At 55.1% G+C, this 69,457-nt stretch overlaps 2 protein-coding genes across 13 annotated transcripts in view; both read left to right on the top strand.

The window, feature by feature from the left end:
• CNTFR (ciliary neurotrophic factor receptor) overlaps positions 1 to 10,251 on the top strand; it is a 206,537-nt gene extending 196,286 nt beyond the window's left edge. For all 8 annotated transcript variants that reach the window (XM_042028689.1, XM_042028688.1, XM_042028691.1 and 5 more), the window contains 3 exons: positions 6,302 to 6,482; positions 7,996 to 8,140; positions 9,042 to 10,251. In XM_042028689.1, coding sequence (XP_041884623.1) covers positions 6,302 to 6,482; positions 7,996 to 8,140; position 9,042 — 327 coding nt within the window. In that variant the 3' untranslated portion in view covers positions 9,043 to 10,251. The remainder of the gene's footprint in view (positions 1 to 6,301; positions 6,483 to 7,995; positions 8,141 to 9,041) is intronic.
• A 23,504-nt stretch (positions 10,252 to 33,755) lies between these two features.
• IL11RA (interleukin 11 receptor subunit alpha) lies at positions 33,756 to 66,272 on the top strand. Of its 5 annotated transcripts, none has more exons than XR_006016172.1 (14): positions 33,756 to 33,878; positions 51,677 to 51,776; positions 52,121 to 52,181; positions 52,276 to 52,463; positions 52,621 to 52,735; positions 53,557 to 53,589; positions 53,965 to 54,128; positions 54,268 to 54,431; positions 54,544 to 54,685; positions 55,067 to 55,162; positions 55,344 to 55,443; positions 56,072 to 56,151; positions 56,265 to 61,713; positions 64,613 to 66,272. XR_006016172.1 is itself a non-coding variant. In XM_042028685.1 (13 exons), exons 2-13 carry the CDS (start codon positions 51,677 to 51,679, stop codon positions 56,279 to 56,281), a joined length of 1,260 nt encoding a protein of 419 aa, XP_041884619.1. In that variant the 5' UTR covers positions 33,756 to 33,878; the 3' UTR covers positions 56,282 to 66,272. The 5 variants fall into 5 exon arrangements, 3 of the variants coding, with proteins under 3 accessions (XP_041884619.1, XP_041884621.1, XP_041884620.1); XR_006016171.1 differs by having other exon boundaries at positions 56,265 to 65,160; positions 65,307 to 66,272; XM_042028685.1 differs by having other exon boundaries at positions 56,265 to 66,272.
• The last annotated feature ends 3,185 nt before the right edge of the window (positions 66,273 to 69,457 follow it).

Genomic DNA, 69,457 nt, shown 5'->3' with positions numbered 1-69,457 from the left:
TCTCAGCCCTCTTGGAAACTGCTGGTGACCTAAGGTACTGAGCACCTGTGAAGGTGCCACTGAGCAGCAGAGCACTCATGCGTGCATGTCCTCACCTCCATGCTCACACACCTACAAGGAGGTAGGAAGGTGCTGGCAAGCCTAACTTTCCCTGCCTACATGCAGACCACACCAGGCAGGTGTCTGTGCCCTGCCATGCCCATGCACAAGCTGCTTCCGCCCCCAGCCCACTGCATCAGCATGGTGAAGGCATCTGCAAGCAGCATATGGCAGTGCCCGGCGGGTTAGAGCTGTTGCTGAGCGCCCTCAGCACCCCTGATCCCATCTTCCCCATAGCCACAAGCGAAAGTGACCTCTGACAGTTGTCACTTGGCAGGAGGGGGCCACCACATCTGGAGAAAATTTCCCATTATGGGTGTGGTTACAGCTGCTGCTTTCAAAGATGGTGTTTATTCTGAGCCAGAAAGGAATCTGTCCAGCTGCATCTGGTGTGGCACAGCCCGGGCTGCAGAGTTCTGTGGTAGCTCACCCTCCCAGACCCACAGCAGGGCTGGGCTGTGTGCAGCACCACAGCCTTTTCAGGAGAGGTTGACAGCAGAGAGCACAGCTCAGACCCTGCTGGAGTGGCTCTTCCACTACCTGGCTGGCAGAGAATAAGAGGGGATCGTTCACTCTTTCCAACCTTTAATTATTCCAGAGTCCAGGTAGAAAGTTTTGTCTGGGGTTGTACCAGCTGATTCTTGCGGCTCTGCAGAAGGAGGAGGTATTTGGGGGTGCTTTTGTTAGTAATCAGTGTCAGACCTATTTGCTCTCCAGGCATGGCTTTGAAAGGGAGAAAGCAAAACATTTCTTTTCCTCATGGTGACATCTTTTCTCAAGCTGCACTGGCTGTTCGCAGTGACCATCCCACACTTCCCAGTGGTGGGGCAGTTTGCTTGGGCATTACTCCTGCTTTTGGTTTATCCTGTTCCCCAGGACGGGTGGAAGCCCTGCTGGGATTCCCCTGCACTCACAGGGACTGAAGGCACCTGAAACAGCAGCTGTTTGTGTAGTTGAGTCCCTGCAAAGCTCATTGCAAGGATCTGGCCCTTGCTGTGGGGAAAAGTGGCTGTGAAATCAAGCCCACTGGGGTGTCCCCTCCCTATCCCAGTTCCAATTTCCCCCATCATCCAGTATAACTCGAGTAGCATCCAGAGGAGGAGGCTGCAAGAATGCCAAATGTTCGGCAGACCCAGGCTGTGCTCTTAGAAGGGGTTTCTTCCATGTGTGCTGCGGGTGGCAAAAGCTCTGTGAGCACATCAGCTTCACCCTACAGTAGCCAGGGTGCTCCTTTTATTTTGGGGAAGGCAGACTCATCTAGGCTTGATACAGCACCTGGGACAGCTGCATGGTCACTGTCCTGTCACACACAGAGATGGTGCATCCCTGCCTTGGGACAGAGGGGTGCCGGTCCTCATCCCCATATTGCCAGTGGAGCACCCCCTTCCCACACCAAGAGCTGCACTGGAAAGCAGGAGGTGTCAAGGAATGGAAAACAGAGCCACTGCCACCACAGGGGAGCCAGCAAGCACATTTTCATGTGGGATGCAGAAAAGGAGGCTTCTGATCCCCCCTTCTCCCCCTCCACCTCCTTTCAACACACACCAGCCCCCAGCCCAGCTGCCAGGGCAGAGAAGGGTGGGGTTTTCTTCCCTGCCCCCCTACCCTATCCCCTTCCAAAGGCCATCTGGGCTTCAGAGCTGCCCGTGCATCACCCTGCTCACACATAATTGCTACCTGGTCACCCTGCACCAGGAGCAGAGCCTGGGTGTGAACAAAGCACAGTGACCTTTTTTACTGCCAGGGCACCCTGACAGGGTGGGCTGGGGGCCATGGGAGCAGGATGAGGGGAGCTCAGAGAGGGGAATGGCTTCCTTAACTCCTGCTGTGCCGAGCACTGCAAGGCAGGGACACCAGTCTGCAGGCAGGGACTGGAAGGAAGGCACACATGGGTATTCTCTGTTGGGGTGTGTTTGGATGCTGTGGATGTCCCCAGGCCTCCAGCACATGTGCAGGGAGGACCAGCATGGACAAGGGGAAAGCCAAGTGCTGGGCAATCCTCCCCTCAGCCTGCCCTAAGTGCCTGTCCCCATCCCATCAATGTGGCACTGGCCCATGAGCTCATCCTGGCGCTTGGGACTGTGGGTGGGCACTCAGCAGCTCCATAATCTTTCCAAGCAGGAATGTGGGGGTATGTGACCATGGCAGGGAATGGGATCCCAGCCCACGCTGTCCTCAGCAAGCTGTCATCTGAATTCAAGGGCTTTTTTCATTTCTCTCTCCTCTCTCTCTCTTTTCTTTTTCTTTCTCTTTTCTTTTTTTTTTTTTTCCACAATGCTAATAGCTCTGCATTGCACTGGCTACTGATCCCTCATTAATCTGGGCAGCACTTCACAGCCAGTCGGAGTGACTTTTGGCAGGTGCACAAAGGCAGGCAGCGACACGCAAACCCCCGCCCCAGCCAAAAAATCTAACATGCACAGCCTTCCTCCAACTTTTGTCTCTGTGTGGCGAGGACACGGATTAAGGAATTTCTCCCTCTGCCTTTGATGCTGTGTGTGCATCCGTCCCCCCACAGCCTCCCCAGTGTGTCTTCCCCCTGTTCTGTCTCTCCCTGTCTGTGTTCAATTGGACCTGATCCCTGTGGGCTTTCCCATTTGCTGAGGCACTTCTGTGTTGGGCCATGGGCACCCACCCAGTCGCTTTCTCCCCACCATGACAAATGCTGGATGTGTCTCTGGCTGTCCAGCTCAGAGGTTCTGCATCCAGAGGTTGTGTGTGTGTGGGGAGAGATGGATGATGTCATCTGTGCTTTCTCTTTTTATCTACTGTGTTAAAGTGGAGTTTAGGGCAACATCCTCCCAGATCCCACAAGGAAAGTCCTCCAGATCCTCTAGTCTGGGTCCTGGGGGAACACTCCCCCTGCCCAGGAAAGGCACAGACTTGACCCCACTGTGCCTGTGACACACCACCTACAAACACTCAGCTGCCGGTTGGTTGTGGGTGGAAAGAGGCAGGAATTGCTCCCAAGGGAAGGCTGGGAGGGCTCTTGGGATGGAGAAAATGCTCCTGATGGAAAAGCAGCCTGGCCAGGTCAGCAGGACCTTAGTGGGGCTGGTCTGCATGCAACCTGCTTGGTGCAGGTCCCAGGGAGGAGCCAGGGCTTCAGAGGATCGTGAAAGTCTTGGAGAGGGTCATACACCAGCTGGATAAGCCCAGCATCTTTCAGAGCCCTGTCCTCATTCTCCAGTTCCAAGCCACCACCCAGCCAGCATAGAGCAAGTCAAGTCAGCAGGGAGTTGGCAGTTCAGCCCATGAGGTTTTGTTTCATTTAATTATCATTAGGAGTTAATTTAACTTGATTCCCTCAGCACTGCCATCCACATTGGATGCCACCAAAGAGCTCCCAAGGTCTGGGTGGCAGAGAGAGCCTCACTGTGCCACTACACTGCAGGGAGGTGCCCTGCCAAGCAGACCAGGTGATTCACAACCTGGTGGGTCTCCTGCCTACCCATCCCGAGGTGCCTGGGCAGTGAAGGTGTGTCCCTGTAAGAACTGGGTGCAGAAGTTGCCTCCTCAGCTCTGCTGGGTGCAGCGGTAGGTGCCAAGAGCCCATTGCCTCTGGGGACCCTGGTCCAGCTTGGGCTTTGGTTCTGGGCTGAGGAGAGCTGGAGCTTGGTGGGGCTGGTGGGATGTGCCTTAGCCAAGACCCTCCCCTTGTTGGAGGATCCATGCGAGGAACTGGCACCTTCCTTATTTTTATCCCATCCTCCTCTACCCAGACTTCACAGGATTTCAGTTTTCACCTGAGAGTGAAATGGCCCAAAACCATTTTCCTGCAGGATGGGCTGTGCCTTGCTCCAGGATGGGACCTGCTTATAGCCCCCCATGGGTATAGACTGCTGGGGACCAGACCTGTGAACTGACCCTGTTATTCTGACAACAGAGGCAGCACCTGTGACTGCAGGGCTGACTCAGCCTCTTCATCTAGCTGGAAACTCAGGGAGACCCTGCATGGAGCCCCACTGGGGTCACTGTGTTCATCTGCCCCCCATGTCAGGCTCCTTCCAGGCAGGCTCTGACCTCAGGTCCCCTTAACAGACACCCTGAGTGGCTGTCCCCATGCCAACAGGCCAGACCTGATGGTGAGACCCATGTCACGGTGGAGAGTGTCCCCTGGATGGTAGGGATGGATTTGGGCTTTGGCTGTTGATGGTTAAGTGCTTAGGAATGTCTCAGCTTGGCACAAGCCTGCAGTGAAACCACTAGCATTCCCATTTGCATCCCACCAGCACTGTGGGGGTCAGTGCTGAGTTGCTGGTGCAAGGAGAGGCAGGACTCCCATCCAGCCCCCAAACCTGCAGCAGTAAGATGGACACACGCCTTTCTCCACACTGCTGAGGTTTGGTACCACTTCAAGCCTCGCCGGCAGCAGGAAGCCCTTTGCTCCTGGTGGCTGTGGGGAGACCAGTCAGGCCTGCCTCCAGATGTGCTCCAGATGTGAGGCTCCTGCTGGCTCAGGTCGGGTGGCAGGAGCAGCTGGGAGTGCAGAGCCCAAGGGGTCCGATATTCTGGGCGGAAGCCTGGATGCAGCCCTGGAAGTGGGAATAGGGAGGGAAAGGCTTTCACTTGGAGCAAGAAAGCCCCTTCGCCTGTTAGGAGTTCCCCAGAGTGGCTGTAAAAGCATGGAGGGGGCTGCAGCTTTCATGCCAAAGGGATTGCATCTGTGCTGGGGTGTTGCATGTGCTGCACTGAAGGGACTGGAAAAGGGCTGGTTCTTTCTCAGGGTGGGTTCCTGCTTTTAAGGTACTCCTGCAAGCAGTGGGGTAATGGCACTGACCGTCTGGCATGCACACCAGACCTTGTGTGTGTACAGCCACACTGCCAGGGCAGCCTCATCCCACAGGTGCATTGGCCCAGGTACCTCCTGGGCACCCCAGTGGTGCATCTTTCCCTTTCCCTTTCCCTTTCCCTTTGCCTTTCCTTTCCTTTCCTTTCCTTTCCTTTCCATCTTTTTCAAGGACCAGGCAGAAGTTTCGATCTTCCTCCAGTCATTGGGCTGTTGGTGCTACCTGGGACAGCGTGATTTTGTGCCTGACCTTCTTCTGGGTGGCTGGGGAGATGTGGAGGACCCCACATAGGCAACACCGTGAAGTTGCCCCCACCCATGAAGGGAAACATGTTCTGCTCAAGCATGAGCCCCTGGCTGGGCACTGGTGCTTGCAGATGGGCTGTGTCAGACCCGCACCACCCCTTATCCTGCAGCATCTTTATTAGAAATGTGTCTGGGCAGGGTGCAGAGCAGATGAGGAGTCCCCTGTGTGCCCCCCACACCACACACAGCACCACAGGGGTTACTGAAATGGGCAGCATGTTGGTCCTCTGTCTCAGAGATGGGGTGGAGGGCAATATCCCACTTAGCCTCTGCCAGATACTCCTGCCCTGGTCCCCTCCATACCCTCAGGACCCTGAGGCCAAGTCCAGCTTCATCCCTGGACAGTGACTTGGATGCTGAGCCCTCCCCCTCTGTCAGCCACCTGTGTTTGCTCACTTTTGTCCATGCCATGGGGGTGCATTTCTGCTGAGCACCTGCATCCCTCTGTCCTTGAGCCAAGCTCCAAGTGGATCAGAGATCCCTTGGAGAGTTAAATGGGGTTAAGCCCTTGCGCTTTGCAGCAGAGAGGACAGCAGGATCTTCTGTGGCTCAGACAGTAGTGACAACAGGACAGAGGGAATGGTTTCTAGGAAAGACGTCTGGACACAACTTGATCCTTGTCCAAGGGCCCAGCTGGAGGGATGCAAGCCAAAACAACGGGATGCCAGCAGGCACGGGAGCAGGCTGGCCAGAGGTGTTGCTGGTGGGGAAGCCTCCTCCCAGCACTGGCAGTGGTGCCCTGAAAGCACGTTGCACACCCCACCCACTGCCTGCAATATCCAGCTCCCAGCTGCCCTAATATATCCGAGGGAGCCCGTGCACACATCTGCTAGTTTCTGGTGACCTCTAGAGGAAGCTACTCCACTCTGACGCCGTGAGTTTGGGCGTGGAACCAGGTCTCTAGACCTTCTGTGTAGCTGCAGCTGGAGCATCTCCCTCCCTGTCCATCCATGTCCTGGGCTCGTGCTTCTGCCCAAAATGCCCTCGTGTTTCCAAAAGTGCTGCAAAAGTCTTGTTATCATCTTCTAGCCGAGCTAAATATACTGATTGTCTTACACCTCCTGGGGGCTCCTCTGACCACCCTCCTGTCCCCATTGCTGCCCTCAGGTCGAGCTGTCAGATGGGACATCGCATACCATCACGGATGCCTACGCTGGCAAGGAGTACATCATCCAGGTGGCAGCCAAAGACAATGACATCGGCACGTGGAGTGACTGGAGTGTGGCTGTCCATGCCACCCCCTGGACAGAGGAGCCCAAGCATCTCACCACGGAGGCCCAGATCACAGGTAAGAGCCCCCTCCCAGTACAAACAGGCTTCATCCAGGAGGAGCCCAGGACTCCAGGCTGAGGGATCTCCTCTTTGGCTCCATGCAGGCTTTGTCCCCAGCCAGGGACAGCCCCCAAACACTGGGGAGCAGGCTGCAGCCCTTCACCCTGTACTTTGCCCCCACCTGTGGCCCTGTCAGCAGGTGCAACCATGCCCTAAAGAATGCTGACTCAGCTCACCTGGGTCCAGCATCCTTCTCACCAGGATACCTGGGGTGGGACAATGAAGCTGGGCATTGTATTACTATTGTTGTTGTTCTTGTTGTTTTTATTCCCTGAAGTGCTGTCCCCCTCCAGCCCTCCCTCCCCTCTCCAGTCCTACCCCCTCCACACCTCCGACCCCTCAAAGTGGCTCCAAGGGATGCCAATTCAAAATAAAAGCCACCAAGTTAACAAGTCTCTGTTTCTAGGAAAGAGCTGGGACTGTGTCCAAATGGGTGTTATCAGCCCTCCGTTTCCCAGAAGGGATGGAGCAGACCCTGCACTGGTTTCCTTGACTCCTGTGCAGAGAAACCCCCCTTTTAGAAACAGCACCTGGTAGACCACCTACCAGGATGCTGAGGCAGCAGCAGGGATTTGCAGGCCCCCCCGCCATTCCCAGGTGGATGAACCCCCCGGAAGGAGTCCAGGAACACCTTGCAGCAGCACTGGTGTCAGTGTTTTGATTTTGCTTCTGTTGCCACCTGCATTGTGCTAAACGCAAATGCCCCTTCCAATGTCACCTGCCCACTCCCTGTGGTGGCACACGTGTCTGTCACACACACGCGTGTTCCTCGCACACGCCTCCCTGTAGCCTGGTGCAGCCAGGCAGGGCTGATGTGGGACATCCCAACCCCAAGGCTGAGCCCCACTGTGACACCTCAATGGAGTGTGAAAGATGCTGAGACACACTCTTTGGTCCCCAGCATCAGCCCGGACTGTCTGGCCAGGGGCACACTGGGGCCATCTGGATATGGCCAAAGCTACCCCAGCATGACTGTCCATCCAAGCACTCCCTGCAATCCTTCAGCCCTCTGCAGGGACAGACAATGCATCTGGTGCAGTACAAAGCAGGACAAACCCTGTGAGCCAGTCCAGCAGATGTAGCCTGCTGTGTCTGAAATGTTCTGTGGGCGAGGGGTGCTTTCTGCTGAGCACTAGTGGCTCATCATGACCTTTTAGCTAAAATCCCACAGAGCTGGTGCATAGAGTGGCTCAGCTGGTCAGGATGGGGATGAGAAGGATGCTCAGCTCTACCTGATGCCACAAACAACTCCAAGCAGTAGGTCCACTCTCACAGCAGGGAAAGGCTCATGGATCACACCAGCCTGTGGATCATCCCAGCCCTCCACCTCAGCCCTAGCACAGTATAGCACTGAAAAGGGCAATTTGGGGCCAGCTCCTATCCACACCAGCAGGAGAGCAGGGCTGCTCCTATGGGATGAATCCCAGGGCATCCCAGTTCCCCTCACCATCCACTCTCCTTCCTTGCAGAGACAACAAGCGCTAGCACCTCCTCTTTCATGGCACCACCCACCACCAAGATCTGTGACAAGGGGGCCGTGGTGGGCAGTGGGGCCGTGGCAGTGTGTTGGACAGCTGGACTGGTCGTGGCTGCCTATAGTGTCCTCTTTATTTAGTGAGTATCTCCCAAATTGGAGGCGTAAGAGGCAGGAGGTGGGTGCTGGGATGGGGCAGGGATATGGGGAACCTCAGCACTCTAGTGTGGTTGGGAAGGGGATGCTCCAGCCAGGCTATGGGTGAAGGGCATTGAGAACAAGTCATTTGGGGTTTTCTTGCAGTTTTTTGTAAATGCACCCAGTCCGACTGCTTTTCCAGATGGATATTTGGCTGGAGATCCCAAAAATGGCTTCCCAAGTAAAGCTGGCAAGGTGGTCGGTCTTTGATGTCCTGTTCTCAGCAGCCCTCTCCCATCCTCACTGCTGACTTTTTTAAGAGGCAAAGAAACCATATGGAAATCTAACGCCTTTGCTCAGTGATGAAGGAAAAATTGTCCAAGATCAGAAAATTCAGATTGCATCTCAAAAATGTCCTTAGTTTGGCTTAGAATGGAGCTGACAGCCTGGAGAGCCACAAAATGCCCCTCTCCTCTACAGACCAGGGCTGCTGTCTCATGGGTGTCACACCCAAATGCCCTTTCACTGTCCCCATACTGCCCAAGGACAGGGATGGATCCTGGAAGCAGCCACACGTGTCACTTTCGGGAGATAAAGGATATGCCACGCATCCTTTGGTGCCCAAAGAGAAGCCTCTTGTGGGCAAGGAGTTCTTTGCTCCCCTCTGACAGTGTCATCTCATGTGTGACACTACTGGTGGCATAAGGAGAGGTGGTGGCATGCAGCCAGGGGAGGGTGGGCAGGGCCCAGCCCTGGGAGGAGGAGGTGGAAATGGTGTGTTTGGGTACCTGGCTGAAATTTCCCTTGTGGAAGAAGGCCAAATTCTGCTCGGTGTGTCCCACCAGTGAGGGGGCACAGGTGAGTTCGGAGCGAGACTGTGACCCTTCTACTCCCTGCTTGCAGATCTCCATCTGTCCATCCACCGCAGCCCAGCGCAGACGCCTCCCCACCGCCCACCGCCGCCCCTGCCCCCGCCCCGCCGCCCCGCTCCCGGGTTGAGTCTCTTAGCTCTTCGATTTTGCACACACTGAGGACGTATCACGCTTCTCGCCGTCACTTCGGAGGAGGACAGAGCTGCTGCCGTCCCCTGGGGAGCCGCAAAATCCTCTCCCAGCCCGGAGTGAGGAGACACATCCCCGTGCCCCTTCCTTTCCTCAGCGAAGTGAAGCGAGCCCGGGCCCCGCGCCGCAGCTGAGGGCCCTGCTCATACAGCTAACCCCCCCACGCCAAAGACGTGCCCGCCGCCCGCCCGGCAGCGCACCGAGAAAAGGGGATATGAAAACGGGGGGGTGGTGAGGGGAATGATGCTCCAAGCTGTGTACCCCCTTATGGCTAAAGGGGGTCCCCCAAGTACTGGACTCGCTCCCCTGAGCTCTCGACCGTGTGGCGAAGCTGGAGGGGTGCACGGATCGGGGGGGGGGGTCTTGGTCCCCTCCGAGGGGATGGTGGAGGGGGGAACTGGTGGCTTTCACAAGTGCCATGCGGAGCAGGGAGCTGGCAGGGTTTTAACGGGAAAAAAAAAAGAGAAGTGAAACACCAATAAAACCGTCCTGCCCCTTGCCAAGCACCTGAGAGAGCTGTCCCTCCACCTCCCCCTCCCACAGCACCCTGCAGGAGCCTTCGCCACCCCCAACCCCACCCCAACATCACCCCCAAACTTTTAACCATGTTGGATACAGGGAATCACCCCCATTAATGTCTTTGTCTCATTCTACAACAAAAGCAGAATAGCTCTGCTGTTGCCTTCAGAGCTGGAGCCCTGCAGACCTGTGCCCCGCTGTCCCCCGCTGTCCCCAGCTGTCCCCAGCTGTCCCCGTGCCTGCTCTGCTCTCCTCCCCATCCTGCCCGATGTCCTGTTTTGTAAAGACACCTCCTCTTGGCCCTGCCTGGACCCAAGCGCAGTATTTAATACCGTACGTCCTAGTATTCCCACTGTTGACATGCTGTATTTGAATTTTTTATAGATGTATATATATAAAAAAAAAAAAAAAGAATCAAAAAAAAAAGTAATAGAGGGGATAAAACTAAGCTCACACAGAGACAACGCACACACGCACACACACACACATGCACCAGGAGAGACTGTCTTCATTAAATGTTCATTTCATGATGACTGGAGGCTCTGGGTGTTATTTCCCTTCCATCTGGAGCGGGAGGTTTTGGCTGCCTGCTTCCGTGTGTGGTGCTGGCTGAGCTGGGGAGGACATGGGAACAGCACTGAGGGGGACACACACACATCCCCTGGAGCCTGCCCTGGGGTTTGAGACCACAGCCCCATCTTCCAGAGGAATGGGAGACCTGAAAGCTGGCCTTCAGGACATCCTGAGAAGGTGCAAGGGGGACGCCCGCCTTGGAAACCCCTGGTGAGGGAAAGGGGATGGTTGTCACCACCCCATGTGACGCCTGTGCTGTGACAGCAAGGTGCCACATCTCCCCATTCATGGGCCCTGGAGGATCCCATGTGTCCCCAAGCTCTGGCTGCACCCTGACATCTCTTGGGCAGGCAGCAGGATAGAGACCTGCCTGTGCTCCACTGCAGCCTGGGGGCTGGAGGTGGCACGTAGTCACAATTAATGCACTTCCCATGTCTGATTAATAATTTCATGTTAGGAAAATGTCACTGGCCCAGATGCTCTGAATTAAACTTCTATCAGAGCAGGGCTCACAGGGACCCAGTGTGGGGGCAGTGGATGCAGCGAAGCACATTGCTGGAGGCTGTGCTTTCCCCATGTGCCTTGCTTGTGAGCACCACCTGGAGCAGAGATGCCATCAAGCAGTGCCTGGGGGAAAAGCTCCATTTTTTAGAAAATCACCTGTCTGGTGCCCCAACTAAGTCTCTGCACCAGGGAGAGGGGTGTGTGGCTGGCTGGCTGGCAGGCTGACTGGATGCACACATGCATGGGGTGGATGGATGGGTGAGTGGGTGGAAGGAAGGAAGAATGGAGGTGAAGGAGCCACAGCCTTGGCTCTGCAAAGCCTGAAGGCAGCACCAAGCGAGTCACTTGCTCCCACCAGGCACTTGCTGTGATTTTAACCATGTTGGGGCTTTATTTAGGGGAGAGCTCAGTCTGATGCAGACCTGTCTCTGGCTTGGCCATGCTGGCGGCAGCACTGACTTGGTTCACTGGTTAATGTTCCATTACCAGACAACATGCCTCCGTCATTTATTAATGTTTCATTAGTGTTAAAAACATCTGGTAATTAATTATGCACTAATTATGGATTCACAGCGCTAAAAACTGGGGTAATCTACCATAGCAGATGGCTCTTTGGGGCAGGGGGAAGGGACAGCTCTTAGCAGAGATGAAAATGTCAGGCCCAGCCCTTGCCAGGGGGAATCACCCCAGACAGACAGATTGCCTTCATCTCCACCCAGGATTTCCATACCTGGTCCAGAGGCATGTTGTCTCAGGTTATTAAGCAGAAGAAACCTGTCCCTCTCAAGCTGTTTCAGGGACCAGGGGAGTGGTGCTCCCCCTGCCAGGGGCAGCTGTGTGAAAGCCATCTGAGAGAGTGGCTTTCACACAGAGCCCCAGGCACCATCCAGCACCTGGAGTTGGTACTCGGCTTTCTGCCGGCCTCGGGATGCCGTTTGTCGGCCCCTCTGTGGTGCCTGGCCACGTTAAGCAGCAGTCCATAAAGCAAGGGGTGTCATAAAAGCCCACTCGTTAAGTGCCCCAGGAATATTATGTACAGATGTGCAGAGATGTTTCAAACTGGGAAAGGTCCCAGGGGAGCATCCCTGCCAAGCAGAAAATCCATCCACTTAGCAGTATAAATCCATTCAGGAAGAAAGAGGGAATTACAATGCTCAGAGAGACCGGTGCATCACATAACCTGAAATCCAATATATCACCCGGGTGCAATGGGTCCCTGCATCTTCCCAGCACATATGTGGCAGTAAATCCCACCTTAGGTGTTGTTTTGGGCTGTTGCTGATGCGAGAGCAGCCTTGCACAGAACTCCCCAAGCTCTGCAAGAGGGATCAGACGTGTGACTGGAAAGCAGGAGCTATTTCCTGGACTTGAAGCCTCGGAGGAAGCAGAAACCCCCCTTGCTTGAGCAAGGGGCTGAGCAGTGGAACGGGGCTGAATCACTGCACCTCCTGCATCCTTCCCTGAGGCGGGTGCTAGCAGAGACCTTATTCTCCCTGACCCAATAGTCAGAGAATCCACCTGCTCCCACATCAGCCTCCCAGGAGCCTGGAGCTCCCAGGGGGTAACAGCCAGCTTATTTATCACAAATTAGGCTGACAGCAATGCGTCGTGCAGCCTTTGATGGGGTGTCATGCTTTGGTGGATGAAGGAGGAGCAGTGAGTACCATGCTGTGCATGTTGGCTCTGACAGAGCATCAGTCTGGCACAGTCACAGGTAAGAATGGGGAATGAAGGCAGGCTCAGCTGTTGAGAAAGCACACCCATGGCTGCACTGCCAGACCTGAGCTAAGAGCTTGCTGAGCTTCGTGGAAGTACCAGTTGGCAGAGGAGAGCTGCTACTTACTTTCACAGGGGTAGATCTGGTCCTTCAGGGGCAGATACCCTCCTCTATCACAACCAACAGAAGTGTCAGGTGGAGATGAAAGCAGCAGGAGCTGGTGTAAAGGCAGTTGCTGGGATGAAAGTGTGAAGGGCAGCATCTGTGAGGGGTGGGGGTTGTAAATAGAGTCAGCCTGACTTGGAGGAGCCCAGACTCCCCCAGTCCTCAACCTGCAATAGTGTCAAGCCCAGCAAATACAAGAGTCCACCCCAAACCACGGAGTATCGATTCAGAAAAACCTTATGTCTCCTGTACAGAGCTTATGTCTCCTGTACACTGGATGCCTTTGGCAGATTGTAGCCTTCCTCCCAGGGCTTTCTTCCCCAGCGGCAGGAGGGACAGTTCTGGCGACAAGGTCCCGCCACGAGGAAAGGCTCTTCTCTGACATCTTTGGTGCAGGAGCGAGCCCAGGAGCTTTGGGTTAATCAGCCACCACCACACAGAGAAGGAGATGGAGCTGCAGATGGGGACCCTGGGGGTAAAAACAGACTCAGGCACCATCACAATGCTGTAGGGCAGAGGTTTGTAGCAACAAGAGGTGACAGATGGTCACAGCAGACCACAAATGACAGTCTTGGACCATCTTATTCCTTGGTGGCTCCAGACAAGGGCTTGATTCATCTCCAGAAGTGACTGCCTGTTGTTTGAAAAGCCTCCAAGCAGTGATGCTCTTCCTTCTTATGTCCATCCTGACTGGCTCAATGTCTGTCCTGGCACTGTGTCCCTGATCCCCAGACACCTCTGCCTGCAGCTTCATGCCCTCCCTCTCCACCAGACCAGTCCTGGAACCTTCTCACTGCCCAGACGGGCAGCTCCCACCACTGTTTTCCCATCTCCCACCACTGCCCAAGTGCTATGACCTCCCTGCTCACCTCTAGTCTGCCCCAGTCCCCTCCCTGCTCTGGCCAGGGTGACCCATATGGATTATCTACTCACAGCATCCCAAACCTCTCTACACACAGACACGGCAGCCAAGCACAGCCCACCCAGCTCAGCTGCAGCATGGAGATCAGACCACACCAGGGTCCTCTAATAAGCCATAAACTCTTTTTTTCCTCCCTTTCAAGAAAAAGCCAAGCATTAATTTGGCTTCTGCCACTCTGTTTATCTAATAGCATCACTGATTGATTGTCTTATTTATAACCCAGATCCGGTGTCTGGGCTGCTCGCGGAGACGGGGTGATTGATGGAAAGAAGACAGCCAGAAAGGGACTTAATGGAGCCATGTGGCTGAGCAGTGGAGTAGTGGCTTAGGCATGAAATGAAAAGTGTCTCCCACAAGTCTGGGCTCCTCTCCTCCTTTCCTGCATGGTTCCCAGGGAAGCTGCTAAGTGCTGGGAGAGAGCAACATGCTCCCTACACCCTGCCAAAAGCGATCAGGGACCATACTCAGGTCTCCTCCAGCAGCCTGGCCAAGGGGACACAGCCAACAGGGACTTGGACTCCTTCCTGAGAAGGCGTCATACAGTCTCTGGGAAGGTTTCCCCCTTCCAGGATGGAAGGGATGGTTGAAAGGTGTGAGACAGCCTGAACCCTGCCCAGCACCAGCGTGCTGTCAGCATGCCTGTCCTGCCAGCTGGAAATCGGGTCCTTGCACAAATAGATAGCGCAGAGAGAAGCCTTTCCCAAAGTCCCCTCCTGCAGGCTGGCAGCACCTTCCAGAGGTCTCAGTTTTGTCCAAAGCTGGACTGAGATATTTCTACATCCCTAGGGAAAGTTTCTCTGTTCCTCACACCCAGTGGTCACAAACCCCAGCAGAGTTACCAGCTCACACATGAATCACCCCATGGAGACAATTGTTGCCATAAAGCACCAACAAATGGGGAAGGAGATGCAGTCCCAGGAAGTGACATGCCATCATTCAGGGTCATGCCGGGGATGTGTGACAGCCTGGATATGTCCCAAACCTCCAGCCTGCAAATTCACCCCAGAGCAGCCTGTCCCAGCTGCAGGATCAAGTCGTGGTCAGGATATGGCTGACAACTCCAAGTCCCCAGGAAGGCATTTGGCTTTGATCTGAGCCAGAACTAAACCCTCCTCTTGTCCATAAAGATCAGTTTGGGAAGAAAAAAAACAACATACTGGTTCAGTCAAAATATTTCATCGCTGTTTAATGGTCTTTATTTCATGTTTGATTGTAACAGATAATCTAATACAAGCCTCAAGCAAAGCCAAACACAGTTGTTTCATTATGAAGGACCCCATCAGCCAGCTTTGACGTGGCCAAACCCCACTCCTTTCCTTTTTTTGTTTTTCTTCCTTTATTTTTTTCCCACATCTGAAATTTGAGGAAAACCAAAGCAACTTCATGAACATTGCTGTTTTAGTAGACTGAAAGAAACCATCCAGGAGACAGGTCTCCAGTACTGGAGATATTGTTGCTCCCGACACCAGTGCTTGGCAAACACTATCCAATGCCTTATGACAGAGTTTTATTGCTTCCAGGAGAAACCCCTCCTCGGAAAGTCCCCCTGGACCAGCAGATATGGGCAGGTGATGAACACTCCCTTTGGGTGGGGTGCCCCGAGTGATGGTGGTCCTTCTGTGGGTGATGCCCCTATCACCTCACCATGTGTCCAGGGCTGTGAGGAGAAGGGACCAGGACAGGGCAATCCTTGCAGGATGTTGGAAGATGGAGGGGCCCCCGAGCAGTGGGAGCGGAAATGGCCTTTGATGTGGAAGCTCTCCTTTCACAAACACAATGAGTTGCAGAGAAGTTTTATAAACATGGCTATTGTTGCTCCATCCCTTTGGTGGGAACAGATGGTCTGAGGGCTCTGTTCGGCCCCCCCTTCCCTCCCCTCACTCCCTATCCCCATTAATAAAGCCCCGGCAAGTCCAGCACCGCTAAGGTTTTCCCAAGGGGGATCAATAAATAAATGTAATAACAACAAAGGGGCCCATGCAGACAAGATTGGGTTACAAAGAGGCCTCAGCCCCCCTCCTCCTTTCCGGGTGAGAGTCACTGCATGCAGGCACTCTGGCCAGTTCGAGGAGAGGTTCCTCCATCCCCACTGTCTGTGGGAAGCAGGGACAGGATCTTCCCACTGAAAGAGCCAGGCAGTACCCTGCAGTCATGAAGGGCACAGTGTGACCTTGGTGGTCACCTTTGCAACCTTGGCCATGGGACATTGACGGCATATGGCTGTCAGCTCCCCACCTTTGGAAGTCATCTGAGGTAGCTGTAGGAACAGGTTCAGCCACTGACGCTGGGTCTGCAGCACGCAAGTGCCTTCTTCTAAGATTTCCTGGCCAACAGGTTTCTCCAGGTCCTTTCCCAGAAGGATCCCATCCAACACAGTGCACTTGGGAGCAGGCATCATGGCTTCACCTGGGGTCACTTTTTGCCTTGCTCTTGCCTGATGAAAGACCAGGCAATATTCTGGCCAGCTGGAAAGCATTGGTGACTCTGACCTGCTCCTCAGTTGTGTGGTGAGGTTTAACGGAGGACTGGAATCTAAGGTCAGCTGGGATTAAACCATGGCAATCTGCAGGCAGGGTATTCCTGTGGAAACCACCAGCACACACCAAATACTGCCCATGAGGCTGCAGGGCAGGAGAGCAGCCTCTCCAGGAGCATCCAGAGCATCTGAAAGTGGCCACAGCATCTCAACCAACTTTGAATGTTGAAGAAGTCACATGGAGACACTCCACTCAGTGGCCTCTCCTTTGGGAAAGGAGACCAGCTCCACAAAGCTTTCCAGGAACTCATCTACTGAGGAAGGGCCCAAGGCTGGAGTGACCCCATGAGCAAGGCCCAGAGGGGACTTTGGTGACGTGCAGGAGAGACTGAGCAGAGGGTTTGATCCAAGAGCCAACTCTGAGCCTTGCCGACACGTCTCTGTTTGCTGCCATTGTCCAGCCTCCTCCCCAGCTGGTCCCTGCTGCTCCAAGGTGATGGGATGCTGGTTTTATCTGTGCAGGACTCCTGCAGCAAGGGGTCTGTGGGATGAAATGTGTTTCACACACGCACATGCACGCACTGCCGCCTCCCCTCTGAGCCGCCCTGGGAGTCCCTGCCTCCCCCCGACCACTAGCTCATAAAAAAATTAGGACTCTCAATATCATCTCTCACAAATGTGGATTTGAGGCCTCGTCAGTCACCAGACACGTCCCACAATCTGCACTGGCTCCAGACAGCTGGAGGGGCTTGCTGGAGGACCAGAATGACTTCATGCCGCCTCCCACGTACCGGGGGTTACCCAAAGTGCTTGGTGTGGGGAGGGGAGCGGGGGCCAGGAGCTCACAGACCCATCCCCACCCTGCTGCCACCATGCCATGCCCTGGACCCAACAGGGTGGGTGCTGGCCTGGGGAATGACCTCAGGCACTGATAGAAAAACTCTCCCGAGGGGCAGAGGCTCTCCCTGTGGGCGCGAGCAAGGCAGCTGGCCCGGGCTCCGGTGGCGGAGAGGTTTATATGAGGGCTGACCCCTTGCACCGAGTGCCTGGGGCAGGATAAATCCCACTCCGCCTAGGAGTGCAGGTGCACGGGGCTGCTGGGGAGGGGAAGGGACTACAGATGCATGGGGGATCCGGCAAGGGGGAGTGGGGCTGGCCTCAAGCTGTGTGCTGCTTTGGGTCCATCCCAGCGGTGGGTATGGTCCCCTGGCCTGCTCCGGAGACCTCTGCATTGCTCTGCGGGTACTCTTGGTAGGGCTGCCTGCACACAGCCTGCCATGGCGAAGCTCAGAGGTGCAGGAAGACCTGCACCATGCCAGAAGATGTGGTGCAGGATGCCCAGAGGAGACTCGTGGCATTGTGGGGGTACCCACAGCATCCGCTGGGTACCGCAGGTGTTTGGAACATGGATCCATAGCTTTGTGCCTCACATTCACCCCTGGTTTAAATCCTATCCAGGACTTCCAAGCCACTATAACGACGGCAGCAGGAGATCGCCTAGTCCCTATTAGGCCTGATGTCTCAGACATGGTGACATTAAAGACGCTGTGCCAAATGCCTCAAGAGAGGATACTGGTGATGTCCCCAGCCATGGGGGCTCCTGACCTTGCTGCAACACTGGGAGATGCTTGAGGCCTACACTGGAAAATATACCTAGGATCAACACAGCCCTCAGTTCTACAAGCACCACTCTGTGGGTCCTGCCAGGCCTGGGACATGGGGAACATCATGTACAGGGCTGAGAGCAAACTCTGCAAGAGCTAAAGAGATTTCAGCCCATAGCTCACCTCCCCCCTTTCATGTAGCACTGACCTGAATTCTTGCCTTAGGAGCCAAGCAGGGGGTTGGGAACCTTTCTCTGAATGAATTATAATCATCTTTTGGAAAAAAAAAAAACAAACCACAAAGGCTGAGCTCGAAGGTGGATAAATGCCCATCACAGAGCACCTGACTGAAGCCAAGTGCAAGCTTAACTTTGGACTGTTTGAAGTCAGCACATCCTCATGCTCTCTGTCGGTTTGGGGCTTAAACCCTCCGTGCGTGCCTTCTACCAACACTTGGGTAATTTATAGACATGTGGGGGCTATTCAGAAAACTTTTCTGTGAACCTCCTGCATCATCCCAGTCCAGCTGGTTGGGTCATGTTTGCCTCTCATCAACAGCTCATTAGAAGCACTGTGCAATGCGAATCAACTCTAAGAGTAAATGCTAAGACTTGGTATCCCAATCACAGGCCACATCTCTCAGGCATGCCATCCCCTGCTGCATGGCTACCTTACCCTACCTGACAGGCAGCCCATTGACTAACAGATGTGCACACCCTTTAATTAAAGCACAGTGAATCCACTTAGTGCTGTTTCATTAGATATCTTGTCTATTCAAGGAGCTGGAACGGTACTCACTCAGCTCAGCAGCCCAAGTCTCAGGATTTTCAGGCCCTTAATATTCACTCTGATCTGTTCATAAGTTATTCATGGGGAGTGGGAAATGCCTTACAAGAGAACTCGCTCCAAACTGCTAGTGCTTCTGAGGCACCTCACAATATGCTTGCACAGGGAAAGGAGGGGAAAGTAATGAATAAATGATTGTTTACAAATTATTTACTTGTCTCCACTAATTTCCACACTGTTTACCTGGCAGTATGCTGAAGTCAGGAGCAGTTAGAGAAGATTTCATCCTGGTGTATCAGCGGGTGGAAGTTGAGCAGCACAGGGGGAAGGAAGCCAGTGCAGCAGAAGAGCAAGGAGCTAGCTTTGTCTGCCAAAATTGGCTACTGAGTGCAGCCTTGCTTGGTCTTCACATTCCAGAAGAAATTGTTGTGCAGGGCTGTATTTTTGTCATAACTTCCTAGGATGCATGGAGTCAAGTCCAGGATCATCCATGCTGATGAGGGTTGTAAAGTCCTTAAGAGGACTACACCGTGCAGAAGATAACCAGGCCTTGCTAGGAGTTCACTGTCTCTCCCCAGGAAGCCAGGACTTTATGGGGAAAACCAGGAAAAGATCCTTGCTGTGAACTATGCAGCAGAGTAAGACCTGGCAGAAAGGCTGAGCTGTTTTGGTATCAACAGTGTAAGGTCTGTGAACATGGGAATGATGGTGCTTACAGTCCATGGCTACCTAAGGCAGGCAGCAGAATGAGCCCCTCCTCCTACTTAAAGCCACTTTAGGCTTCTCTGTCCCATCTCAAGCTAATTTCCCACAGTAAAGCAGAGACAGAAAATCACAGTGAAGAGGGATGGGCACCAGCAAAATTAATGTGTGTGTAAGTGTCATTTGGGGAAGGAAAAGGCAATCTGGCTATATCAGGAGAGCAGGACGAGCTGGGAACTGGTCAGTCTCAGCTGTGCTGATGTGCCTTCCAGACTTTCCCATGCTTTTTTCCCCTCCTGTTGCTCAAGGGTTTGTGAATTCCTCTTGGCTGAGCATCCTGGGAAACATGAACCTGGACTGCCACCAGCTGCTGGCAAAGCTCAGGTGGGGACTCAGGGCTGGGATAATGCAGTTGCACAGTGTGTGATGAACCCATCCTGCAGGACAGCGACCCACAAGAGGCAGAGTGATGCTGCCTATAAGGGACTGACAAGGTGCACAGAAAGGACAGGTGGAAGTCAAATTACCCAGATTCAGCCTGCTTTCATTAGCCTGAATGGAAAAGATGTACAAGATGGGATAGACTCGTGCCAGCAAAACCCTGTCCCCAGTGCTCACAGCAGCCTGTGCCTTGGCCATACCCTGGGGACAGACAGCAGTGTCCAAGCCCTCAGGCTGCAGGAGACTGAGCAGGGCTGCAGGGATAGAGGGGGGATTTGGGATGCTCTCACCTGTAGCACGGAGGGAGAAAGCTGTCTGCAGACTGCAGGACACCTTTGGGACCTTGTCTCCTCTGCTCCCTTCCTAGTCTCAGCTACCTCTCACTCCATCCCACTACCCCTCAAACTCCTCCATGCCCCAACCTGCTTGGCACTGACCCTGCTCCCTGCAGCCTTCCAGCTCATCACTCCCTGTGAGCAGCCTGTAAATCATCCTTGTACACATATCTCCCTTGGCCTTGGGGAGAGGGAATTTATCCCCCTAGCTCTGCTGTCAGGGGCCTCCAGCTGCCAGGAGTGATCAGCATGCTCTTAATTCATTGCAAAGGGTGCAGGGTTTCGATGAAGGTCCCATGCCTGCTTCCCTGCCAAACCTTTGGTGCATGCCTGCACCCAGGCCGTGGAAACTTTCTAGGAAAATTGCCCAGCATGACTTTATTGCTGTGGTCCTTAATGAGGGCACATGAACCTGGTGAGGAAGCAGAGAGGCAGGAGGGGACTGCAGGCAGGACATGCAGCTTGGGAGACCCAGGCATGCTCCAGGTGTTGAGTATCTTCATGGTGGAGGCTCTCCCAGCTCCCTGGAGAGTCCTGAAGCATCCAGAACAACAGACAGCAGGCAGATTCAGGATTGCCCTAACTCTTGCCAGTCCCTTGTCAAGTCCATCACAGGAGCATAAGCAACACATCCAGATGCAAGCATTTGGGTGTGCAGCCCCTCTTGTCATTGGCCTGAAGAAATGGTGTGGCTGAGGAGGTGGGAGGGAGAAACATGTGGAAATGCCTGTAGGTCCCTTGCCCAGCGCATGGATCCAGCAGGGATGGGCTCACAACTGGATGAGCTGCCTGGGAGCTGGCAGCAGTTCACTCACTCACACCAGTCTGCTGATCTCCCTCCAAAGCCCCCCCCAGAGCCTGGATCTCTGGTGTGAGATGAACACTGAGCAAATACCCCTGCTTTCCTGCCACAATTACCCTCTTTAACTTTTCAACTTATCACCTGCACAGAGGTTTATAAAATTTTAAAGCTAATGGCGTCTCCAGTAATGATACTGCAGATGTACAAGCTGCATCCTGGGATGAATAAATTATAGGAGGCCAAGTAAATTGCAATGGGAAGGACAGCAGCTGCAGGATGGAAACAGATGGCTTCGCCGTGCGCCACAGCTTGGTGTCAGTGTGGGGTATGTTCCCAGGGCTGGCTCTTTCGTGGTTGGCCCTGAAGAACACCTGGGCACACCTGAGGCTGCAGATCCCCAGAGCATCAGCAAGTGCTGTAGCCAACATGGGGGTCTGTGCAGCTGGTTGAGTGCTGCTGTGGAACTGGGGCTACAGTGGCAGTCTGTGGGCCAGTAGTAGGAGAGTAGGAGACCTGTCTTCCTTCTGCTGCTCACTGGGTTTTCATGCAGGAGCAGCTCACAGTCTCCAGGAGCTGACAGGATGCTTGGCAGCTTTCTTGATGGGAGGTGGCTTGTGGTTTGATTTACTGCTAAATTTCTCCCAGCAAAGCCTTTGCTGCTTTTCTCCTCCCCTTCACATGCGCACAGTTTGCAGAGCAGGGTGGCTCATCCTACTCCTCTGCGCTATGGCATGAAGCACCCAGATGTACAACGAGGGTGCACATGGGGTTGTGCATCAGGTGCATGTTTGTGTCCTGTTTATGTGACCAATGGGACCACCACAGATCAATACCTGGGCTCCTCTGCACTGAGGGGCAGCACAGCCCAGCTGAAGTCCAACAGTGCCACATTTCCTGAGCTCTGGTTCCAGCAAAGCTGGCAGCACACTTTTCACATTCAGTAGGGTGACAGGACAGGGCTGTCTCTGTCCCAGACAAGTTAACAGAGTTAACAGCTGTTAGCAGATCAATTAAGCCGCATATCCCCTGGCTGCTCCAGTTCACCTTCCCCTGTGCTCTGGTTCACATCCCAAATTCATCCTGAGACAGGTAACTCCTGTTGGGGCATGTTCAGTGCTCCCCAGAAACTGCTGCAAACATGGCCTCAGATATTAACCAGCCTGGGCTAACCCTCACTGCAGGGCTGGGGTCTCAACCACACGTCTGCTGTCCCCTCTGATTTGTTGCTGGAGCAGCTCAGCCCCAGTGACATTGAAGGGATGCAAAGTTAGACACGGGTGGCAGAGGAGCTGGGGACATACCGACAGGCAGTCCCTAAGTCACTCTGTTCCCTGCTTTTCCTTGTGAGAACAGGGTCCTCCGGCCCAAGGTGTACACTGTGGAGGCTGCTCTGTCATGAGGATGCCAGTGAGGCTGATTAAAGGTGGGGGCTTTGCTCCCAGAACTGTCAGTGCCACCAGAGGTTCTCTGACAAAAATACAGAACTTCAATATGCAACCAGCCAGCATGTCTCTGTCTCTGAGGAATCCACTGTTCACACAAACCCACACCTTACATGCATGGGGTCCAACCAGCCTCACCCCTGCTGCATGCTGGCTGCACCACAATACTCCATACCACTCCTCACAGGTGCACCTGATCCAGGTTGGGAGTGTGCAGGAGGAATTCATCCTCTTCTAGTCCTGATGCAGGAGTGGCTGGAGGGCCAGAGGATCATGCTGCCATCCTGAGAGACCTCACAGGCTGGAGACAGGGGCCAACAGGAACTTTATGACATTCAGCAAGGAGAAGTGCAAAGTCCTGGATGTGGGGAGGAACAACCCCGTGCACGGATGGATGCTGGGGGGACACTCAGAACGAGCTGGAGATTCTGGTGGACACCAAGCTGAATACTGGCCAGCAGTGTACCCTTGTTGCAAAGGACTTATCCTGGGTTGCATTACAGAAAGTGCTGGCAGCAGGTCAAGGGAGCTGCAGTGGTGAGAACACAGCTGGAATCCTGTGTCCAGTTCTGGAATCCCAGTACAAGAGAGATATAATGGAGAGAGTCCAACAAAGGGCCACAAGATGATGAAGAGATTGGATCATCTCTCCTATGATGAAAAGCTGGGAGAGACTTGTCCAGGGACAGGACAAGACGCAATGGGTACAAACTGAAACAGGCACAAACTGGAACATAGAACACAATTTTTATTGTCCAAGTGACCAGCCACAGGAGCAGACAGACCAAGGAGACTGTGGATTAACACCTTTGGACATATTCAAAGGCCTTCTGGATGTGGTTCTTGCCAACCAGCTCTAGGGGGCCCTGCTTAAACAAAGTTTAGCTCTGGAGGTCCCTGCAAACCTCTGCCACTCTGTGATTCTGTGAACAACTTTGTAGACATTACAATTTTTGCTTTACATTACAAATCTTACATGCATTACAACTTTTGCACTCTGTTTGTGTGCCTGCTGGTTGGAGGCTGACAGGGCTACACTCAGTCACCCAACCAGGAGAAGTTGGGCACTCCTGGAGATACAGCCAAGCCTTAGCAGAAGGGGAATACTTTCTCAAAGTCTGTTTACATCCGTGGGCTAAACCAGCCCAGCAAGAAGAACACCTGGCACCAGCACTGGTGGGGCTCACTCCTTTGTCAGCAACCCCAAATACCACCTGGCCCACAGAGCATCCCCAGAGAAGAGCTGGGAGGGGACAGGGCAGCCCTTCTCTTTGTCTGGAGAAAGTTTAACTGCACTGGGTAACACCATCTTACTCCACTTTCTTTCACGGATTCATTGCCTCATTCCAGAGCGATTGAGCAGGCGAATGTGTCCAAAAGCAGATGGATCCGCTAAGCGGTTCTTTCTTGCACATTATCTCATACAGTTTGGGTGCAATAAAACTTCCAGGCAGAACAAATCTTCAAGCTTGTGCCGTACCTTATTTTTAGCTGCAAAGTACGTCTGCTTTAGTGCTCCTAATCCCTAGCTTGATAGTAATTTATGGAGCAAGCTCTTGGCTCGCTTGGGCCAGAAGATTTGTAGTAAAACTTTTATAAGTTGCAGAGATAAATCCCATGGACTCTTGCAGTCTCAGGGGACTCTCCTCCAGAAGTGTATTTTGCTGAACACTCCCTCAGCATGGGAGTATGTTCAAGTGAGAAAGCATCAAATGGCTGAGAATAAACTATCCTGGGTGTCATCGTGATCTGCAAATCACCTGGAAGGGAAGGACAGGGGAAGCCACGGATTCCCCAGTCTCAGACACTCAGCCAGAGTTTTGAGAGTACCTGCTCAGTAGGACCTGTTTGCCCCATATTTAGATCCTTTGAATAGTGCCTGGCAAACCCTAGGGATGAGCAAAGTTATCAGGCTATGCCAGGCAGCGAGATGCCCAAGAGAAGAGTGATGGCTCTGGTTTTCATGGGGTACTTGGGGTGATCAACCTCTTGCACATAAAGGGATACCTGCATGTGAATCACCTTGGAGCTTTTAGCATGGACAAGGCTGTGATTTAAGAACAGGGGCAGTGGCAAATGTCTATTTTTCCACTGGCTTGGGCTCCCTCAGGGGAGGGCTTTGCAGGATGGGGCACTACTTTATGCTTCAGTGGAGCTGGGGGTTGAAAAAAGTCAAGGAGCAGAGAAGGGGAAGAGGATCAAGACATGGGACCCCACAGCAGCCCCTTCCAGATGCCAGTGGAAACATGGGCCCATAGATGTGCTCCCAGCTCACCCATCCAAAGGCTATGTGTACCATCAGACCTGGCTTTCTAGAAGCCTAGATATTTTCTAGAGCTGGCAGCTCTCAGAGATGCCCTGTGCCCTGTCCCCGAGCCCACCAGCCTGTGTGTAATGACCATGGCACATCACAGCGGGGAGGACGGTGATTCACCATCTGCATGCCGCACTGCGAAGGGCTGGTATTTGCTTTGCAGATGTTTTTAGATTCACACAGACCCATATCCTCAAATACTTCATATTCCCAAAAGCCCTTTTTCAGAAGAGAGGGAATATTCCCAGAAATCATAAAGGAGGGAAGGTCAGATCCAGAGAGGAGTTGCTGCAGCTCTACACAACTTTATAACCTGAGCAGGTACCAAGGTTATCTGTGGCTGACGGGTAAATGATCCCCTGGTGCGATGGCTCCTCCAAAACTGGAACAACCTCCTCTGTACTTGGCAGAAGGATCACGGAATCATAGAATGGTTTGGGTTGGAAGGGACCTTAAAAACCATCTCATTTCAATCCCACTACCATGGGCAGAGACATCTTCCACTAGAGCAGGTTACTCAAAGTCCTGTCCAACCTGGCCTTGAACACTTTCAGGGATGGAGCACCCACAACTTATCTGGGCTCCTGAATAGGACAACCCTCTGGTGCTGTTGCCTGCTGTTATAGTGGGGAGAATGGGTCTTTCTCGAATGGTTCCTGGTAATTGAGTCAGGGATAAAGTCATCCAATGCCCAAATTTAGTGCCTTTGTTTGGTATTCTTTCACAAATGTGGAGAGCAGAGTCAGTCCCATCACAGCCTGTTGGGTCCTGATCAGTCTGGGCTGAGCAGGGGGATGGCCCCCGAGAGGTATCCTCATGCAGTCCTGATGCAGTCCTGGCTATGCAGTCCTGATGCAGTCCTGGCTCTCCTTCCAGAAATGCAGATAGTCCAGTTTCAGTGGCCTTTCAGGGATCTTTTCCTGGGAGAAAAGTCCTTCAAACACCATCTGGAGCTGGGAAATACTGGAAAACTTCCTGTGCTTTCCTGTCTCTAATGAACAGTGTCTCCAGTGAGGAATACCTGCCAGATTAGCAGTGGGATCCTGCACAAACTTTTACCTTCTCACCCTCCTGACTGCCTGCTGGTCCCAAAAGCCTGCTGCTCCCTCTGCAGCTTACAGCCCACACGTCTTCTGTCACTTTCCCCAGCCCCAGCCTCTTTCCTCATCCCTTCTAGGAGCAAAGCTGGTCTCCTGTCACACTGGAGATGCTTCTGTCATCCTGGGCATTCTCTCCTCCCTTCACAGGGCTCTGAGGGGGCACTGGGCTGAGCAGATCCCCCCTCCCAGCACCCTCAAGGTTTTTGTCAGCATGGAAGTGGCAAAAACTTCCACTCCCTGTCCCCAATGTCCTGCAGAGGTGTGGCCTTTTGGTGCACAGGGCAAATTCTGGGTGATCAGGGCTCCCCATGCAGCTCCCAAAAATCTGGCTTCCTTTTCTCATGTCTTTTCCCATTTTCAACCTGATTTCCCCAGTGAATGAGCAGGATTCACATAGCCTAAGGCAGGTGACACACATCTCGAGCGAAGTGGACCCAATCAGGATGGTCACTGCATCTCATGCACCGCAGGGAAAGGAGATAAAATGTTTCCTGAGCCAGCCGCAGGAATCGCAGCAGCCCCCTCAATCCGAGCAAGCACTGCCCTGGTGATGGGGGGGGGGGGGGGGTGGAGCATCGGGCAAGGTCCTGCAGGACCTGTGTGGAGAATTGCTGCCAAGCGGGTGTGCAGGCTCTGGTCGGCTCCTGGTGCTCCTGCGGCTGCTCCTGCTCTCGGCGGTCTGTGCTGCCCTCGCACGGCTGCTCTGGATGCACTGCAAGGATCCTCCCAATCGACCAACTGCACCCACAGACCCGGGCTGGGCTCCTCGGCTACCGCCAAGCCTGTAGGACTCCCCGAACGGCCATGGATGTGCTAACAGTGCCACCCTACTGTGAGATGTCTGCAGGGACCCCCGCCTGGGGAACGCTCCCTGGCAGCTGCAGCAGGCACTCTGCACTGGGGAGGCTCTCGCAGCCCCTCAGTGAGGGACAGACAAATTCCCTAAGCAGGGGTGTTTCCCGCTCTCCCACGCCACCGTCTCATCCTGATTCCAAGAAGGAGGCCCAGACCAGCTTCCAGCAATGAGCTGTATTCCAGGGACTTACTTGAGATAGTGGGTTTTGACATACTGCATAAATCCCTCTTTTCTGGTCACAGTCTTCATCTGCCCTTTCTGCCTCCCTCCTCCCCGCCTACACCCCTGCCATGCTGCTCCTGCCACTGCGAGTGGCACCCACTGTTTCACAGGTGTCACTTCTCACGGGGAGCAAGCATGAATCCAGTGATACACAGAGAAACATCAGACTTTCCTGGTGTCTCACGTAAATCTCCAGCCCACAACACCTCCCCCTGGTTCAGGGGGGGGGCTGTTGCTCCCTTTCGTGTATGGGTGTTCTCCATTTAGACCTTGCTCAAGGGATGCTTACTGTTAAATATGAAACTCCTCTTTTTTCCCGGTGCCTCTAGCCTCAAGGTCCATTTTCTCATGACGCTGTGCCATCGAGGCAGATGTCCTGGTCTGTTATGCTCCTTCTGTCCCAGGTGTCCCACTGGATGCTTATCCCTTTCTAAAGATTGGAAAGTTTTGCCTGAAGGAACATCCTTGGAGGATATAACAGCAAAATTCAAAATCCTGGTGAAGTTTTGAATGGGAATGGGGTATGGCTTGGCCCCCCTCAGGAAATCTTTGTCTCACAGACGCCCTCTGTGCTGGCTGCCTGTCCCCGAACCCAAGCATGTTTCTGTTTTGCCTGAGACAAGAATTACACCTGACACAGTCCACGCAGAACCACTGCCCTTTCCACCATAGTTTTCCTGCTTTTTTACTTCCAAAACTTTGGCTTTACAGGTGGTTGTTGTTGGGGTTTTTTGGGGTTTGTGTTTGGGGGGTTTGGAGGGTGGCGGTTGTTTGTTTGTTTGTTTGTTTGTTTGTTTTTTCTCAGAATAAAAAACTCCTCACAGATGGCCCCAAAGTTCTGGCTATTTCAGGGTTCCACTGCATCCCTGAGCACTGCTGGGCCCTTGAGCACCAGGGAACCAGGAGACCTGGAGCATGGAGGAGAGATGTACCTGTCACCTTCTGCAGAACAAGCCACCACAACATCACTGCTTAAAGGGAGTTTGGCTTATAAAAAAGAAATTTTCACAAAGTCAGATAGTAACAGGACAAGGGGGGATGATTTTAAACTAAAAGAGAGATTTATATTTGGCGTTACAAAGAAATCTTTAGTTAGGCACTGCCCAGAGAAGTTGCGGATGTCCTGCCCCTGGAAGTGTTCAAGGCCAGGTTGGATGAGCTTTGACCCCCTGGCCTAGTGAAAGGTGACCTTTCCCAGGGCACGGAGGGTTGCAGTAAGGTCATCTTAAAAGTCCCTTCCACCCCAAACCATTCTGTGATTCGGTGGCACCACTGGCACTAGGCATCCCAGCGCTCTTTGTCATCAAGGGAAAGGAGCAGCGTTTGGCCATTTGAAGCCTGATGCTGTCCCCGCTCCTGCCGTGACTTTCTCAGCAGCAAAAGTGCGGTATCACAACGCCCGGGGAAGATCCAGTTTGACGGGCTGGAGTTGCTGGGTACTAATGGTCCTGTGGAGCCGGGAAAGGGGACAGAGGGTTGCAAGCCGCAGGTCTGCAGCAGCCCGGGAGCACAAAGGAGGCGGATGCTGCCCGCGAAGTGAAGCTCAGTCCTGTTCGGCAGCCGGGAGAGGGCAGCCGCAGTCCGAGCAGCGCAGCCGGCAAGAATACCTGCATCCCGGGCCTCGCCGGCGACTGCTCCGTCTCCCCCGGCAGCCGCTCAGCCCCAGCTGAGCACGCCGTGGCCCGGCCTGGGGGCTGCTGGTCCCGCCGGGATGTGCGCACACCAGCCCCATGCCCGCCCGCGAGGCAAACCTCCTCCTTCAGCAAAACCACTACGCGATGGAGCCGGGGATCCAACAGGGCAGAGGGGTTTTAGCGCCGGGCTCTCAGTCTCCCCATCTTATCCCTATTTCCCGACTGTGTTCCATGCTGCAGCATCACCCACATTCCAGAGGCATGGATCTGGACTTGCGAGGGCAGGAGAAATGTGACTTTCCGTGTCAGCATAAAGACCTTTCCCATCCCATGTGAGCCACAAACCAGGAGCAGCCCCCAGGAGCAGGTGCTGAAGAAGAGACCCCATCCTGCCCTGATTCACAGATGTCAGCAGATTCCAGAGATGGCTGCATCAGCAGGAACAGCAGCATCTCAGCTCTGCTGAGATTTGCTGGAGAGATGAAGAGTTACTCTGCCATGAGGAGCAGGAACGTGACTGGTGTATCCCCGGGTCTGAACAAAGAAAAGACAGCCTGCAGACCGTCACTGAAGGCTTTGGGAAGCTGCTGAGCCTTGCTCGTGGGCAGGGTCTCCTTGCACAGTGCCCAGGAGACGGGCTGCATGGGCAGCATCCAGATGCTGAGGGCTGGCACCAGGGTGATGCTGCCCAGAGATAGGAGAGAAATCCACCCTCCAGAACATTCCCGTTTTTCCTTTGTAAATAAATTCTTATGTTCCACGTCTCTGGGTTGGTTTTGATTGGTTAGCTGGTTTTTGCTTGCTGTCTCACCCAATGAATTTAATGTGTTCAGAAAGTCAGACTCAAATATTGCCATGGACCTCCATGGTCCAGTCTGCCTGGACTTTATTTTGGTGGAAAACGTGGAAATTTAAGATGCCTAAATACAACAAAACTAACATCAAGCTGTTACAATCCTCCTTAAAATGCAGATCTCTCTCTGCCCTTCATAGATTTAACTCTCTGTGACTCAAAACCCCGTGTCAATGATTTCAGACCAAGTGTTTAGTCCCACTTAGTAGGCTCCAGCACCCGGCTGTCTATTCTAGGAGTAGGGCTGCCAAGTTGCCCATGGTTTCAGGAGCTGGCTCACTTTCCCGTGTTTATCAGCTCACTAGCACTTTCTCCCTTTAATAGCAATGCAGTCCAGCAAGCCATGTGACCCTGTGGGGACCAGGAGCCCTCTGAGGGCTGGGAGGTTTTGTTTCATGTCCCCAGGTTGCTGGCTGGTGGTTTTGGACTGTGCTGCCTAAACGCCAGCCCAGCCCTTGCTGCTGCCAGTCAGGTCCTGGCAGGAGGGCAGTCCCTATAAATAGCCAAGTGTATAAGTCGCCTCTCTCTGCTTCTCTCTTCAGCTGCAAGTTTGCCCGTATCTCTCATCATGCAGTGCTTCATGTGGTGCCTCCCGGGTGCTTGCACTGCACAGTGGTGGGAGCAGCTGGGATGGCTCAAGTCCCCACACAGGCACCTGTTCCCAGCCCCACATAGAGAGATTCCCAGTCCCCAGCAACCTCCAAACCTTCAACTCCACCCTTAAAGCAACCAGAGTCACCACCGTGGTGTCCTCTCTAGGATGAGGACCTGCCATGGTGGCAGGGATGGAACAGGCTGTGTGAAGCTGCTAGTCATGGGCAACAAAAAACTGGGGTTCAGAGAGTCAGCCCAGGCTCTGCACATGGCAGTGGCAGCTGGGCAGTGTTCCCCACATCTCCTTTCAGGGTGACAGAGATGGATGAAAATCCCTGGAGCAGCAGCTGTGGAGACATAGGGCAGTGCTCACTACTGTTTTGCAGAGCAGAAGTGAAGAGCCAGGGAAGATGTAACCAGGCTGGGACATCCAGGTGTTAATGCAGGTAATGACTATGATGTGTCATTGGTCTGGGTATCCATCAGAATTTCTCCTGGCATAGTGTGGCTGGACACATCTGGGAAAATCCACCCTGGTCTAGGACAGGATCACCTTTGCACAGCACTGAGCATCCTGCCATCTCGCTCAAGGACTGCTCCCAGCTCCAGGACAGCAGTGTGAATCAGAGCAGAGCAGGGCTGGAACTGTGCTGCAGCGCTTGGGGTTTTTGCTACCTTCATTTCACAGTGTGGGCAGCCCAAGCTGTGACCATAATAAATAAAGTGACAGCCAGGGAGCAGAGCTCTCTGGTTTCCTGTACACCTCAGGCTGGCCAGGGTAAACACACAACAAGCCTGCACTTCAGACGGGGCCATGCCCACAGCACGTCAGCCAGAGCCTGGACACATGCCAAGCCAGCCAGAGCAAAGCCGCTGAGCAGGAGGCTTCACAGGGCAAGTCCCACACAAGGCAAATAGGCTGGTGCTGAAGGGCACAGCCCCACTGCCCCAAGATGCCCTGCATCCAGCAGGCACCTGCACCTCTGGAATGATCACCCGTGTCTCTGGGATATCAGGGACCATCACTGGGGTTGGCTTCCAGGGCATGTGCCCCATCGTTGCTCAGGCTACAGGGTTGTGGAGCATTCTCAGACAGGCAGCACTGAAATGAGCACCGGGAGAGGCTTCACACCATCAGCCAGGCCTGCTCTTGAGGAGACATACCTTGTGGCAGTCTCCTCTGCACAGAAACCATGAGAGGACACCACAGACTTCAGATATACTCATCTCCACTCTCCATAGTCCTCTTCCATCCATTCATCTGCCCCCCTCACATCATGCAGGCTGAAATCCAGCAAGTGCTAGCTCAGCCAGCACGGCTGAGGACCAGTGTCCCTGTCCCTCAGCACATCATCATGATAGGGCACCTGCACAGCAGCATGACACATCTCACTTCAAGTCTGGCCCAGCTCCAGCTCTCAAGCTCATGAGCCCAAATCTCTCAATTCCATCACCAAGCCCGGCGCATGGGGGCCCAGTTCATGAATGTGACTGCTTCCTCCTGGCAAAAGAGCTCAGGACATCTTTGAGCACACAGCAGGAGCAAGGCAGAAGAAGCTGCGGACTGATGGCCCAGTTCAGCTTGTCCTGCATGGGTTCATGGTAGTGTAATATCACCCCCAGACATCTGCTCACGTGTCCTCTCTGCTCAGAGGAGAAGGAAAGGTGCTTAAATGCAGTCCTTTTGGGCTGCTGAGAGGGAGACCAGCTGTTGGACAGGATGCTGCAGACAGCCTGAATATGTCCTTTTGCCATGGCAGAAAGGAGGAGCTGGGAGCCATGTGGAGCTCATGATCCTCGTCTGAGCCTGAGGATGGAGCAGGGGAAGAGCTGCAATGTCAGAGCTGCCCTGTGCCAGGGAGGTCCAGCCCCAAGGACCCCAGGGTGCATGCAGCCCCATGAAGTGCCCTGCTCATCTGTCAGACCCCACATCACTGTCAAACCTCCTCCTTCTTCACCCATCATTGCAGCTCTCTAGCTTTGCTCAGAGCTGGTGGCCCAACATACTCCAGATCCCCAATGCATCCCTCCTCCCAGCACACCACGGACAGTGCCAGCTCCAACCCCCTGTGCAGAGACCCCTCCAAATCAAGTTCTGCTCTCAGATTCCCACCCCCAAGGGTGGCCCCAGCCCTGCAGAGCTGGGAGATTCCCCAGATCCTCAGCTCGGCTCAGTTCTCCAGCACTGCAGCGGCAGAGAAAGCAGCGCGTGGCTCCAAGCCAGCGCTGGCGCCAAGCAGCCCAGCTCCCAGTGCTCTGCAAGCACCACGAGGCACTGAGGAAAGCTCAGGGTCTGCTCCCAGGGGAGGACCCAGGGCCAAATGTGTGCTGCAGCCCGTCCAACTCCGCTCCTTCCAGAGGAGCTGGCCGATCCTGGAAGACGCTCAGCATCCCTCAGCTCACGCAGACTGAAGAGAGCAGAGCAGTATCAGGAGGTGAGAAGGAGAAAGTTTGGAGCTGGATGGAGGAAACCTCTCTCTGCCCAGGATGAGCCCCTCCTACATCCCCAGGCTCCCAAAATCCACAGGAGCCGCTAGCTGAGAGCAGATGTGTGCAGACTGGTGGAACCAGAACCTTCCTGCAAAGCACCTGAGAGGCCACGTGAGCTGCCTCAAGGAGGGACATCCTTGGCCTTGGCACAGCCCCAGCTCTTGTAGTGCAGGCAGGATGGCACTGGCCACATGTGGCTGGTGAGGCAGTAGCCCCAGCCATGAGCAGATGTGCCACATTGGGCTATTCCTTGGGTGATGTGGGCGCCAAGCCTCAACCATGACTGAGCACAACACTCACAGTGCAGCCAGTACAGGCACTGCTCACACACAACCTCCACCTCTCCCAAAGTCTGATACGGTGGGGTTGCATGGGAGAGCTGGGATGAAGGAAAACACTGGTTTATGACCATATGGATACACAGGAAGTGGGATAGCTCATGGGCGTGTTTCTGTGCTGTTGTAGAGATAGGATGGGACAGCAGCAGGTAGTTCTTTGTTACTTTAGGGTTCAGAGATGTGCCTGGATATGGGCAAGGATCAATTTGTCACTGTAGGGTTGCAGAGGGAATCTGTGACCCTGTTCACTCCTGCCAGCCTACAGAGCCTTCTGTTTTTTCAGCAGAAGTAGAGCTGCGTGGGTGCTGCACACACCTGGAAGTTGTGTCCATTATCTCTGCACAGGCAGCTTGTCTGGAGAGGAGGGAAACACTATGACCCAGGGCTCCAGCAGTGCCTTGATGGCATCACACGGTGAAACCCCAAACCAGACTTGGCCTCAGGTGCCACCGGAGAAGAAATTTCCCAGAAGGTCTTCACCAGCAGGTTTCCTGTTGCAGACTTTCAACAAATTTTTTTCCTCTTGAAAATTTTCACTGCAATAAAATGGCATACGAAACCCATTTCCAAGGGAAAGCAGCTTGGGTGGTGGATGTGTCCTGCAAAAGAGGGATGCAAACACGCACCACAAGCTGCGAGGAGGAAGGAGCCTTTTCTTCAACTCAGGGACACAAACCCCGCGGCCAGATTTCAACCCTGCATGTTCCCCATCAAATAAACCACCACAATAATAAACCCCAAAGAAACGGCCCGCCTAGGGGCCAGGGAAACTGAGTCACAGGCAGGACGTATCTGCCTCCACTCCTCCGGGATGCAGGGATGGGGGCAGGCACGGTTGGTGAACGCAGGAGGTGCTGACCTCCAAGAGCACCGGGGAGGGTTGTGCACTCTCGGGGTGTTCCTGAGCCTCAGGGGGACACCCGCGCTCCGGAGGGCACCGCACATCAGTGTGCCACGGTGGGATCCCCATCCCAGCGCTCCGGCCGGACTGGGACGGGGAGCCCCGGGGAGGACCGCGAACCCCGGGCAGGCGGCGGGCAGAGGGTTCGGATCCCTCCCGGTCCCGGGGGGCGGCTCACAGGCAGGAAGCGTCCCGGGGTGGCGGCGGCAGATTGGCAGAGCCCTGCTCCAATGGAGCGGCGGCGGCAGCCCCGGCGGCTTCGCACCGCCTGCGCTACCGGCCCCAGCCAGCCCGGTGCGGGCGCCCCGCTCCCGGCCCCGCTCCCGCTCCCGGCCCGGCTCCCGCTCCGCTAGCGCCATGGACACATAGCCGCGGCGCCACGCAGGAAGGTAGGGAACAGTCCCCCGGTCCTCGGCCCGCGAGGGGAACGAGTCGCCGCCGCCCCGACTTCGCGGTGAGGGACGCGCGGCTGCGGTCAGGCGGCTCCCGGAGCTGTTTGCTGCCCGGGTGGAGAAAGTTGTGCGGGTGTGTGTGGATGTCTGTGTCTCTGTGTCCCCTCGCAAAGCAGCTGCCAGGGACTTGCCCTCCCCGTCCCTCCCGGCTGCCTGTGGGTACCCAGTGCTGCTCCCCCTTCTCCGCCCTCCGCCTTGCCCGGAGATGCTCGGGGAATTGATGTTCCTGGGGTGGGATGTTTGAGCCCCTTCTCCAGCCTCCACAAACCACCCTCCCCCCGTTTCCTACTGCCACCCCTAATGTCTCTGAAGGGAGTTTTCTGGAGAAAGGCTGGAATGCCAGGCAAAGCGCCCCCCCTGACAGGGCCCCCTCTTCTCCTGTGGGGTCCAGGGAAAAGCTGCTCCCAATTAGGAGAGGCGCTGAGAGAGGCGCTTTCCCATGCGCGGGCGCTGGCAGGGCTCTGCTTGCCTTGTCCTTCCTTGCCCCGGGATGCTGTCTCAATCCCAGCTTCTCTGTCCTGTGCCAGCCGTGATGAGTGCCCAGCTCTGGGTTGTGCCCACCACCACTCGCAGAGGCTGGCTGTGTCACCCACCCACCAGGTCCCCTCCAAGCTCTGCCTCCGGGCTGGTGAAGGCCATCAGAGAGGGCCATGGGGCTGAGCTTGGCTTGGACATCACTGTCAGCAAACTGAGACCCCTCTGAGACGGGGCCCAAGGGCGCCTTGTGCCTGGTCCCCATGGATGGGAAGAAACCCAGAGCTGCAGCAGCTCACAGATGTGTTTCCATGCACACAAAATGGTGTTGGACTGAGTGGCATTGGTGGCATAGCCAGAGCTGAGACTTCTGGGGCTGGCCAAGCACTTTGTGTGCCGGGAGGTGACTGCCCCATGTCTGGCTGTTGTGTTTGCAGCAGGAGGTGGTGCATTTGCACTCTGCTGTTTATAGGAGGGCAGGTCGCAGCGAGGTTGCGTGTGCTGTGACTTGAGGCACATGGCATCCCAGCCTGGCGCAGGGAGAGGAGCTTCACAGGGAGCTGGGAGCTGGTGGAGGCCCTCCTGTGGCGGGGACAAGGATGAGATATGGCCACAATGCCCCTTCATCATCCACACACCCTTTGCCCCACCAACCTGGCACTTTTTGGGGGGAAATGAAAGGGGCAATATGTGCTCTCCAGGGAGCTGTGAACTGACCTTGGCAGCCAAAGTGGGACTGGTGGGGGACAGGGTCTGACTGGTGACAGCAGGGTTGTGCTCAGGACTGGTTGTCACCAGCGGTGGGTGAACAGGGAGTGTGGGGTTCAGCAGGGTGGTGGGGAGGGCTCCCTGGAGGGTGCAGCTACAGGCAGAGCCTGCAGGAAGGTGGAAGAAAAGCCGCTCTGGCCTTGTGCTTCCTATTCCAGGAAGAGGAACCTCACAGGGAGGGGAAAACTTGACTTGATTATATCTAATAAGCCACTTTTTCCCTGTCCCAGCAAGCTGTCCCAGCGGCGGGGGGAGGAGGATGCTTGGCCAAGTGCAGGCCCTGTTTGTGAAGGATGAATGAATGACTCACAGCACAGCAAGTCTCCCCGCCGTTTTCATCGTGGCAGCAGCAGCAGCAGTTCCCCTTTGCAGCTGCTGGGTTTATCAGAAGCTGTCATGCTGGGTGGGCACCCAGGCAGCCCACACCTGCAGCCTCCACATGAAGGTGTCCTGCCTCCCCTGCCCATCTCACACGGCTCACCTGGACCATCCTGAGTGGGGAAACCCTCACGGGTGGTAACAGCGCGTGGCATCCTCACCTGCCATGAACTAGCTGAGCACTCAGTTCAAACCCTTTCTTTCTACTCTGCTCTTGTTCAAAGGCAACTCCAGGCTCTTCCTGCTCACACAGGCCTCAACCTCCCTCCGGTTTCCTGCCGAATGCGTTCCTGGAGAGCTTATTCCCCTGTGGGTTTGTGCCAACATTGTGCTTTTAGTTCAAGACCTCTTCTCCCTCTCCGGTGTTTACCCTGCTATATTTATAGCTTCCTCGTTAGTTTAAGCATGCCAAAGGATTCTTGCCTCCTCTTCTCCCGCGGGTTTGGCTCTAGAGGAAAACCCCTTGCTAGATGCTTCCCACAGGAGGGGGCAGGTGCCGGCTTGTGTCTCTGCTTTTCTCCCTTTGGAAAATTTCGGCATCTCTCACAGCTTGTTTCCCCTCCTCTTGTTTAGGCATGAAAGAGGGTGGCTCTGCCCCTGCCCAAGATATCGTCAAGGACTGTGCTTGGATGGTATGGGAGCTCTTCCCTGTAGGCAACACACTGGGGCTTCAGCAGCATTTGGGATGCTGATACAATGCCAGCGTCAGGGATTAGCCCTGGGATGTCTGAGGTGGCTTGCTGAGATGTTTAGAGAGTTTTTGGTTTTTCTAAGTGTTCCTGTGGTTACAACAGCATCGCAATGTGTGAAAATCACCAAATCTCTCTGGCTGGGGATGTCATGACCCTATGACCCAAGTTCCTACCAGCAAACCTCTCTGCACCTCCTAGTGATGGTTTTCTTCTCCCATCCAGGTTGTGAAGGTGGGGAAGGGCACAGATGCCTTGCAGTTATTGTTGCAGTTGTTGTTGCAGTTGTCTGTCCAACAGCCAGATTCCCATGCACCTTTTCCATGGAAAAATAAAAATTCCTTTGGAGATTAGTAGCAGGTTTGCAGTGTCAAGGATCAATGTGTAAATAGGAATTATCTCTCAAGTTTGGCTGCTTCCCAGGTCTCTGAGTCATCCTCGCATGGGAGTGGGACGGGGTGAGCTTTGGGCGCTTTTGAAAGGTCACAGCACCCCCTGGAGCATCTGCCAAGCTCTCTGGTACAGGTGGATAGCTGGGCTGGAAGGTGCAATTCCTTCTCTCTAGTGGTACGAGCCTGGGATGTGGCAAAAAAAAGCTGACAAATACTTCCTCCCACTCTGGTGTTTAGGTTGGGGGCATCCAGGAGAAGAGGGACAAGAAATTTGTCAAGACCTGATTTGCCTCCATCTTACCAGGACTGTTCACTGTGGTCACATTGGTCACATCTGATCAGCACAGCTTGGGCTTGCTCCAGCAGGCATTGGTCATTGCTGAAAGGCTTTTGAGGAATTTTGGAAGAGTCTGTGCAGGGGAAGATCACATCCACCTGCTTGTACATGTTTCCTAAAGATGCTTTTGGGGAGGACAAGGAGGCTGGAGGGACTTCAGGAGATCTGACATGGTCGGGCATGGGGCTGGCCCATGCAGGTAGCAATGGCCTTCATGCAGCCAAGAGTGCATTGCCCAGGAGAAGGGAGGATGCTGAAAGCACTTTGGAAATCAGCCTGAGGCTCCTCAGAGGCTGCTCAGCTCTAGTCCATTCCTTTCAGTATGGAAACGGCCAAAATAGAATCTGCCTAATGAAGATTGTTACGGACCCGCAGAGATTGCCGTATAGGGAGAGGTGGAAGAGCTCAGTTCATCATCTAATGAAATCCTGATGGTGGGAAAAAAATCATTTGGGCATATTCTGGTTTATTTCACCTCCCAAAGTGTAAACAAGGAATGCCAACTGTTGTTGAGAAGCCAGTGCTGATGACACACTTAGGGGAAGAAGGGAAGGAGGAAGCTTCCAGCTTTGGTGGACCATCATCTCTGCAGCAGTTTGGGGAGGATCTTCTGACCCCCTAACTTTGATGAGTGTTGTGCTCAGCTGTAGCTAAGTGTTGTCCCACCTTGGGGAGCTCCAGACCAGCCTTAGGGCTGCTGCCTACCATCCTGCTGGCAGCCTAAGGGGTGTGGATGTCCTCACAGAAGAGCACGTGGGAGGCAGTGGGGCTGGCACAGCATCCCTGGAGCCCCCAGGCTGGCGTGGCTGGGCCTGTCCAGCTGTTTCCTTTGCCTTCCTGTGCTTTCACCATACGCTTCCTTTGGGACAGAAGGCTTTCATCCTGGCCATACCAACAGTCCCATCGGCACATCACCAGCCCCTTTTTAGAGTATCAGGGCCTTTTGAATTCAGTAACATCGAGAAAGGTGCAAATCCACTCTTACCTTCCTGCAAAAATAGACAGGGAAAAGCCGAAAGCGCTGTCATGAAGGGTCTTCATTGTGGTCCAGCCCAGTGCCGTGCCAGTGTTGCGACAGAGCTCACAACAGCTGTGCTGCAACAGCCCTGCAAAGGTCTCCCGGGATGGCCCAGCTGCAGTGGCCCGGCTTGGTTTTGCAAAAGCCTCTGTCACGCAGGGTGCCCAGGCCAGCTGGCACCTCCCCAGACTTCCTTTCAGGGCCAGGGCCAGCCCCTGGCTGCTGGGGAGGTCTGCAGGAGTCTTTGCTTTCCATGAGTTTTGCCTGAGGCCTCAAGGCTTAGGAGGAGCTGGTGGACCCAACCAGCTATTGCTCCATCCTTGTCTTGCAAGGGCCAACACGCAACCCCAGGGGTTCTTTGGTGCTTCGGCTGCTTTTGATTTTTTTAGCTCCTGCAAGGCTCCCGCCGGGCTGTTTCATGGCTCCCTTGAGGCTACTCCACCCCATCCTGGCTTTGAGTTTTGCAGCTTCACGGCTGGAGCATGGCTGTGCCAGGGGAGGCGTCCGTTTTCTCTGGCCTCCCTGATCCTTTGCCCAGCTCCATTTCCCCTCTCCAAGTGGGACTGTGCCCACAGTTGTTGCACCCCAGCATCCAAAAAACAGTGCACATAACAAGGAAGATGAGGCCCCCCAGTGCCTGTGCTGGCACAGGGAGCAGTCAGTGTGAGAGACTGGTCTCTCAGAGTATCTGCTGCACATCCACATTCCTCCTTCCCAACGGGAGGCTGCAGATATGCATTGGGCTCCCTGTCAGCTCCTGGAGCTGGGTGGTTTGCCCTGGAGATGCCTTGGAGAGCTCTGCAAGGCACTGAGGCTTGGACTCAGTGGTCTGGGAGGATGATGAGAAGCTCATCATCCAAGCTCAATCTTAGCTGGAGCAGCAGTGGTGCTGTGCCTGGGATGGATGGATGGATGGATGGATGGATGGATGGATGGATGGATGGATTGATGGATGAAGGACTTGAGCAAGGCAAGGCCTGTGGGGAAGGTCATCTTGGTTTTCACCCCTGGGGTGCTGCTGTAAGAGTGGGATGGTGCTGGGGCAGCGTGTCCTGCTGCATCCCCAAACTATGTCCCCACGAGACGTGTCCCCAACAGGGTGCTTGGTGGTGAGCCATGCATGGAGAACTTTCTTCCTCCAGTGCCTGGGAAGGTCTCTGAGAGCTTTTTTCACTTATTTTCCCCACCTATCAAGGGCAGAGGGGCCGTGCAGCAGCATTTAACCCTCCTAGGGTATGTGGGGGACCTCACATTGCTGCTGGCGACGTGGCTGCTGCATCTCCATCAGTGACAGCATTTCAGGGGTGGCAGCAAATGCCTCTCTACCATCCCTCACCACAACCAGAGGAGGGTTGAGTGGAGCCAGAGGCAGCATTTGTGGCCAGTTCTATGAATGTCCAATTACCAGCTTGCCTTGCCACTGTGTGAGAGGTTCCTGCACCTAATTTTTGTTGAAACGATCCATTTTTCTCAGTAATTTAATAGCGTGGGCAGGCTGCTTGCTGTCGGAGAGCCAGCAGCGAGCACCGAGGAGCCTGTGTGCCGGGCTGCCGGCCGTAACCACCTTCCCTGGGCGACGCAGGAATGCTGACCTAATAGAAAAGACATTTAAAGAGGAGTTTTGGAGAGCAGCTCAGCTCTTACTCGGCTCATGCACATGGCTGCCGATTGTAACAGGATCTCTCCATGCTCCAGAAGGTGCTGGGGACCAGCATGGGCAGTGGGGACATCCCTGATGGGAGCTGGGCACCAGGGCACAAGCCATGCCAGACATCAGTTGCTTTATTTTCCGGGAAAAAAAGTTGCTTCGGGGGGGCCGTCACAAGTTGTGAACCGAGGCTGGGTTCAGCGCCCGGCTGCGGTTCTCCCAGGCTGGAAAAGCCGTGGAGTTTTGCTCTTGACATTTTCCAAATGAGATGTTTTGATTTATCCTTCTTTTTTTTTTTTTTTTTTCCAATTTATTTTATTCCCTGCCCCAAGGTAATGTTTGGAAGACAAATTTAGCTCGATTTAACTCAAACCTTTTTAAAAAAGTAAAACCACTGAAAACTAAACAAGGCCTATCATTTAGAACAAAATGTTTTGGTTTTCATTTTCCTTTTGGCATGAAAAACACAAACTTTATTTTTTTCCATTTTCCTCTTGACCTACAAACAATTTTACCATTTTCTTTTCTCCTCCTTGTTCATTCCCAAGACCGCATTGTGCATTGTGGCCAGGGAACAGGCAAGCCCTGGTACTGTTCCCAGTGGGATGGGGGTCCCAGAGTGGGTACTTCCCCGTGGAGACCAGAGGAATCTTGCAAAATCAAGCAGGAGCTGCTCTCCCTGCTGCCAGCACTGACTCAGCTGGGAGCTCCTTGTGGAAAAGGGAGGCCCCCGGGTGTGGGTCTGTTCCAGCTCTCTTAGGGGGATGTGAACCCCTGGGCAGGGCAGAGCTGTACTGCGGGTGCTATGTTCTGCTGCTGGGCATCCCTACTGGGAAGGGCGAGCTCTGGCATTGCCTTCTCTCCTTGTTTATTCAAGTTTAAAATTAATCTGACCTTCCCCTGCTCAGACATGTGCAAACACGGCACGTCCCTGAGCAGGGAGCTCCTGCCGGCCCAAGGGGAGCCCTCTCTGTCCCCAGCTTGCGGCGTTACTGTCCCCTCTGGATGAGGTCCCCACCAGGATCCGGGTGCTGGGGTATGGTGGGGCTTCCTCCTGGCAAAGGCAGCTCTGGCCGTCAATCAGCGCACGGTTAATCCTCCAGTACGAGCTGCCAGAAGCCTGAATGCCCGGGTCTGGCGTCTCTGAGCTGGGCAAGGGGTGGCTGCAATGCTTCCATCCCGGGCAGGAGCCCGTGTACCCGAGCCAGCGATTGTTTCCCCAGCCTTGACCCCCTCCACTCCCTGCCAACTCAGCCCTGCGTCCTCCACCCTTTGCCAAGTCCCAGCTCTCCGCTCTGCCCCAGCCTCACCAGGCTGTCAGCCGGGCAGGGAGCAGGGAAGGGATGATGGGGAGGGAGCAGCACGGTCGCCAGACCTGGTGCAGAAGCAAGCACCCGACTCATCCACCACCTGATTTTATTTTATTCCCCTCTCAGTGCCTCGCTGCATACCACAGCCGTGCTTTTTATAGCCCCCAGCTGCAGCCTCGGCGTGCTCCCAGCCAGCTCCCCGCCGCAGCCCTGCTCGCTCCATGCCAGCAGCCCCGGCCAGGAGGGGATGGACGACATTCCCGGGGTCCCTGTGGCGGTTCAGGCGGAGGAGAGCATGGGCTGCGGAGGAAGGCGGATAATTAAACCCTAACGCGGAGCCACGCTCCCGTGCGGGCGGAGGCGCTCACCGAGCCGCGTCAGTCACCCCCCGTCGCAGCCGGCACGTGCCGCCGGCCAGGCCGAGGCCGAGTGCTGGTGGCCCGTCCCTCCCTGTCCCCTCTGCTGCTGCCCAGGGCTGGTCCCAGGCAGCCCGAGCCACCAGCTCCTTCCATGAGCCAGCTTGCTCTGCCGTGGCGGGGTGGTGTGTCAGCAAGAGGGGTACCCCCTCCATCCCCGATGGCCCCCCAGCCTCTGGCGCGTCTACAGAAGTTAGAGGGAGATTAGAGGCTCCTGCCCACTCCCCGGGAGCACTTTTATGAGCATCTGGGGCTTGCTGCTGCATTTCCGCATCTCACAGCCGCTTCCACAGCTGGGATGCTGCTGTGGGATCTGGAGCAAGGAGGAGGAGGAGATGAGGTATGAGGCTGTGCTGCAGGCTGCATGCCTGGAGCACCCCTTTGTTGGGATGTGGGGTTTGCAGAGTGGGGGCGGCCGGCCAGCAGGCGGGGAGCAGCATCCTCGCTGGGAAGCAGCGGGGGGGCCCCCGGCGCCTCAGTCCCCGGGCTTTCTCCAGACGTGATTTCACCGCTGCGGGGAGGGAGAGCGGCCAAGGGACGGGCCCTGCTCGCCCCGACGGCACCCGGTTCGCTTGCCGGGGCGTTAGTCATTTGGGCCGCGGCTGGGGATGATGGGATGTGCCTCGGGTCCCCGTGGGGCAGGGGCACGGGGGCTTGGAGAGCCAGTACAGGGGACAGGGATGGGGTCAGGGATGGATGGGGGATGCGTCTGGGCTCGCAGCCCACAGTCCCCTCCTTTACAAGCTGGGAAGGGGAGCAGAAGGCTGTGGTGAAGCCAGATGTGTGCTGGGCATCTCCAGGTGAGCAGGTGGGCCAGGATGGGGCCACCTTTGCTGGGCTGGTGCCTGCAACTGCTTCCCAGCCTGCTGCTGTGACTTTCCAGGGCTGGACATGGCAGCATGGAGGCAGAGGCGATGCTGTGGAGAGGCAGCATCCTGCTTCACGGATGGATTTGGGGACATATCCCAAGGAGAGGGCTTCTCCAGAGATTTAGGGGGTCCCTGGGAATGTGGAGAGCCCCATGGGACAATGGTATGCCTCATTCTGAGTGGGCACTGGGTGTTGGGTGCCTGTGAATAATTTTAAGCCTTGACCACAAGACCATCCAGCTTATTTTACTTCCAGCAGGGAGGCAGGGAGAGGCCAAGCAGTGGAGTACCAGTGGTGCTGCCATGTGGCTGCTGCCAAGCAGCTGGGGCCAGGCAGCCTTGGCTCCATGCAGGCAGGGCAGTGGACAAGGGAAAGCAGGGAGCTGCGGAGGCGTTGAGGAAGGGATGTGCAAGGGTGGGTTTTACAGAAGCACAGCTGTAACGTGACCCAGTATGGGTAGCTGTAGAGGGGAGCCCTCCCAAATCTGCTCCCTCCTGGAGATGATGAGCTTCACGCCATGAGGGCTGGGGTCTCGCTGACAGCACCTCAGCCCTTGGGCGAGCTGGGGATGGCTGAGGGGGCTGTGGGAAGGGGGAGCTGCTCGTGCTGCCGGCCAGGTGCCAAGCATGACGGGAGAGGGGAAAGCCTTGGAGACTCGTTCTGAAACAAGGCTGCCCTTTTATTCTATTTTACGAGTGCATTTTAATATCCACAAACATCCCGCCCTCCCCAGGCTGCTGCCAGCGGAGCCTGTATCGCCTGTGCTTGGCCTGCCGAGAAATCCCGGCCAAACCCTGGGCCCCAGCACAGGGGAGAGGATTATTTTTCCCCCCTCGTTTTTTTGTAAGATATGTTTTCTATAGCTCTAATTGGACGGGCTTGAGCCCTGGCCAAGGCAAACACACCTGGGGGAGCCTCACTTTACAGACCCCATCTGCTGTGTCGGGGGCTCTGCTCCCCACACAGCCACTGCCTGGCCCCTTTATAGGGGAGGGGGCTGTTGGGGATGGGGGGGTAGGACCTCTCCCACGCCAAACCACTGAGCAACCTCCGTGGAGGAGGAGAACCCAGCAAGGCGGCTCAGGGAGATGGTGCAGAGGCAGCAGGGGCACCCAGCAGAGCCCCATCCCACAGCAAGATTCCAGCCCAGCGTGGAGCTGAGGTATCTCCTCCCTGCCAGTGCTGCTGTGGTGGCATGGGGCTCGGTGTCCATCCCGGGTGGGATGCTGTGGGTGGGAGGTGCAGCAGATACCAGCAGTGTTTTGCCTTCCTGAGGTGACAGCATGTTCATCAAGGGGTTGCGGTCCCCAAAATCTGCATGTGCCCAGAGAGGGAGGATGTGGGGGTTCTCCAGCGTGCCGAGGTGTGTTTTGGGCTGCAGGATGACCTACCCAGTGACACCCATTCAGAGACTGTTCTGGAAAGCAAACAAGGGACTTCAGCATGCCAGGCCACTCCAGTGGCTTGCATTGACATCCAAATCCATGCTGGACTGAGCTTTAGGTGCTCCTTCCTGCAACTGCTGGCTTTTTTGTGGGGCTTTTTAGCTGGGCTCTTCCCCTTCCAGTTGTTTCAGGGTCCGCTTCCAATGCCCCCTTTACCAGCGGGCTGCGCAGTGCTGGCACCCTGATGCCAGGGTCTCAGGGGTTTCATCTCATATCTGTACTTAGCCAGAGCCAAGAGAGCTGTTGGGGGTCTCTCCTTGACCACGCTGGGGTCCTACCTCCCAGAAGGGACCAGGATGCATACCCTGACAGCATGCTGTGCGCCAGGGAGCAGCAGCACACTTAGGTGGCACCCATCACTTGGCTCATTCTGGAGTACCTTTTGTCCTCCCTTCTACACCCCATCTCCCAGGGGTGTGCAGGGCACAGTGCTGTGCCCCCCCTCCATCCTCAGGGATGTGTACAGCGTACCCTCCCTTCCTTGTCTGCCTGCCCGTGTGGTTACCTGGCAGCACTGAGGAGGCATCACCGCTGCAAACTGCGCTCCTGGTGCTCGAGGTGCCACTGATCACTCCCAGGAGGAGCTCTGCACCCTCTGCCTGGTGCTATGGAGGTGCTGCCTGCAAAGGGAAATACTGTGTTTTCTTGAGGTGCATTGCCACACATACCCCCCAGTGCACCCAAGTACTTTGCACCAGCACTGCTGACTTGGAGCATAAGAACTGAAGTATCAGCTTAAAATATGAAAAGGTAGGATCCAGGCTCACCAAGGCCTGCTGTTTCACTTCAGGTGAATGGGATGAGCTGTGGGGAATTATGGAGGCTGGGATGTGCCTCTGTGTGCCTCTGTGCCCCTCTGGTGGAGCCAGAGGATATCCCTGTGCACTGGGGGGCTTTGGGGCACAGCCGGAGCTGTGGCAATGCACAGGGCAACTCAAGCATTTCATGAAGAATTTTGGAGCTGTCTTGGCCTCCAGTCAGAGCAGGCTGCAATGGGAACATTTCGAAATTCTTTTGGATGAGGAAAATTCCATGGGCAGCCCCCCTCCAGAGAAAGTTTGGGATGGCTGAAATGTTTGGAGTGAGAGGCTGCTTGCTTTTGTTTACTCTGAACTATAACAGTGGAGGGGGGGAATCCAAATGAAAAAAGAGAGACAATAGGAGCCTGTAAACAGAGCTGGCCCTGAGCTGGGCTGGGGCTTCTCTCCAGCACTGAGGAAGGAGATGTGTCAGCACACTCATTGCATGGCCCTGCTTTCCCCCTCTTGGATACGATCACACTTAATCTTTCAGAACTTGGCCCGGTTTTTTTTCCCCTAGCAAAAAATGAGCCGGACGGTGTTTTTCCAACCTTCTCAACTTCAGCAGGGCTCAGCCCCCGTCCTCTGGCCTTGTACTACAGCCCCCAGGTTTTCCCTGTCTTTCCACTTTTTGCCATGTTTCCAGCTCCTTTCGGCTTGGGGACTGCCGTCTGATTGATAAGAAGTGTGGTGTGGGGGCACAGATGCTGCCCCCAATGAGGTGTCTTCCCAGCCTCTCTTCCTGCCATGTGCCTTGCACCCTCCTGCCTCCCCTGAGCTGCCTCCACATAGCAAATTCAATGATCTTAGAGGTCTGTTCCAACCTTAATTATTCAATGATTCTGTGAAAGCAGGTAGGGTTGGCTCCAAGCTTGCAGAAGGCAGGTCATGGTTATCCCACCAGGTGAAGGAGACTGGTGCCATTATCCCCACATCACACATTGTCGGGGGTCTGCAATTTCCATCCCCCTGCCCTGCTCCCGCAGGGACTCTGCTGGTGGTGTACAAAAGGTTAATGGGCCACCCTTTGGCGGTGGCTTTATTTGGGCCACCCCTTGGTGATGGCTTTATTTGGCTGCCCAGGTGGTCCTTAATGACTCCTGAAATCCCTCTCTTGCCCAAAAGGGATTTTGTTTTGCACAAGGACTGACAGCAAATTGCTAGCTGGGGGAGCATTTGTGTAAGGTGAGCTGTTTATTTTGGCCCTGCTGTGTTTTGGCTGACCCGTGCGCCTTCGTGCCTCAGGGATGGAGCTGAGCCTGATGGCTTCTGGGCTCTGGCCAGCTTTGGAGCAGGGGGAGGGAAGGGGGAGCATCGTGTATGGGGGATCCTGTGGGGCCGCGCTCCTGATCAGAGTTCCCAGCCCCAGGCTGGAGTTCATCAGGAGCATCAGAAGGAGCTGGGTGTGCCTGGGTCATTCACAGGTATGTACACTTACGTCTGTCCCCTACATATATGGATACATGCACCCTTGTATCAGCTCCAGGGCCAGCTTATGGGGGAACTTTGGTCTAGGAGATGCAGGTGGTCCTGGGGGGCAGGCTGCAGGCTGGTACCCACCTTCTCTGCCGTACTGGGAGCTGCGTGTTCACTGAATTCTCTGCCAGGCTGGGCTGAGCCCAGGAGCAGAAAAATGTCCCAAATCCCAAAATGTTCCTGGGACAGAAAAAGCCTTTCCCACCCTGCTGTAATCACAGGGTGGCCCAGCTCTCTGCTGCAGGTCCCACCCGTGTCCCCAGATCCAGCACTGTACCCATCCCTGTCCTGCAACCATATGCCAAGGACAGTGGGATGCAGCACCCCCTCCCACCAACTTCCATGCCTCCACCCTAAAAATAATCTCCAAGCTGTAAAGAAACCCACCAGCACTACAGCTACAGCACTGCTAGGTTTCTTTACAGCCAGGAGATTATTTTTAGGAATGTCTCTGGCACGTGGCTTCGGAGAGAGGAGTGTGGGGATGGGGATGGAGAGGGGGCGCCCCTTCTCTCCCCCCTCGGAATGCAGCGCTGCCAGCTGGCACAGTGTCAGGGCTGCTGGCTGCTAACAGAGCCCTCGCTGTTTTGGCCCTTGCCGATGCCTCCAGTTACAACTGGGAGCCAGAGACTTCTTCCCGCAGGATGGAGCAGAGGAGAGCGGAAATCGGGGCGTTGGGGTGGGAGTTTCCCGGCTGGGGTAAGAGCAGAGCCTGACCTCCATGGTGCTGCTGGCATGCTGAGGTGTGTAGGAGCCCCCCAGCACCAGGAACTGCTGGCAGCTGCTGGCTCCACAGAGGAGAGAGGTGACCCTCAGGTTATGGAGGGGTTTGGGCTTGGCTTTGGACACCGGTGGGGCTGTGGTCAGCTGGGTGTCACCAGTGGATGTTGGAGGGGATTGGTGTAGTTTGGATGGAGATGTGCATTGTATCTGGCTGTGGAGATAACTGGTTCCCTGGACGATGCTGGGGTTATCCCTGTGTTTGGGCTGAGCTGGGGTTAACCCCACTCCCAGGTTGCATTTGGCTTCGCCCCACATTTGAACTGTGTAACCCCATGACTGGGCTATGCTGAGGTTAACCCTGTGTTTGAATTGAGCTGTGCCAAGTTTAACGCCATGTTAGGATGGCATAACCACATGTCTGACCTGTGCTAGGTCCGGCCTCACATTCTGGCTGAGCTGGGTTTAGCCCCACTCCTGGGCTGGGCTGAGTTTAACCACACATTTAGACTGCACTGTATTTAATTCTCCTCCTGGGCTGAGTGGGATTTAATTCTCCTGGGCTAAGTGTGGTATAATCCCATATTTGCATTGCCCTGAATTAAGCCCCGCTTCGGAACTGTGCTGGGTTTAGTCCTGCGTTCAGACTGTGCACCAGGCTTATTGGACTGCACTGGCCTCACAGGGAAAGACTCCAACTGGTTTTACTGGTTTAACTGGGGTAATTCCAGTGTGCTGGGGTTGCACTGGCTGCAGTTGTGCGTGTGTGTGTTCTGGCACAGCCCAGCATGGCATGGTACCCCCACCACAGCAGGCATGGGGACCCATGCACCCCACCAAAGTGGTGAAGAGGATCACAGCCCTTTCTGAGGTCCCAAAGGCACCAGGGGGGAGTGCACAAAGCATCATGCCTGCAGTGCCCAAGGTGGGCAAGGTATTGCCTCCGGTGCTGCTGGTAGCCCTGGAGATGGTGCACGGCCCTGGTGGCCCTGGAGGTGGTGGGGGACATGCTTCCATCCTGCTGGGCTTTCTCTGGGCACCCAGAGAGGGTGCCAGCAGCATTCAGGGGACGGGTGGCTGTTGCAGGAGACCATCCAGCAGTGGAGTTGATGCTCCCCCACCTCACAGGCATGCGTTCATGCAGCGATGATGGAAGTCACCGGTGCTGCAGGGATGGGGCAATTCCAGGTCCCTGGCCAGGTCAGTGGCCACGGGGATATACTCAGACCATGCCATGGTTCCTCAGAGCATGGTGCTCCTGCCAGGAGCAGAGGGATTAGCAAGGCACTGCTCCCAACCCCACAGAGAAATAAGGAGAGAGGAATTCCTGCTGCTTTGAAACGATGCATTTCAACGTAGGACATGTTTCCTATGGCAGTCACTGGCAGAGAGGAGGGTTGGTAGCACAGGGCCAGGGACGCTCCCCCAGCTCAGGAGCAGGAGGAGTACTGAGTGATGCCATCTCTGGGGCATTAGAACCAGCTTTGGGCCTTTGCCCATTGCTTTTTGCAGGTGGGTGACTCCATCAGGGCCTGGTACAGGACAGGCAGAGCTGCCAAGTGCTCCTGGGTTATTTGCCATATCTCTGTTGCAGCAATGCTGCCCCCCACCACCCTGGGAAGAGGTTAGGAGGGCACCCCAGCTTTCTGTGCTCCGTGGGGAGCATCCCACGTCTCCACGCTGCCATCTGCAGCCCTGAGGCACAGTGTCATCTGCTTCTGTCCCTGTCCCCACCATCCCAGCTCTGTGTGTGGCCCATCTGCTTTGAAGAGTGACTTCAAATGAAGCAAAACAAAAAAACACTAAGAAAACAAAACCCAACGTCTTTCAAAGCACCGAGCACAATGGAAAGTTGGCTTCCCCCAGGAATCTGTGCTGGGCTTTGCCAGGCCACGGCAGAGCATGGCACAGAGCAGCTGTGCCGAGGGGACTGTCACACCTGACGTGGACATCGGTGCCAGTGCACATGGCCGTGATTTTGAGGGAAGTTTTGGCTTATAGCACTTCAGTTTGCATGCAGGAAGGGGCTTGTGTCAGGATTTCTCCCCACCACTGCCTGAAAGCTTTTGCATGAGCTCAAGTGGTGCCCAGCAGAACAGCAGGATCAGGGAGGGATGGAGAGTGGCTCTTTGCATTTCTGGCTCACATCCCCGGGTGTCACAGGCTGCCTGGTGACCCTGGCCATGCCAGTGACAGGAGCATCCCGTGCTGAGGGTACAGGGTCTGGCACTGCCGCCCTTCCTGCTAGGACCAAACCACGCCCCCAGGCTGAGCTGGGTCCCTCTACCCTGGCTGTGGCATCAGGATGTCAACCAGCCCCAGGCTGGCGGCGGGCGTCTCTCTGGCAAGGACTAGCATGAACGGAAGAAGAAAAGCTCTGATTGTTCCCTCTGTCCCAGCTTGGCTCCAGGACCACTGTGCTGGGACTCTGTGTCCCCAGAATGTGTCACTGCTGGTGCAAGCATCAAGGGATGTTTTCTCTGCCTGTGTGCCCATCTGTGGGGGCGTGGAGCCACCAAGGAAGATGGGCCTGGCCACTCACACTTGTGTTCATTTGCACACCTGTTTTTCCCTTGGCCAGGGAGGTTGGTGGCAGAAAATAAGGGGATCCTTTCTGGGCAGCCTGTCTTGCAGCCTCTGGCCCCCTGCCCTGCTTCTGCACCTGGTGCCGACGAGGGCTCTGGATCTTCTCCGGCTCTGTGGCTCTTTCCCCTGTTGTTTGTGGCTTTTGGGCAGGCAAGGAAGGGCTTGCCCTGCTGCTTCTCTCTGCAGCGACGCTCTCTCAGGCATAGGTTTTGGCAGTGCTGGTGTGGGTCATTTACTGAGTCAGTGTATGTCTGTAGGGGCTCAGTGCTGCCTTCCCACCCTGTGCTGGCAGGGGTGGCCCTCTGGGGCAGGGGAGCTCATGGGATGCTGGGGTGAGGGTGGGGAGCTCTGGGAGGACCCTGGGACAAAGGGTGATGAAGGGTGGAGGATGTGGACTGGCCATCAGGATGAGTGGTGTTAGGGTTAGGTTTAAGGGTTAGAGTTACGGACCACGAGGATTAGGGTCTAGGTGAGAGGTCCCTAACTAGACTTAACCACTAGGGTCATTATGGAGACATGTTGGATACCCTCTGCAGTGTTTGAATGAAAAGACAGGTCAGGAGAAGAAATTATTTTATTTTAAAGCTATTTTTTCTTTCTGTATATTAACACACTCTCCCTTCTTCCTGACACACACACATACACCCACTCCCCTTCCCCGCCTCCTCCCAGAACTATTCCTTCACTCTGGCCCACGTGGGTTTTGGAGTTATTTTTGGTTGCTGCTTTTGAGACTTAATACACTCATTTTTGTCTTCTTTTTTTTTTTTTCCCCATCACCAAAATATTTTACTTTCAGGCCAAATGTTCCCAGTTACTTACCAGCATAGTTTTGGCAGAGACCTTTTAACTGATATTTCGTGGGAATATTTCTAGGGTGGTTTGGTAGGAAAAGCTTATGACAGTCTCATGAAATTATTTACGTTTGGGGCTTGTGTTTGAGGCTGCCTGGCATGTTCAGAGCGGGGTTGATGTGGGGTGCCGCACGCCTTCCCCCCTGCAGCAGATTGCCTTGTAGCTCTTGTTTCCTTTGCCAGGTGGTTTGGTCTGTGGCCATGGGCAGTCGACCACAGGAGGGGAGCCGGCTGCTGCTCTGGGGTGTTTTGCTGGGCTGGAGCATCCCTCCCTCCAGTCTCTCAGCTGTTGAACCCAGGGGGACACAGATTTATGCCTACAGATTTATGCCTGCACTTGGGGCTGGCAGGGAGCTCACTGCCCTTTGTGCCCTCAGCCCCTGCCTGCAGCTGGGAGCAGAAGCTAATGGTGTGGGTGTAAATAAACAGGCCTGTCCATTTGTGAGGGGTGGGCAGGGGGGTCTTCTAGGGAGAAATGATTCATTTCTGACTGAATGAGACAGCGTGGCACTGCTGGTAGGGATAGGATGATGCGGGCTGGGATGGATGCCCTGGGGTGATGTTGGGTGGCACAGACAGGGTGGTGTGGCTGGGTGACAGGGTGACACTGGCTGATATGTCCTGCTGATGCAGGACTCTGCAGGAGGGTCCAGATGCTTTGGGGTAGTGCTGGCTGGCACAGAAAGGGTGCTGGCTGGGGTGGATATTGTAGAACACTGCTGGCCCTGATGGGCAGGGTGATGGTGGTAGGGCAGGACAGGGCAAAGCTGGCTGTGTTGGCCAGGGTGACACTGGCTGATGTGGGCACAGTGGTGTAGGTTGGGATGGAAAGGGTCATGGTGGCAGGGAGACTCCAGTCTGTGGCAGGGGTTGACCCGTGAAGAGCTGGGTGCACACCCCTGACTCTGTATCCCCTGCCTCTCTCACCCCTGACCTGCTGGTGATCTCTGAGTGGGAGGAAGGGATTTCAGGGCCATTTTCCCACAAATGGAGACCTACATGGACCAGCCTCACAGTGGGTGCAGGCCTGGGCAGTGATGTGAGACTTGGAATAACCTGAGATACCACAGCCCTGCTCTCTCTGGCTGTGTTAGCCTGTTTAGATCAGATTGCTGTCACCTGCCACATAAATACAGGCCAGAATTTCTCCTTGGTCCCTTCCCACCCCAGCTGCACAGGCACAGGTCTCTGGACCACCCGGGGGCTGGGAGCCAGCCAAGACTCCCAGCACAGGATTGCAATGGCAAAGAACTCTTAATCCCGCCAACCCACACAGCCCCAAGCTCCTGGTCAGTGTTTGCTCTCTGCGTCCCTGCTCCAGGCGTGGGGACTGCTCAGGAGCCAGGAACCAGGTGTGACTGTGGCACAGACACTGCCAGATGTCACAGTTGGGGTCCCAGGATTCAGTCCCTGTTCTGTCCCCAGCAGGATGGGATGAGATGAGAGTGAGATGCAGAATCCATGGCCCTGCAGGAATGCTGTGGGCTGTGGGCCATGCCAGCTGCCCCACTGAAGGGAATCACACCCTCTCCTCCCCTTGTCTGCCTCCTCCAGATGCGCAGTTCCATCCCAGGCCTGGGCAGGGTGATGGTGTTCCTCGCTGCGGCCCTGGCATCAGCCTCCTTTGCCATCCCTGAAGACTGGGGAGAGGAAGGTGAGACCCCCACCAAGCCCCCCATACAGCACCCCCTCCATATCCCAGGCATGAGGACCCTGAGGGCATCCCGCTCCCCCCAGACAGGAACAGACCTACCAGGGCTACATGAAACACAGCCCTACACGCTACAGTGATGGCCAACCTGTGGCCAGTGCTCCCCTGTATCTGCTCATTGCCCAGCCCCAACTGGGACCAGTCCTTACTAGACCTCCATGGTGGTATCTGTGTGAAGCAAGACCCCACAGCCAGTGCCCACAGTGGGATACAGCCCCAGGGGCTCCCCACCTGTGCCCCCAGCCCTGGTGTGGAGTGCTAACATGTGGGGATGTGTGTCCCTCCAGGAGTGCAGTATGGACAGCTGGGGACAGACGTGAACCTGTCATGCCCTGGTGTCCGTGCTGGGTAAGTCTTTTCCGTGCACACCTAGGGATTTATCCAATGGGATGGTTTACAGGGTGGGCCTGGGGTGACCTGCCATCCCTGTCCCCTAACACAGCCTGCCTGGTGTCCTCCCCAGCTCACCAGTGCAGTGGAGACGAGCAGGTGCCACAGCACTGCCGGAGGGCTCAGCCGTCCAGCAGGGATCCCTGGTGCTGCCAAGTGCCAGCTTGGCCTCCATGGGAACATACAGCTGCCATGGCAAGGACGGTGGCCTCCTGCACACTGTGTCCCTGCGTCTGGGGCGTGAGTAGCACGGGCTGTTCCAGGGGGAGGGTGGTGCGTGCACCCCTGCCAGGGGCTTGCCAAAAGGGGGCTTTGTGTTGACACAGGCATCCCTGTGTGCTGGATGGGCTGCAGGATGGGGGACTCCTTGCTGACTGCTGCTTCCCCCGGACCCCAGACCTGCCTGGAGTCCCCTTTGTGTCCTGCAGAGCATCTGACTATGAGAATTTCTCTTGCTCCTGGACCTCCACTGTGGAGACCTTCCTCCCCACCAGATACATCACCACATACAGGTGAATATCCCTACAGGGCATGGACTGGGGGAGTTATGGTGTGAGCTCTGGGTCACAGCCAAGGATAACCACCAAATCCATCTGGCCATCGCTCTTCCCCAAGGACCATGCTGCACCCCAGAGCAGGTTCTGTTTTGGGGTGAACAGAGCACCAGGCATTTGCTTGTTCTCAGTGGGGGTCTCAGCAGCATTGGGGGGCTGGCACAGGCAGGCTCCCTCCCTTCTGACAGCTCTGCCAGCACCAGAGGGGCAATAAAAGAGAAGCAGGTCATCTGCAAGCCTCCACACTCCGGCATGCTTTGGGATGAAAGGAGCCCTGACAGCATCACTGCTTCTAATTATCCCTGCAAGCCAAATTAGCGGGCGGCTTTGAAGTCCAAAGGAGCTCATAAAGCACAGCCCTGCTGAAAGCTGCAGGAGCTGAGGGCTTGGTGGGGAGGGGGCTGAGTGGAGTATCAGGGGGTCCACAGGGAGGGGGAGTGGAAGCAAGGGATTTGGGGGCCTGTAGGGGGAGGGTGAAGCCAGGCACAGGGGAGCTGCTTTTATCAGTATCTCCATGTCTTTGCTGATGAAACCCCAGGCAGGGAAGGGGGTCCCATTTCTTTTCCCTGGGACCCCTAGCTCCTGCTGCCAGGCTGTTCTCTAGAAGAGCTGGACGTGGTTTTAGCTCTGTCCCCCATGCTGTCACATGTGTATGTCAACGTGGGAGTGGGGAGCTGCTTTGCAGTGTGGAGCCTGTCCCTCTTCTGGGTCGTGGTGGGGTTCACTTTGTGCTGCCCCCTCATCCTAATCATCTGCTTTCCCATCTGTCTCCATGGCAGGAAGAAATCGCTGACGGGCGAAGAAAAGCGGAGGTAGGACTGACTCCCACCCTGCTCCTGCTCCCCAGGGACTGGCCCCCATCCCAGAGGCTCTGCTGCTGTCTTCAGCAGGGACCCCAAAGCAAGAGCTTCAGAGAGCCAGCTACCTAAGCCTGAGAGTCTGGGAGAAGGGTTTTCCTCAGGGAGGGACCCTCCCAGGGGAGTGTGGAGCTGGGACGGGGGTCCCTTCTGTCATGCCCAGAGGGACATGCCAGACTCTGGAAGGATGAGTGCAGCTGAGCCAGAGGGGCTGCCTCCCCCACCAGGGTCTTGGCGTGGAGGTCTCCCATGGCTCCTTCTTGGCAGCGTTTGGAAACTGTGCATGGTGGGTGAGTAGGACGTGTCGCCACCCTGCCTCCCTGTCTGCAGGAACAGGAACGGGCACATGGGGCTGTGCCTGCAGGATCCATCCCGCCCCGGCACCTGCACCGTCCACAGGTCAGAGTTCTGGAGCTCCTACCGCCTGAACATCACCGAGGTGAACCCCCTGGGCTTCAACTACCGCCTCCTTGATGTCACCATGCAGGCCATCAGTGAGTCCCCGTCCGCCCATCTGTCTGTCCCACTGTTTGTCCATCGCTGGGCAGTTACCTGTGGGTGGCAGCGGGGAACCCTACACCCCTGTGCACAGCAGTGCGGGGTGACAAGGGCTTCCTGTCCTCTCCCACATAGTTAAGCCGGACCCTCCAGAGGGTTTAGTGGTGGAGCCCATCCCCCTGGCCCCACGGCGGCTCCATGTGAGCTGGAAGTACCCTTCCTCCTGGCCCAAGGAACCCCACTTCCAGCTAAGGTTTCGGCTCCAGTACCGACCCATCATCCACCGTTCCTGGTCCGTGGTAAGTGTGCAAGGAAAGGCAGGGCCAGCAAAGGAGTGAGGTGTGCATGGGGCCAGGGAGGGTAGTGAGGGATGCCCCTGCCTGCCCCACAGCTCCCCTCTGCCTGGCACAGGTAGAGACGGTGAATCTGTCTGAGGTTATCACGGATGCCTTCGCTGGGCTGGAGCACGTGGTTCAAGTCAGTGCCAAGGATTTCCTGGATGCAGGGAATTGGAGCGAGTGGAGTGCTGAGGCCCGGGCAACACCAGTCAGAGGTGAGAGAGGGACAGGCTGTTGTGCCATCCCTCCCCAAAGCCCCTCCTAAGTCCCTTCCCCATGGCACTCATTCCCCCAAATATCAACCAGAGCGAGTCTCAACTCCCAGGCCACTTAAGGCTGGGAGGCAGAGCTGCAGGAGGACAAAACCCCTGTAGACAGCCCATGTCAGTCTACAGCTGTGCCGATGCCATTTGGGGATTGTCCCCCATAGGCTTGGGACAGAGCGGGGCTTCCAGAGCACCGTTAGCACCTTGGTGACACCCTTGGCCTCGTGGGATCTCTGGGACACAAGGACACCCTTCCTTGCTCCTCTCTGTGGGTCCCTGGGGTGCTGCCTATGCTTTTGGTGAGTGTTTCCATCTCTTCTGTTCTTCCAGACCTGGCCTCCACAGCAAGTGAAGAAACCACTACAAATGCCAGACTGGAGAGCCTGGCTGAGGAGCCTTCCCAGGCTCCCAACCCTGAGCCCATCAGTGAGTAGAGCTGGGGGTGGTGGGCAGGAGTACCATGTGTGTGGCTGAGAGCAATGGGAAGGGTCTCTTGCCCCATGCCCGTGTGTGGCTGGGCTGCTGGAGTGTCCAGGAGTGTGCCATAGGATCCCCTGGGTGCTGGGGACTGTGGCATCCCTTGGCTGTGACAGTCTCTCTGTCCCAGATCACAGTGACCCCTTGGAGAAGGTGGCTGTCCTGGTGTCCCTTGGGATCTTTGCCTTCTTCGTCCTGGCTGCTGTTCTTGTCATCACCATCCTCATCTGGTAGGCTGGGTTTTGAGAAGGAGGGGCTGTAAGATTGTTGTCCCCATCCCATCCTGAACCCTCAGCATGGAGTGCCCTGTGATCCCCCAGCCCTGCTCTGGGGTCCCTGCCAAAACACACTTGATGCCCTATAGGGTGTTTTATGCTCCCCTTGCCCCTGTGCCACACCAGGGCCTCTTCCCAGCACACCCGGTACTGCCCAGCCTGGCCTGGGCTCTTTCCAATGAGCCCAGATCCAAGGGACCTTTCTCTGAATCCCCTCAAGATGCTGCTGCTTTTATTATCTGCCCAAAGGCTCCTGCTGGGGATTCTCATGCTCCAGAGTCAGCACAGACACCCCTCCATGTGCCTTTGCTCCCTGGGAAGCTTGTCCCTGGGTCCCCTCTCATCCCGGCATGGGATCTCCATGCCATGCTCCTGCTCTGCTGTCAGTCCCTGTTCCCATCCCAATCCTATTCTAACTTGTGACCAACTCCTGCTGTAGCCCTGGAGCTGACCCACTGGAGAGGTTAAACTGAGCTGGGCACAGCTGGATGGAGACACAGAGCAGAATCACTGGGAATGTGGGCAATCCCAATGCTATGGGGGGCTGCTTGGGGTCTTCAGCCACTACTGCTCTCATCCTCAGGCTCCGGGTGAGGAAACATGGCAAGGACAAGACCAAACCCAACTTTCTGGTTGCTGCCACCCACTTGAAGGCACTACCAAGTGAGTCGTGGTGCAGGGTGGGGAATGGGGGGAATGTGGGGCAGGGAGTGCAGAGTGTGGGGCAGGTCAGTGTCCCCAGTGCCTCCCTGACCCCCTGTCCTCTCTCTCTGCAGAAGCTCAGATCCTGTAGTGAGCCCTGGCCGATCCCTGCTCCCTGCACCCGCTTGCCCACGCGTGGGACTTGATGCCACTGCTGGCCCCCATGGACCCCACGCCTCTTGGGTCACCCCACAGCTGTGGACATTGCCGGAGCCCCCGACACCCTGGGGTTGCAGGATGGATCCTAAGGAGGGAGGCTCTGCTCCCAGGAGCGTTGGACTGCCTGAGCCCACCAGGAGCCAGCTGGAGTCACTTCAGGCTCAGGGTGACAGGCCAGCTCCACCTCCGAGTGCTGCTAAACAAATGGGGATAAGACACTGAGCCAGCCCCACTTCACTGCCTAGTGTTGAGGGGGACCATGGGTGTAGGCTCCCAGGGGTGCCGGGCACCAGTGCCAGCCGAGGGGTGCTGATCCCTGCCTGTCACCCCCCACCAGCTGCCAGCAGGTGGAAGAGAACACCCCCTGCCCACTCCCTCTGCCCCAATCCCCCGTGCTGTGGCTGGACGGAGCAGCGATGCCAATAAAGGGGATATGCCAATGCTATTATTGGCACTGTCCAGGCAAAACCCCTTTGCAGATCATGCTGTGCCAAGGGAGGGGTGAGTGCCAGCTCGGGAATGGTCCTTGCAGGAGGTGCACAGGCACTTCCCAAACTGTTCAGCCCTCTCCTCAGGTGCCTGGAGGGGCTGAGAGAGACCCATGCCGAGGCTAAGTGCCAGAAGAGGCTGCAGACAGGCAGCTGTGTGGGACATGTCCCTTGCCCTCACCAGCGTGACAGCCAAGACAGGACCCTCTGCACAGCCCCCCTCGCTCTGCATGTGGCCCCCTTGCCGCACCTCGACCCGGCCCCTCTAATGGCTTCCATGTGTTGGCACCTCCCAACCCTGGTGCTCAGTGCCAGCAGCCCAACGAGATCCAGATGGAGCTCGGTGGAAATTCAGACAGCAGCAACGCATGGAGCACGGGGAGCAGAGCCAGTGCAGGATGGGGACCCACGCAGGTCCTGGGGCTGCCTGTGAACCCACGATGCAGAGGGAGCCTGCACTGGTCCTTGTGTGGACTGGGTTGGAGAGATCTGGGGCAGGCTGTGCCTTTTGCAATGCGTTATGCGCCCATAGGCTCCTTGCTGCCCTCACTGGGTGCCCTTGGGTGTGGGGTCGTGAGGGGTCTCCATGCTTGGCTTTGTGGGGTTCCAGCCCCTCAGTGTCCCTCATGAGCACAGACACTGTGAATGAGAGAGATGGGGGTCAGCCCTCTACAGGGTGCTACTGGTGTGGCACTGTCCTTGGACCAGAGCAGGGCTCTCCACAGGCCAGGTAGGGCAGGGCATCAAGATGGGGAGGTGCAAGGAGCCAGATCCTGCCTCAAGCTCAGCACTGGGACACTCAGCACATTCCAGGCTCAGCAGCTTCATCCCCTCTCCCAGGGGTATCCCACAGCTTGACAGCTCCAGGTATATCACACTGCTGTGCCCTGCTGGGCTCTGGTCCCCAGCATCCAAACCACATTCTGATGTGTCACACAGTCAGCCTTGTCTTGTCATGGTCACCCTTGTCTCTTCTCAGTTCCCAGCATTGCATTGGCAGCATTTACCGCTTGGAAGCTTCTTCTCATCACCACCAGATCCCACCCCTCTGCCACTGTGGAGAGGATCAAGGCAGTGGTTGCCCAGAGATGCTGTGGAACACAGGTGATGTACCTCCCATAGGTGTGGCTCCAGTGTTTGCAAACAACTCAGTAATTTCCTGGCATCTGGTGCTGGTTTAGAGGCTGATGCCTGCTCGAGATGTAGCAGCACAGCAGCCAGAAAATGGGAGAGTGTGTGAGACAGCAGCTCTGGCCCCTGTATTCTGCCTGCTTATAAACTCCAGAAAGCCCAGGCATGCTCGAAATAGAAGTGTGTTGCTGCTGCCTAGGGAACCCATAGATCTGTTGTCCCCATGTGGCAAGCCTTGTGTCCCCTTCCTCAGCTGGGGCTTGCCTGGCCAGGCAGTGGGGACATCCAGTTCTGGTGACCAGGGCAGCTTCAGGGCAGGAGAGGCACATCTGGTTCTCATCATTGCATCCTGCTGGCCACAACCCTACAGGGAGACCCCTTTCCTCTCTGATGTAAGGAGTCATGACCTGCCACCCGTTTGGCAGCTGGAGATACCAAGAGCAGGCAAGGGGGCCACATGCCACCACAAAGTCCTGCCTGCCTGCACTGCAGCTGCCTGCTGGGATGCCCCATGGCTCAGCTCCCTGCCCCAGCAGCCTGTAAATGTGACACACAGGCCTTGGGGACCCAAAGAAAGCCACAAACCCTGTGCTTTGGGTAACAAAGATGCCTGGTGCTGGGTGCTGCACTCCCAGGTGCCCAAGGTGAGGATGCACTGGTGCTGGGCATGGGCAGACAGGGCTTTCCAGTGGACCAGAGAACATGCAAGGGAAGGGCCGGGGTGAGCAGCAATCTGGAATAAAGGAGAGGGATCCAGATGCCAAAATCAACTTTGTCCTCAAGCCATGGAGAAGAAAAACAGGAAGGGACCATGAGACCAGTCCCAGTGCCGGCACCTCCCTGTCCCACTGTGGGGCCAGGGCACTTCCTCCAAGGCTTGGGCTCTCTGGTGGCTCGCACAGCCGCTGAGCGAGCAGAGGCTTCCTGCTGCAGGCTGGAGCCCTGCCTGGACGCACCCTGCCCCAAGTAGGCAGAGGCACATCCAAACTTGCCTTTGCTGCTGTATCCCACCCTCCCCAAAGTGGATGCTGTGCCAAGATCGCCAGGGGAGCTGGTACAAGCCAGGCCTGCATATGCTGAGAATGTGCCAGGTCAAAGCAGCCCATGGACTGCATCCACATGGAACAGGGATGGGTCCAGCTTCCTGGCATGGAACAGGGACCAACCCAAGCCCAGCAGGAAAAAAGTGCAGGAGAACATGGCCTCGGATATACTGGTTTAAAAAATTTCCATCAGGCAATGCCACACACCGGGGAAGGTCCCCAGCACGGAGATGCAGAGAGGTCCACGTCCATTGTCTCCATCCAGCAGAGGGTGGCTAGATCACGTCTCAGGCAGGGACTTGTTTTGGAAATCTATAGCTTTGGCAGAAGCCTTTGCAGCAGGGCACTGGCTGTGGGCGGTTGTGCAGCTCTGCCCCGGCTGTTTGACTGCCACCAACCCTGCCAAATTTCTGAGCTAGCCCTCAGGACTAGCCTCCTCCTCTCCCTGCCTCGCTGGCAGGATCAGCCCGCATTTTGCAGGGGAGGAGGCCAGTTGCACAGGACTGTGAAGCAAACAGTCTCAACTTACCTCTCATGGCTGATTCTGCTTCCTTCTCTGCCAAATCCTGAGCCAAGGAAAGAAGAAAGCAGCTTCAGCAGAATGTGGGAGACAGGCCATGAAACATACATCTCTATGTCATGAGGTGATGTAGAGAGCAAAGGGTACATATACAGTCAGGGGTTCAACAGGTAGGGAAGGATGCATGGATTGAGGGAAGAAGATGTGCTGATGCATAGATGGATGCATGGATTGGTTTTCAGAGGGAGGAAGGGATAGATGGATTTATAGATGAATGTATGGATAGGTAGTTTGGACACTCAGTTACCATCCTAAGCATCAAAGATGCTCACTGTGCAGGGGCTGACTTGTGCAGAAGGGTGAGAGGCCCATGGGCAGAGAGCAAGGACTGTGTTTGGGAACAAGTCTTGGGTGTGACCCATGCACCCAGTCCTCATGTAAGTGGTATCACAGCTGACATGAGGAGACAGAGCCTGAATTGTCAGCAGTGCAGGTTCTGAGAGTACTGGGGAGAATGTGGGGCATCTCCAGAAGGATTGCATCCCCCTCAGGAGCTGCTTCCATCTCATGCTGCCCAGACACTGAGAGAGTAGGAATAGCAGGAACCATGCCCAGAGATGCAGTGAATCCAAACACAAATGCTTTAAAAATGCAGAGCTGAGCATTCACCCTGACCATGGCTTTCATCTCACCTGCATGTGGATACCTCTGCCTGGGAACTTGCTAGAGATCCAAGCACCCAACCCATTAGAGACCCCTGCGAGCCCCCATGCTCCCTCTTCTTCATCTGCCTCCCTTTCTAGCTGCCACAGGCCTGAAAATTCCTTGCCCATCTTTCCTGAAACAGAAAAGACATCACCTGCTGGGCCAGATGTGCTGACACCCAGATGTGGAGAAGGGAGAGACCTGAGACATCTCTTGCTACTGCACTGTCAGCTTCTCCCGCCAAATATGGGTTGTTTCTTTCTTTGCTTGCTGGGACTGGCCCCTTCCCTGCCTCTAGGATACTTTTGGTCTCTCACAGATGGGAAATGCCAAGCATGTGGCCACAGAGATGCTGGGAGACAACAGCCAGCAGCACAGCTCTGCCCAAGCACTGCTGCTCATGATGCTCTTGGGAAATGGCTGCTCACTGCTCCAAGCAGCAGCAGCAGCCCGCGATTTTCCTGCTAGCTTTTTGGCTTTTTTTTTTTTTTTCCCCACTGGAAACAGTCCTATTGTCCAAGCAAGAGGTCCCAGTGTTTTGTGTTCCTGCCCTGGAGTGTGGTGGCACTAGGGTACGTGTGCTGTGTGCTTCCCATGCACACATTTCTGCTATGCAACACGAGGACTACAGCTCCTTGGTACTGCCATATCGCTTGCTCAGAGGAGATATCTCCTCCCTTCCCCGTGGCAGGATCTCCATCTTCTCCTCCAGCTGCAAGGACCAAAACAGAGCAGGACACACTTTGGGAGCTTCCCTGGGCAGCCTCTCTACCTACTCTCCTCCCACCAGCTGCACCTTATGGTCCCCTTCATCCACTGCCACATCAGCTGTGTTGTCTGCATGGGCAGAATAAAGAAGTAGAGGTTATGGACAGCCCTATGCAGGAACTTCTGAACCACCTGGGGCACTCCAGTGCTCCCCATGTTTCTGGGATTGCATGGAGCAGGCACTGGGCAGACAGAGCTCTGTACAGCTGGGCTTTTCTCCACATCCTGAGTATGATGGACCAGAGTTAAATGTGCCTTTGGGAGTCTCATGTGGCTTTGCAGGTTCACAACACAGCCAAACAACTCCCAGCCTTTGCTCTGCACTGGAAGATCCACCAGATGTGGAAGCAGCTCAGCTCCACATGAATTCTAGGCACCAGCACCAGCATAGTCACCTCTGTGCTGATGGATCGGGAGGTGGTAAGGTGCCAAAAGTGTCAGATATCTCCAGGATCCCTTCCTGGGATGATGACTGACCCCCAGGATGATCGGCAGGTCTTAAAGGCACTGATTCCCAGGGGAAAGCCAGCCTGGAAAGTACTGATCACCAGACATATGCTGACCTGGAAGGCACTGATGCCAGAGAGGATGCTGACTTGGAAGGTGTTGATTGCCAGTGGAGTGCTGGAGACGCCAACCTGGAGGGCACTGATCCCCAGGAGGATGCAAACCTGGAAGAGGGAGGCCTGGGAGGATGCCAATCTGGAAGGTACCAATCCCCACGGGATTTGCTGACCTGAAAGGCAACATTTATCCAGAACATGGTGCTTCTCCCCCTACTACAGAGCACTTCTTTCAGCTCCCCACTTTACACTGGGCAGCAGCTCAGCCAGGGACTTCTCCAAGGGCTTGGGCTAGGGATCCACACTCAGGCAGGCATCTATGGCTGGCGAGCTGCCCGAGGAAGCTAAACCAGCAACACCTCTTCCAATTTCCCTCCTCCCCGGAACTCCCAGCTGGGAGCCGCTGCCCAGCTATGGGCAAGAGGGCGTGTGGCCCCTAACTACTGCCAAAACAACCACAGCCCCCATCCTTCTGCAGGCAAGTGAGATACACAGACTCTGTTTTCCCACTAGATGGCAAACATTGCCTTCAAAATCAGCCTTTGGAGAAATTGCGTCCATCCCTGTGAGAGGAGGCTGAGAAAGCCCTCAGGGAAAAACCCTGGGGGGGACGGGCCTGAGGCTGCTTCAGCGTGGCGCTGGGGGTAGCAGGGACCCCGGCATGCTCCTCATCTTGTTTTTTCTGTCATTTCTGAAATTGTTTTCCTTTCCCACCCTCCTGGTTTCTCCCTGGTCCTGGAAGACGCATCCCTTGCCCTATGCCGGTGGGACTGAGCACCCTGGGCAGGGAGGAGAGGCATCTGGTTAACCTTGGGTAGCACCTTGAACATCCACAGCCACAGAGTGAAGCCCAGAAGCTTTGCTGGGGATTAATTAGGCTGTGGTTTGTGAATCAAATGCATGTTAATTCCTCTTTGCAAGTGCTCAGGTCCACAGACAAGCCATTATGCTGTATGTAAATAAAGTAGGCAGGGATGAAGGCTGTGCATGGGGATGTGCACACTTGTCTAAGGTCTTCTACCAGCTCAGAAGTATTCCCAGGCTTGTTTAAGTTTGATTTCAGGCCCAGATTTTTTCATGGTCTCTGCATTATCCTTGCGCGGAAGTTCCCTGAGTGTTTGCTGCTGGCCCTGGCATTGCTGCAATATTGCTGTGTGGTTAAACATGATGTGTCATAGCTAATGAGGGAGCTAACTGTGGATGGTAAATGTTTAATATGGACAAATCAAGCCAATTAGGCAATGTCAAGAGAAAAGTGTGTCATCTCAGCTGTGTCTGTCCTGGGTGGAGAAGAGGTTCTGTGGAAGGGTAAAACCCCTGCCCCTGCAGGATCAGCAGCTCCTAACACCAGCCAAGGGTAAAGATGCTGGATGCAGATCCTCCTGCAGACCTTCAGTCCACCCAGTGGGTACTTTCACCTGGGGGACAAGGACAGCTTTTTCAAAACAATATTTTCTGGAATAAAGACCTCTGGGTAGCTGGAGGGGATGGCAGCCATCTCCAGTGCCAAGCTGCCAAATGGGAAGTAGTAAATCATCCCACTTAAAGCACTCCTTGTAGACCCCCAACAAGACTCTTGGCCATTCACAGCATGCTGCCTGCTTTTGTGGCAAGCCTGTGGCCCCAGAGCTCAGCAGTGCTCAGACAGGAGCACCATGGATCCCCAACAGTGGGGTTCCCAGTGGCAGGCCCCCGCCAAGCATTAATTAACTGATGGCAGCAGCTGTATTCCCTCCACAAAGGGCTCTGGAGCCCTGCTCCTCACAGCTTCCTCTGCTCTCTCTGCCTCAGTTTCCTCCCAGGCACATTGTTTGATATCATTTACACCTGGGTGAGAAGGATCCTTTGGGTCTCCTAGCCACTTCCTTCAGGAAGAGATTATTGCCTCTTCTTCCACAAGGGCTGACAAGTCCGTCACAAGGCTATTAATAGTCACAGAGAAAACTCTAGAAAATGAAAGGAAAAGTGTGACTGGGGAATAGAATCTGAGGGAGCTGTCGAGAGCCAGTCTGCAGCCTGTGGCTCAGGGCAGCAAGCCAGTGATGGATCGTGATAGCCACTGATTCACGAGCCAAGCAGGTAAAAAGCCCTTCTGGCCCATTCCAGCTGGGCTTCCTGCCAACCCTTGTGTTGGCGTGTGCTGGTGCATGGGGACAACAGGGTAGAAGCAGTGACAACATGGATGGTGTGGGGTCTGGTACACCCCTGTGGCTTGAGGCTTCCTCATCCCTTGGTGAAACTCACAGCCTCTGCAGGCAGCAGAACACAAGTTGAGAACAGATGTGGCCACTTCACTCCTGAAGCTGAGATTTACCAGGGCAGGAGGGTTTGACCCCTGCTCTTAACCCAAGGAATGAACAAGTCCCCATGTCTGAGGCTGTCATATCTTTGCCTTGATGTGTGCCTGATTCCAGCTCTCCAGTCCAGGTCCTGGGAGTGTTTCTGGCCCTTCCCTGTAGGCTCAGAGTTCTGGGAATGGTTTCCACCAAACAAATGCTTCCTGCCTCTGCATGGCATCTCTAACTGGTGACAGGCTGCCAGGGGCAGCAGCCACCCTCCCACCCCTTGGTCTTACTTCAGACCGTGTCTCAGATCCCTGGAGGCTGGGCGCTGTCAGGAGAGGTCTCAAGATACCCAGCAAACCAGGGGCTGAAGCAAACTGGGAACCATGTCCTCTCCCACCTGCAGCAGGGTGACACCATCCACATCCCTCAGCTTGTGCTGCCAGGTGAGAAAATCCCCTAAGCATGAAAGTGCCAATGCTTCAGTAATTCTGGTGGAGTTGCACTGAGGGTAAGGACCTGCACCTCTCTCCCAGTGGCCTTTCTCAGGGTTTTGGAATGATCTGGGGCACTGGTGGTAGACTCAAAGAGGCTGCAGGGACTGTGGGGCTGGGCATCCTCTTTGTGCTTGTTCAGATCCCCCAGCAGGAGATGGATGAGATGCATGAGCAGGCAAGGTAGCCAAAGGAGCTGGGGAAATGCTTTTGCTGTGTGCAGAGTTGAGGGATGAGCCTCTGCAGACCCATCTGGCCTTGCTCTTCAGCAGGGTAAAGGCAATAACCCACCATGGCACTCCGAGAGCCCCAGGAGAAGCATTGTGCAGAAACCAACCCCCAGGCCTGCAAAGAGAGGAGCAAGGACGCTCCAGATACATTTGCACTAAGAAACCAGCTCTGCCAAGGACTGCTTTCTGGTTGGGAATGATGCCTGCTTTTGGAGTCAGGCTAGCTGACCTGGGCCAAAACCTGCCAGAAATGATGCTCAGAGTATTCCAGTACAAGGGGACATTTGCTTCAGTTGCTGTCACCTGTGCAGCCCTGATGCCCTGCAGTGGGCACCGCTCTGTCTTCAGGGGAACTGGGACAGTCAAGAAGATCAGACTGCTGCCTGCAGCCTGGCTAAAGAGAACTGCTGGGTTCGGGGCCCACTGGATGGGTAAATGGAAGGAAGCACAGTACAACTCGTGTGCCACCATTGCTAGGAAGGCAGCCTGCTGCTGCCCAGCAGGAGGGGAACCCAGCAAAAACCAAAGGCTCAGATGGAGGAAAAAGGAAGAAGTCGGCGCTGTTGGTGGCTCAGATCCTGCTGTGGGTTAGTGGCCTCCCCTTCCTGCGGGATTTTTGCTGTTTGCTTATTCTTATTACATAAGCATAGGAGCTTGGCTCTGCTCCAGAGCCCAGTTCTGCAGAAAATAACCTCTTTCTCTTCCTTTTTGCATCACAATCCTTTAAAAGCAGCAGTCCCTAAGCTGTGGCATGAGGATCCCCGGTGAAGACCTGACAGGTGATCTATAGACCTGCTTCACCTCTGCAGTGCTCCTTGCTCTGCAGGGCTGGAAAGCTACAAAAGTGTTAGAACTGGGATCTGGAGCCCAGAGGAAGTGTACTGATGCCTGAAAGGTCATGCTTTCATTTCTCCAGGAAGACAGTCGCTTCAAAGATAAAAACCTGAAAGGATCTGCCACTTTCACTGGAACATCAGCTGCAAAGGGAAGTGCAGGTTCCCTTTGCACAGGCTCCAGCACAGCCCATGGTGACCAGTACTGTGATTCCCCTGGCATAATAATTCTGATACCCTTCCTCAAAGCACAGCTCAGATCCAGAAAGTAAGAAAAGCCCCGCAAAGACAAGGAGACTGGATGTTGGGGTGATGGGCAGCAGCTGAAACCCCACAAGGGGCAAGAGGGGGGTGCTGCCCACCCAGCTCTTGGGTCTTGCTCCTGTCACACCAAGGGAAACCCAGCTTCCTTGTATCTTTGGAATCTGGGCTGTTGATGTCTCATATCTCTCCTGTTCTCCTCATCTTTGCTAAGAACGGCAAGGAGACAACACAACTCCCCACTGCCCCTCTGCCCGTGGCCATGCCAAGCCTCTCCAAGGCACACAGTCCATCAGCAGCAAAGGACAAATTACCATTGGCGGTGCAAGAAGAGAGAGGACAAGACCAAGGTGTGGGGCTTGCGAGTATCTCTGCAAGGAAACGAACCTTCGTTGTACCACTGTGAGTATTTACTGAAATGTACACGGGGCTGTGTAATCTGCAAATCTGAGCAGACTGTGAAAAGGAGGATAAGATGCCAAGTTCTCCCTTTATCATTTAGATTTACCTTCACTTCTTGTTTTCTTTGAAGACAGTTTCCAGGCTAAGTTTTTGTATCTTGTACCCAGAAATATCAATAAAGATATTGAAAGCCCTTTAATCTACTGCTGTGTAATCAGCAGCTTATTTCAGTGCAGAGGTAAATGGCACTGGTGTGAGACATTAGCTGTGCATGTCTTGGAGCTCACTGGAAAGCATCCTTGATTAGCTGGGAAGTATTCACTGGCATGCACCTGGGGCAGGATAAGTAGTCTAGCCTCACCTCATGCCTGGCTGCAAACCAAGTGGCTTTCAGTGTCCTCTCACAGATACAGGAGGCCATGCACAGCCTTGTGACACCATCCAAGTACTCCAGGAGGGTGCCAGGAGGGATAAAGCCAGGCGATGGCAGTATGGAATGTGTCTAGGGCTCTGATGCGATGTCAGCTCTGAACTGACATTAGCTTACATGTACCAGCATGGGAACCTTGAAAAAGAGTAGCAGAGACCCACCAGGATGGAGCTTTTGGGTTCCTCCCGTGCTTGCTGTGTCCTCTGCAAGCTCTTTCACCATAAGCCATGGGCATATGTGGCTGTCACCTGTGCTCAGCTCCCACTGCCTGCCTGCAGCCACTGCTGGTGCTGGTGGGAGTTTGGCAGATGCCTTCTCCTTGCTCTGTGTTTGTGTGAGAAGGGAGCTATGGGAGGAGGCAAAGCTTGTGGACCCATCCCAGCACCTCACAGCCTCCTTGAGACGGCATCTTCAGCAAAGACAAGCGTTGCATGACCAAAACAGGGCTACCCTGGCCTGGAGGCTTGTAACAGTGTTTTCCTGTAGTTTTAGGACAGTAGGGGGGGAAAGAGAACACTGTGGCATTTCCCGTGGCTTGTGCCAGCACTCAGCACCATGGCTGTGGTTCCTGCATACCAAAAGGAGCATCAGCACTCAGGTGCAGGATGTGCCAACCATGTGTGCCCCTCCAAGCCACACAGGAACTCTTATTCTCACAGGTGCTGTCCAGAGACTCAGACCTGCACTAGACCCTAAAGCCCTCACAGTCTCATCTAAACAGACCAGGCATATAAAGAATGGAAGAGTTTTCTGCCACTCCTGTACACAGGGAAGGAGGAGGACAGTGAGTGGCACACAGAGACCGTAGCAGGGCCACAGTAAAAGGATGAGCCTGTTGTCACTGTGGAGCAGAGCTTGGCAGTGTCATTCTCCCACAACACAGGTGGTCCTGGGCTCAGAGCTGCAGCTACATCTGTCTGATAAACTCTCCGACACAGGCAGGGAGCAATCTCTTCTGCTGGGGCTGCTCCTCCTCTCTGGGGCACGCTGGTGACAAGGGGCATCTTCCCACAGCATGTCCACAAACCCTCATGTCCCTTCAGAAATGGTGTTTGGGATGCAGCAGCAGCAGCTGCAAGAAATTTAGAGGAAGGGCAGGCATCTGTCAGAGCAGCCTCTTACTTTGTGCTCATCTCTGAGTCCTGTTGTGTTCACCCCAAGCACCCCTGTCCACAGAAATCACTCTTTTTAAATAAAAGAAACCAAAACAACCAACAAACAAACCAACTGAAACCCACTAACAGCAACCAAACCACAAAATACTTGAAATGTGTTGGGAGTGACCCATGAGCATTTTTCAGTCAATAGTAAGCACAGATGTGGTCCAGGGCTCTCTACTGCAGGGAACTGGAAGTACCCATCATGGTAAGCTCACAAAAAAACAGCCCAGCCTCATGCATCATGTCCTGAGCCCTGCATCCCCACTGGATGCCCTCAGGCACAGTTCTCTCCAGTATTTTTATCTCTGCTGCCAGTTTCCGTGGATCTCCAGGATGTGCTGCCACACACCCACAGCCTGGAATGGCTCCGTGTGACAGCTAGCCTTGGACTTTGCCTGCTCGAACAAAGACAAGAAGAGACCTGATGGTGCCTTCCTTCTTCCCAGTGGGTGGCTGCCTTTTTCTGCTGGCTGGGATTTTTCAGGGAGTCAGGGACATTGGATTAAGCATTGCTAGAGCAGGGCAGAGAGCCAGAAGAGCTCTTGTTCCCGTAGCACAGGAGGTCAAAGGACCAGCACGCTCCCTCCCAGACAGCACTCACAGCTTCTTCATCTGCAGCCACTTCCTCAGGATGTGAGAAATGCTGGGTAGGTAAAGACCTCCTGGGGATGAAGGACAGGGAAAAACCTCTACTGGTACCCCTCATCCCAGCCCCCTGTAGGGTGAGGTGTGGCTCAGCAAGCAGGATGCTTAGAAAGGGCAGCAACTACAGGGCAGCTGCCCCAGAACCCTGTGGGGCTCGTCAGCAGACACCAACAAGAAAGGTGAGAACAGGTTAATGAGCCTCTTTGGTCATTCAGAGGAGCGGCAGTATATACCTCTTACAAGAATAAAAGGATGTGAAAGGCATCACGTGAAATTTCACAGTGCAAAGGATGAAGGAAAGAGCCCAAGAGCAGCAGTGCTGGGTAAGGACAGAGGCTCTCCCGCTCTGTCTCTCTCTCCAGCTGAGACCACTACTAGGTACGTAAGAGAAATCAGCAGACACAGAGGCTTCCAGAGTCATCCTTCCCTGCCACCCGCTTCCAGCGCCCAGGAGTCACCAGTGCAGGAGCTTCCCCAGGTGGGGCTTGTGTGGGAACCATGTGCACCTACCTGTGGTGGGTTTGTCCAGCTCCTGGCTGTGCCCCGCCAGCACCCCGTGCTGAGAGCTCAATGGATTATCCACAGAGAGTGTGAAAAGAGCACTGCTGTTGCTCTTAAACTTCTACCTGAGCATTTCAGGGATGCACATGGAACAGGAGCCCTTGGGTTGACCGTGGCAATGCCGCAGTGGGCTGTGAGGGGGATGTTTCTAACCAAATTTGTCTAGGGGTGCTGGGTCAGCCTCCCTGAAGAAGAAGGAGGCTTTAAAAGACCTTCAGGGACTCCAGGGGATCAGTGCACTTCTAATGCTACAGGGGTAGCTTTACAAGAAGGAGAGGAGCTCAGGGGCTTAGTAGCTTTCAATGCTGCCCAGTTTGATAGTTCCTTTCCAACAATTTAGGAGTTTGGCTAACACAATGGCTATGCTTGGAGTGGGGTGCCTTTTCTTTTCCCATCCTTCTGGCTGTTATCTTGATGACTCTCCCCTCTGCTTCCAGTAAGAAAGGATGCACGAGCAAGTCCTTCCTTAGCAGGGCATGGAGCCAGTCTGCCTTATCAGGCACAGAAGAACCAGCCAGGGACTTTCCATTCCTTGCTGCTGTGCTCTTTTAGGAATACCAGCCTGGTACATCTTACATACTTCAGAGACTTC

This window comes from Corvus kubaryi, unplaced genomic scaffold, assembly GCF_017639235.1.
Source record: "Corvus kubaryi isolate FWS band 111438036 unplaced genomic scaffold, C.kubaryi_AGA036_p1.0 37308, whole genome shotgun sequence".
Taxonomy (NCBI): domain Eukaryota; kingdom Metazoa; phylum Chordata; class Aves; order Passeriformes; family Corvidae; genus Corvus; species Corvus kubaryi.
Note: the sequence above shows the minus strand (reverse complement) of the source record. Positions and strands in the feature narration are given on the sequence as shown.

Excerpts from the sequence above, each read along its gene's own strand:
- IL11RA (XM_042028685.1), top strand. The coding sequence starts at position 51,677 with ATGCGCAGTTCCATCCCAGGCCTGGGCAGGGTGATGGTGTTCCTCGCT. Across the intron at positions 51,777-52,120 it reads TGAAGACTGGGGAGAGGAAG|GAGTGCAGTATGGACAGCTG; the intron begins GTGAGACCCCCA and ends GTGTCCCTCCAG. Across the intron at positions 55,444-56,071 it reads GTCATCACCATCCTCATCTG|GCTCCGGGTGAGGAAACATG; the intron begins GTAGGCTGGGTT and ends TCTCATCCTCAG.